This window comes from Durio zibethinus, chromosome 20 (assembly GCF_047325235.1).
Source record: "Durio zibethinus cultivar Kanyao isolate XHJ-2024 chromosome 20, ASM4732523v1, whole genome shotgun sequence".
NCBI classification, from domain to species: domain Eukaryota; kingdom Viridiplantae; phylum Streptophyta; class Magnoliopsida; order Malvales; family Malvaceae; genus Durio; species Durio zibethinus.
Window position 1 is genome coordinate 8,815,294 of NC_143181.1, and position 72,089 is coordinate 8,887,382.

A 72,089-nucleotide genomic window follows, 5' to 3' on the forward strand; every position below is an offset into this window, starting at 1 on the left:
AATATTTATATTTGTTAGATTAAATGATGAAATATTTTTTTTATAATTTTGTTAATTTTTAAAATAAACTTTAAAAATAAAAAAATAAACTTAATAATAATACCAAAATAATAAAAATGTAAGAAAAATAAAATTTTTACTCGACAATGAGATTCAAAGGTATTCCGAGTAGTAATGTCTACGAAATCTCTAGGTGAGAAGATTTTTTTTAAATACTACCAGCGTATTAGAGTATTTATATAAAATTTTTTAATACAATAAAATTTTTTTCTTATAAAATAATAATAATAAAATTAACTAATAAATTAAAAATAGGTAATAAAAAATGAGAAAAAAAAAGAAATTTTATCCAATGATGGGATTCTAAAAGTATCCGAGTAGAGATGCTTTAAGAAACCCCTAGGTGAGAATATTTTTCTTAAATATTACCAGTGTATTAGAATATTTATAGAAAATCTTCAATATAATTAAATTCTTTTTTTCTTCAAAATTTCAATTAAAAATAAATATTAATAAAATATTAATAAAATTTCTAACAAAGGAGAATAAAATGTGTGCATCAACATGGTAACATTTTGCATTGCATGCGTGACATTTTTTTTACAAAAAGTAAATTTGAGCCTTCAAGGATGAGATTCTAAGGTATTCCATGAAGTGATGCCTAAGAAATATCTAGGTGAGAAAAAGTTTTTTTAATGTTATCAACGCACTGGAACATTTTAAGAATTATTTCAATAAAAAAGTTTTAATTTATTTTTTTCGAGAATAAAAATTTTTTTCTAATAAATAAAAAATTAAGGAAATTATTTTTCGAACATCGAAAATTAGACTATTTTTATCAAAATGAAAGATAACACGTTAATTGGTACCGTTTTTAATAGGCACTGTAGGGGTGCTAATCATTCCCCACGCGTAACCAACTCCCAAACTCAGACTGTTTCGTAGATTGTAAAATTATCTTTTTAATTAATTTTAAAACTTTATTAAAATGATATGTTTTAGTAGGTGGCCAATCACACCTAGCCAAAAAAGGATTGGTGGCGACTTCGTTATTTTTTATTTCATTTCCAAATTCGTCGGACAGACACAAAACCATTATGATAGCTTGGCGACTCCACTGGGGATGCATTTTATTTTCGAGAGTCAGGCTAAAATTAATTATGTGTTATCCTCAAATTTTGATTTAAATAGTCCTAATTAATCTCTTAGATTTTTATTTTTTCTTTTTAACAATAAAAAGGTAAATAAAAAAAACCAAAAAACAAATAAAAAGCAAAAAAAATTCACACACATTTCTTTTACTATGCCTCTTATGTTTTATTTTTTTGTATATATTACTCTCAATAAATTAGGATATATTTGCATACAATGGCACGATGCATATCATGCATGAGCTCTATACTCGGGCTCCATCCTTTATAGGAGAAAGTAAAGTACCTATGCCCTCATGAGGTGATATCCTCTGTAATGACAAATGAAATACTTCCACTCGAATTGAACCCTTTCCGTTCGTAGCCTGTAATGGGTGAGGATCGGGGTGCCTTACTAGTCTAACATGGACGACAGTGAGAAACAATTTGGGAACCTTTAGACCTTGTCAATCCAAACCCAGCATATAATAAGCTTAGAAAACCAACCTTATGTAGAGTCTTATCCACCTTCTTGTAGGAAATACCTAAGAATAAAAGTTATGCGTAATACAAAACAAAACAAAACACAAAATCTCAAAACATAAAAAAAATCACTAAAAAACAAAAAATATTTTTTTCTTAAACCGTATCATCACATTAACTCAATTTTGTTTCATTTTCATTTTTTTTTGTATTAATCATATCATACAGTTCTGCATCAAGATATTTGCTCTATGATATATTTTTTCTAAAAAGTTTTCATGGATCCCATAGAACTATATATTTGCTCATCTTCAGTCAGTGTGCCATGTGAGTCGTATAATGAAGTACATGTTTAGTAAAAAAAAGCTCAACAAAACAATGAAGATTGTTTGCCTATAGGTTATGTGTCTGAATTACGCGAGAAAATGTATTTAGATCTCACACAAAATGATTTAAAAGAGTTAGCTGCTGTCTAGGGTCAGTTAAGTAAAGAAAGAAAAGAAAGCTTTTGTAAAAAGTACGGACAGATTGCATCTCTCATTTTAGTAGTGATCGATGAATAGCTGGTCAAGGTAGCTATACAGTTTTGGGATCCATCCTATAGATGTTTCACTTTTAATCAAAAAAATTTGGTGCCAACTATAGAAGAGTTTCAATTTTGCTTGGAATAAAACTACAATGTCCAGATAAAGTATTTACCCGAAAGTCAAAATTAGGTTATCGTAAAAAGTTAGCCAAGCTATGTGGATTAAAGTAGAAACCATTGATTCCTTTGTGAAGCCTAAAGGTGAACATCTCGACATTCGTTGGGATTTTCTTCGAAACTTTATTCAAGGGCATTTAAATGATGATCAAGGTATGGCTGTGTTTGCTCTAGCATTGTATGGCATGGTAATCTTTTCGAAAACTTTGGGTTACATTGAGATAACTATGGTAAATTTTTTTGAGCAAATTGAAACCCAAGCAATTAATCCCGCTCCAGTAGTCCTAGCTGAAACCATCAGGTCATTAAATTTCTATCAACGAAATGGAAAAAGACGATTCATAGGATGTGCATCTCTATTATATGTATGGGTTAGAAGTCATTTCAAGTATAGAAAGAGTGCATTTTTGAAATCGTATCTACAAAATAAAGCACCAATTGAAGAGTTTTGTAAAAGTCAATGGCCAACATTGAAGACTAAAGAAGAGTGCGGATGAAATTAAATGGATGGTGCCTTGGATGCCTCGAGTGCCTTTATTGTATCATGGAGGAAATGAGCCGTGGATACCGTTGTTAGGATTATGGGGTATTGTAAGTTACGCTCCATTGATGGTACTTAGGCAATTTGGTGTAAAGTAATTTGTTCTTGCCACTCATGGTTTGGCCCAAATAGAATTTATTTACGGGGAATCGAATCCATCAAAAACCTCAGAGCAGTTGATTCAAGCATGAAAGAGAACACGAAGAATGAGGTTAAGGCCTCTCATCGATAAAGTCACTTTTGATTACTAGATTTGGAAAGCAAGGCAGCCTGAGACATAGTACTCCTTTCTGATGACAGCTCATATCAATTGGTTAATCTTTTGGAAGAGGTGCAATTATTAGAAGTTAAGCTTGTCAAGAAAGAATTAAAAGCTGAAAAAGAAAAAATAATAAGAAAAAATTTGAGACTTGATGAGAAAGTAGGGCAATTGAAATATGAAGCAGAGATACAATGGAACAGATTAGAAAAAGTCATAAAAAAATAGGATGTGGCCAATAGTGATTTAAAAGATCTACATCAAGAAAATAAGAGGTTACAAGTTCAATTCAAAACTGGAAAAGTCACAAAGTCTTACCTTAGTCGACAACGTGAAATGGATGAGCTTTGAGAGGGAATAAACCAATGAAAGGGCAAAGCTCAAGAAAAGCAAGAGAAGACCACCAGAATTTCTCAAGAATGTCAGAATTGGAAGGGATTATACTCTACAACCTCAGCAAGATTGGTGGAATGCCAAAACGAAAAGGAAAGGTTGAAAGTTATGCTCGTAAAAGAGAGAAGAAAGCACTTCGAAGTACTGAATGAAAAAGAATCACTTCACCAGGTGATCCAAAGGTTAAAGATACAACTACAAGACCACAAGAGCCATATTTAGATGAGTGGCATAGAAGGGGAAAAGATTGGATCTTCATATGTGATTCAGAAAGGGACGCTCACATGAGATGGAAGACAGAAAGCTTAGGGAGGCAACAGTACATAGAGCACTTGACTAATCAAGTTTACAAGGTAGTGAAGAAAGCATAGGGGATGGTTGAAAAGGTAGAAGCATTAAGAAGAGAAGTCAATCCCATAGGAGAATATGGACAAAGCCTAGTGAACTTTCTAGACGAGGCAAAAGACCATTATAAACAAGTCAAACGCTTCTATGGATATAACTCTAGGATGGTAAATCCTATGTAATAAAAGTTATATAGAATCAATAAAAATTGCTAATGTTGAAATTCATCTAAGAGCAAATATCTCTCACTTGCATTCATGCATCATGTACATCATTGAAAAATAAAATTTTCAACACATAGCATTCTAATTTTTTTTCCTTTTTTTTCAAAACAAAAAAAAAAACTTTGTGATAATAAAGGTTCAAGAATATCTCACCCATCAAAAATTTTAACTTAACCTACTTGTTATTCATACAATACCAGGACTCAGACAAGAATCATAGAGCTAGAATAGGCTAGTCGATTTGAGAGAATAGAAAAAGTTCAAGAAGAACTAAGAGGGGATCTCAGTACAATAATGGATATGCTCAAGAAATTTGACAAGAGAAACAGTGGAAGAAAATCTTAGCTTTCAAAAGTAATCGTCAGATATGGTAGATCCTGTTTACCCTTCAAGGTTTGAGCCACGATTGACCCAACCTTCTCAAGGAACTAGAGTGGCAATTCTTATTCTCGATGGATATCCCAATCCTTATCCAAGAATGACATCTACACCTGTTCCAGGACAATTTCAAAATTTTGTTAATCTCGTTATGATGGAAAAATCACCTGAACCAATCTTAGTTCCTGATTTGGATGATCCCAAGGAAAGAAAAAAGCTAAGGATACAAACACTTGAGAAAGTGAAAGATACTAGTGCCCAAGAGAAGATGAAGATATTGAAAGAAAAGCTTAGGGCTGTAGAGGGAATGAATTTTTATGGCTCCACAGATACTGCTGACCTTTGTTTAGTTCTAGATGTGGTCATTCCACCAAAATTTAAGGTCTCTGAATTTGACAAATATGATGGCATAAAATGTCCAATGATTCATATCACCATATATTATCATAAGATGGTAGCATATACTCGTGACGAGAAGTTATTGATGCATATATTTCAAGATAACCTTACAAAATCTACAGTTAGATGGTATGTCCAACTAGATAGCACTCATATTCATTCCTAGTAAGAACTCACAAGGGCATTTCTTACATAATATCAACATGTTAGGGATTTAGCTCCAGATCGTCTATCTTTACAAGGTATGGAAAAAAAAGCAACTGAAAGCTTCAAAGAATATGCACAAAGATGAAGAGACATGGCTGCATAAGTTCAACCTCCTCTCACTGAGAAAGAAATAACTATTTTATTTGTGAACACCCTGAAAACACCATACTATGAGATATTGATAGGCAATGCAACCAAAAACTTTATAGCTATGGTGATATCATGTGAAATCATTAAAAATACCATAAAGAATGGTAAGCTCGATGCAGGAAAGACAAGTGGAGCAAGAAAAGGTGAAGCTCTTAAAAAGAAAGAGAATGAAGCTTAAGCAGTGAACTATATGGGGTAACAATTTAAAGGTTTCACACCTTATCTTACACCAGTCTACCAGACCCATTACCCTTCTTTAAACCATCTTACATCCATCCCTCATTCATATCAACCATACCAGTCATTACCACAACCAGCTCATCCATTCCATTTTTAGCTATCTTTTCAGACACCCATGTACAATCGTCTTGCTGCACCTATCAGAACAGAATGGAGACCTAGTTCTAATAGTGTTTGAGAGCCCCAAGAAATACCCAAGAAAAAATCACTTTCGATTCCATTCCCATGACATACACAGATTTGTATTCTCGACTTGTTAAAAAATATTTGCTTGCTTCTGTTATTGTTGTACCCTTGAAACCTTCATTTCTCAAATGGTATAACCCCAATGCATATTGTGACTATCACTATGGGAATCCAGGTCATTCCACTGAGAACTATACTACTTTGAAGCATAAAGTGCAAGGGTTAATCAATGAAGGCGTATTAAACTTTGATACCAACCAATAAGGGACTCTAAATGTTAATAGGAGCCCTCTACTAAATCATACCAGACCATCAATAAATGCCTTAATTAATGGGCAAAGAAGCCACGTGAAAGAAAAAATAAATAAAGTTAAGACTCTGATGGTTATGATGTTCAAAGTCTTGGTCAAAGCTAACATGTTGAAGCCAATAGAACCTCAAAATCGCTCTAAAGTGATTAACTCAACTCAAAGCTACAATTATCACAAAGGTGTTATAGGGTATTTTATCGAGAATTGTCACCAATTTCGTCAAGAGGTGCAAAACTTAATGAATATGGATAGAATAGAGTTTTACTAAGAGAAAAAAGAGTTGGTGAAAGTTGAAGTGTCTACCATTGATTCAAAGAATAAGTTTATGCGTAAATCGATAACTATCTATTATGATGAGAAGCCAACATCGAAGCTAGAAAAGTCGGTCTTTCGACCAGTGGTGACAATTAAAGTTCCTGACCTTTTTTCATATCAGAATGATAAAACAGTACCATAAAAATATGATTATGATATCATAGTCAATCCAGATACTGTAAACATAATAGGCATAGAAGGCATGACTCGAAGTGAGAGGTGTTATACCCCAGAGGCTCTAGAAAAAGCTAGAAAAGAAAAAGCCAAGGTAGGAGAAGAAAAGAAAAGTTAGAGTGGTCTTGACGCAACCCTAAAAAAAGAATATCAGAAGCCAATCTCTGAGAGTGAAGCATGTGAATTTCTAAAGTTAATAAAACATAGCGAGTATAGCGTGGTAGAACAACTTAACAAGATGCCAGCTAGAATTTCGTTAGTGTCATTATTACTCAATTCAGAGTCACACCGTGATGTTTTGCTGAAGGTGTTAAATCAAACATATGTGTCTCACAATACTTCTATTGAATATGTGGAATAGCTTGTGTGCAATCTGATAATTTCAAATTATATCTCTTTTAGTGATGAAGAGATTCCTCCTGAAGGTTGAAAAAGTACCAAGGCTTTTCACATTACTGTTGTCATAACGTCTAGATCCGGGGATCTATCGCTAGACATTGGCTTTAGGGAGTCGCCACCAATCTTTTTTATCTAGGTGTGATTGGCCACCTAAGGAATCTGTCCTTTCAGGGAACACCTAAGCTTAAGGGTCCCTAAAAGAATAGGTTCAGGTCTACTAACCAGAACAGGGTTCGGGAGTTCGGTTACGTGTGAGGAAGGTTATAGCACCCTCACAATGCCCATCAAAAGATGGTACCAGCTTAAATTTGTGTTATCCAAAAGCTTTAAAATTTTACCAAGTAATTAGTTATTGGAAATTATTCTCAATTGACTCTAATACTTTTAGCAGAAAACTGAGAAAATTCCCTCACCTCAAGAGTATGCAAGAAAACTACTGTTTCACTTACAGAGGCTCCGTCGTCGGATTATTTAAAGAAAAAAACAAAATCAAAATTAAGATAGAAAGGAAGGAAAGAATGATTTTTTTTTGTAGGGAAAATTGATACTTTCAACTTTTCCTCAAAAACCCTTTTTTTGAAAATTTATTTCTAAGGAAAATTGATACTTTCAACTTTTCCCCAAAAATATTTTTTTTGAAATTTTGATTTTTAAGGAAAATTGATACTTTCAACTTTTCCCCAAAAATATATTTTTTTTGGAAATTTATTTTTCTTTTAAGGAAAATTGATACTTTCAACTTTTCCCTAAAAATATTTTTTTTTCGAAATTTATTTCTGAGGAAAATTGATACTTTCAACTTTTCCCCAAAAATATTTTTTTTTTGAAATTTATTTCTGAGGAAAATTGATACTTTCAACTTTTCCCTAAAAATATATTTTTTTTTTGGAATTTTTTATTTTTATTTAAAGAAAATAAAATAATAAAAAATAAATAAAAAGAATATTACATAAACCTAATCTAATAAATAAAAATTAAAATAAACAAAGAAATAAATAAAATATAGAAAAAAAAAAAAAAAAAAACCTGGAGCGGCTCGGCTCGGCTCAAGGCAGGAAAACGGCTCGGGGGGAGCGGCTTGGCGGCTTGGCTCGGCTCGGCTCGACTCGGAGGGGGCTGGCACGCGCGGGTCAGAAAGCGGGTGGACGCCCGGGTCGGGTCGGGTTGCGGCAAAACGCGCGGATCCTCTGGTTTACTTAAGGCCAAAACGACGTCGTTTTGGAGGGTATAAAAGGCACCTTCCTCCGTTTTTCGGCAGAACGCTCCTCCCCCTCTCTCTCTCTTCTTCCTTTTTCTCTCCCTTCTCTCTAGAAACCGAAGAACACCGGTGCCGGATTCTGGAAATTTTCGCCGGAATCTGGAAATTTCACCGGAAGTTGGCCGAAAAGTCGCCGGTTTCTGGGATTCTTCGTCGGAAACTGGGCAGGTCGCCGGAAACTTCAATGTTGGCCGGAATTTTCACCGGAAAATTCAAACTTCGCCGGAATTTTCGCCGGAATCTGGAAATTTCCCAGAAATTTCCAGAAAAAATTTTCGCCAAAAATTTCTAAAAATTTTTTCTCACTCCCAGAACACTCCTAAACTTTTCCTAGCTTCCTATACGCCTCCTTTTCTCTTAAATCAGTAGCTTTGCTTACTGTTTTCTGTGTTTCTGAACTGTTCCAGGAGGTGCTTTATATAGGGATTGATCAGGAGTTTCTGATCAATCCCAATTCCTCCTTGGACGGGAATTCAATCTTTGAATCCCACTGGACTCTTCTGATTGAATTCCCACTTCCAATGGGATTCTTCAGCCTTCAATCTCAGCCCTCCAAAATCAAAATAAAAAAAAAAACTAGATAATTAGAAAAGAAAATCAAAAATTAAAAATTAAAAATAATATCAGATAATTCGGGAAAAAGAAGATAGAATTAACAGATGATTAAAAAAAAATAATAACAAATAAAATAAGATAAACCCAAAAATATATTACACAAAAAAAAATAATAATAATATATAACTGTATAAATAAAATACATATAAATCTAATCTGAATAAAAATAAATAAATAAATAAAGATATACATAATAATAATAATAATAATAATAATAGAATACATAAAATACAAAAGAAGAAAAAAAATATACAGGATTGAAATGGGCCTTACCCATTTGGGTCAGGCCCAATTGATCTGGTCCCGGACCCAATTGGGTGTCTACAGCTGCCCCTCTTTGCACATTTTCTGTGAAACAGAAATTGCGCAAAGACGTAGACACCCAATCAAGACTCAACTCAACATTTTTATTTTTGATTTTTTTTTATTTTTGTTTTTATTTTTTTGATTTTTTTGATTTTTTTGATTTTTTTGTTTTTTTGTTTTTTTTGTTTTTTGTTTTTTTTTTTTGGCCGAAGCTCCTCTAAACAGAGACTCAACGACTTTTGAAAGTAAATTGCTCCTCTAAACAGAGGCAACGGACTTTGGAAAGTAAATTGCTCCTCTCAACAGAGGCACCACGACTTTGGAAAAATAAATTGCTCCTCTCAACAGAGGCACCACGACTTTGAAAAGTAAATTGCTCCTCTAAACAGAGGCACCACGACTTTGGAAAAATAAATTGCTCCTCTCAACAGAGGCACCACGACTTTGAAAAGTAAATTGCTCCTCTAAACAGAGGCAACGAACTTTGAAAAGTAAATTGCTCTTCTAAACAGAGGTACCACGACTTTGAAAAGTAAATTGCTCCTCTAAACAGAGGCAACGAACTTTGAAAAGTAAATTGCTCCTCTAAACAGAGGCAACGAACTTGGAAAGTAAATTGCTCCTCTAAACAGAGGCAACGGAACTTTGAAAGTAAATTGCTCCTCTAAACAGAGGCAACGAACTTTGAAAAGTAAATTGCTCCTCTAAACAGAGGCAACGAACTTGGAAAAGTAAATACTCCTAGACAATCATGTCCGAAGGAGTTGAAAGTTGTGTTTGAAGGGATTTCAGGAGATTATGCCCAAAGGTCTTATAAATCAACCCTGATACCAAGAGACATCCTATTTCAAGGATTAGGAACTTACCTGACAAGTTTCTTCTCAAACTTGCAAAGTTTTTTCATATCTGTCTTTTTCATGTGGGATGTTGGAACACCCCTGCTTCTTGAATTTGTACACTATATTTTCCTGAAAGTAGTGTATGCTATGCAAATGCATATGAATTTCAATGCATGCTATGCAAATGTTGGCCAATTAATTCCTGTTCAAATGTATGGTACTCAGGTTTCTCAAGCTCTTTTCTTGGGCATCAAGCCCTTTGATTCCTCAAAGATTCAATGGCACTGTTCTCCTAAGATCGAACCAGTGTAGCTCTTAATTATTTCTTTCACTCAGATTCTTCCTTGTTCTGTTTTTCAATACTTTGGAATAAGCTTCATCAATCGATCATCACTTGACCATCATTCAATGAATTTCTCAGCACTAACAAATTTCAAAACAAGTTTCATCCATCATCACTGGGTCATTACTCATAGGTGTCTCAGCATTAACCATTCCAAAACAGACTTTGTCTACTGATTGTCTTCATCATTCAATCATATCTTGCAAGTCATATCAATCAATTCATCACTTTTCAAGATTTGCCCCATCATCACTTTTAGGTTTCTACCATTTCTTCATCATCTTAGATTTCTTTTCAAATGAATGTAAGATTCTTTTAAGCACATATTCATTCATTCATTATCATTTCAAATTTTGACAAATACAATGCAATCAAGCATTTTCTCAATTCATTATGGGGGTGCAATGATAAGAGAACACAAGGTGAATTATGGTAAAGATAATCAATGGAGATCTATTTTGGTAGAAAATAAATAGGAAAAGAAATAAATTGGATGTCATTGAGGTAAATGGTATGTCCAAATGATGAATATTCAGACAATTTTCAACATTAATCTAGGATTCTTTTTCAAAAACTCATTCATTTACTGTTGAAGTCATCTTGAGCTTGGCGAACTCTGCCCCAGTCTTTGAGGGATCTTCAGATGTCTTTGATCTTTCATTCATGTGAGCCATTTGACCTGGATCCCTTTTTTTTTTTTTTTTTTGGTACCAAAATCACCCTTTCAGGTTTTCAATTTGGATCTCTTTTTTCATTTTTTCATTTTTTCATTTTCTCATTTTTTTTTTCTTTTTTCATTTTTCATCCAGTGTTGATATCTTCCATGTAGCATGATTCCATTGCTTCATCATGAGCATATCTTTGCTCAACCTATGATCATTCAAGTTGAGTATTCACATTTGATCCAAATGGACTTTTCAAGGTTGTAATGTAGGCCAAGGTGAAGGGTCATAAAAAAAAGATATAATAGGCTCAAAACATGTATTAAAGAGGTTCAAAACCAAAGGATCATTTGATACAACTTGGCATTTTGCCCCCCACATCATTTCACTGCTTTTTCTTTCCTCACACAAAGGATCTCATTACTTTGCCCCAAATCATGTGTGGCATTTATTTTTCTTTTTGCTTTTCTTTCTCTTTTCATCTTTGAGACCTTTTGTGGTGTTTTTTTTCTTTTTTTTTTTCAAAATTTACCCTCCAGTGTAGAGGGTGATCCTTGGTTGGGGTTCTTTAAAAAAATGATAAGCTCAAAGGGGTAACAATAAATGGTTTTTCAAATGATAAAAGAAAGATGGCCATTTTTCATCTCAATTGTGAATACCTTTCTTGAACATCATCTATTGAACAGAGCTCATGAACTTGTATAAAAGATTGCACACCTTCAAGACATATCTATTTCACCTTCAGTAACAGCTTATTTTTTGCTCAAATCATCTCCTCACATTGACGTGGATGAGTTCTCAAAATTAAATCCCAGAATCATTGTTATCATTGTCTAAATATTCATCATCTGAAATTTAAGAATAGGAATGTGAAGTTATGAAAGATAACAGGGCATGGAATAATGGTCAAGTGAAAGAGAAAATGTACTGAAATGCATTAACTTGCCCTTATTAAGACGATAACAAGTGAAATCATATTGCACAAAGAAATCCAACAATCACTCGAAAAGAAATCTTAAAATGACAAAAAACCTTCAACCCGCCTTATCTCCATTAAAAATTAGCTCCCTATATGATCAGGTGAAGAAATCCCCATTGACATCTTGCCCCTCAATTCATTGTGACTCTCCAGATCCTTTCTGTTCTTGACTTTCACTCAGTACGCTAACATGAGGTGTTGTTGTTTTTCCCTGATCAAAACTTACCATTCCATCATTGATCAACCGTTGCACCTTATACTTTAAAGCAGTGCAATTTTCAGTAGAATGGCCAGTAATTCCATAATGATAATCACAACGGGCTGTAGGATCATACCACTTTGGATAGGGTGGTTTAAGTGGTTCCACATGGCTGGGGGCAATCAAGTGGCTATTATAGAGTTCTCGATATAACTCTGTATAAGTCATAGGGATTGGATCAAATACAGGTTTTTCTCGAGTAGTCCGTTGTTCTCGTGAGCCACTTGTTGGGTTAGTAGGACGAATTTGGGTTCTTGCAGGAGCTTGAATGTTGAGGCGGTAAGTGGATGAATAAGATGGTTGTGAAGCTAGCTGGTATGGGTAGGATGAGGCATTATTCACAGCAGGATAGTATGAAGAGTAACCTTGGGATGGATAGGGTTGATAACCCCTGAATTGTTGTCTATCAAAGCTCACAGCTTGAGCTTCAGCTTCTTTCTTTTCTGATGCCTTCTTGGTTTCTCCTCCTTTCAACTTACCATTTTTTATGGCACTTTCAATAATTTCTCCAGAGATTACCATGTCAGCAAAATTCTTTGTTGCATTCCCTATCATCTTTTCATAATAGGGGGGCTTTAAAGTGCTAACAAACAGCACTGTGGTCTCTTTCTCTGTCAGTGGAGGTTGTACCTGTGAAGCTATATCCCTCCATCTCTGGGCGTATTCTTTAAAAGACTCATTTGACTTTTTCTCCAGATTTTGCAAAGATAAACGATCAGGGGCCAAATCGATGATGTGTCGATATTGACTGATGAAGTCATGTGCCATATCACTCCAAGAGCGAATACGAGTCCTATCCAACTGAACATACCATCTGGCGGCAGAGCCAGTAAGACTGTCCTGAAAAACATGCATCAAGAGTTTTTCATCATGTGCATGAGCTGCCATCTTTCTGCAATACATGGTGATGTGGGTTTTGGGACACTTTATACCGTCATATTTTTCAAACTTCAGTACTTTGAACTTATAGGGGATAACCACATCAGGGACTAGGCAGAGCCCAGCAGCATCTACTGACCCATAACAGCTAAATCCTTCCACAGCCCTTAGCCTCTGCTCTAGCATGCTAATCTTGGAACTTTCTTCAGCCTCTACTCTCATCTTTTCCTTCTCCTTCTCTTTTAAATCATCTAGATCAGGAATTGGTTCTGCTGCCTTTTCAGTGAAGACAGGATTTATATAGCTGTTATACTGTCCTGGGTTGAAAGCTGATGGCATTCCAGGATAGGCGAAATGTTGTGGCGGGACCTCTTGGGCAGACTGGGCTTGAGGTGGGCCAAAACCTGGAGGGTACAATGGGTCAGCCACTTCTTGCTGGCTTGTACTTCCTTCAACTCCTTTTCCTTTATTCATATTATTGAGAGCCTCCAGAATTTTGCTAAGTTCATTTTCAATCTTCTCCTGAGCTTTTTCTATCTTTTCAAATCTCTGAGAATTTTCCTGCTCCATTTGCCTTGCTCTGGATCTTGTGTTAAATCGATGGGCAAGATTTTTGCTAGATGGAGCTATCCTGGAGCCTTGAGTACCATACTCATAATTAGAAATGTTATGCTTTATGTATGATGCTTTGATACACAAATGAAATGTACATTTTTCTGAATGAAATCTAGTATGAAATGAATGCAAATGATTGTGTTAAAACATGATCATAAAAATAATGCAGATGCATACAATCAGACAAACAACATAGTTAGTTCCGTGGATGAAACGTAAGTGATGTTGATGCATAATGTTACATATGATAAAAATAACACACAAAGTTAAACAATCAAAATGATTAGACAAACACCCTTTTTATGTCCTAATTTCAGGGTATATCTATCATTGGGTAGAAAGGGCTCTATCCTAGGTGTAGGCACTCTTAAGGTTCACTACATGTGGTTTTAGGTCAAAGTCTAAAGGTTCCCAAATTGCTCCTTACATCCTTGTCCATCACAGACTAGTAAGGCACCCTAATCCTCACCCATTACAGGCTACAAGCGGAAAAGGTTCAATTTGAGTGGGAGTATTTCGCTAGCCACTGCGGAGGTATTAGACCTCACGAAAGCAATAGTTACTTTACTCCCTCCTAGAGGGACGGAGCTCGGGTGTAGAACTCATGTTATGCACATGCACATGAATGACATAATTAACAAGATAAATAAACAGGAATGAATAATAACACATATATACAAAAATGGTTCAATTTCCTTTGGCTTTTGGACAACACAAATTATTTGCTGGCCTGACTCTCAAGGTCCCCAGTGGAGTCGCCAAGCTGTCATAACGTCTAGATCCGGGGATCTATCGCTAGACATTGGCTTTAGGGAGTCGCCACCAATCTTTTTTATCTAGGTGTGATTGGCCACCTAAGGAATCTGTCCTTTCAGGGAACACCTAAGCTTAAGGGTCCCTAAAAGAATAGGTTCAGGTCTACTAACCAGAACAGGGTTCGGGAGTTCGGTTACGTGTGAGGAAGGTTATAGCACCCTCACAACGCCCATCAAAAGATGGTACCAGCTTAAATTTGTGTTATCCAAAAGCTTTAAAATTTTACCAAGTAATTAGTTATTGGAAATTATTCTCAATTGACTCTAATACTTTTAGCAGAAAACTGAGAAAATTCCCTCACCTCAGGAGTATGCAAGAAAACTACTGTTTCACTTACAGAGGCTCCGTCGTCGGATTATTTAAAGAAAAAAACAAAATCAAAATTAAGATAGAAAGGAAGGAAAGAATGATTTTTTTTTGTAGGGAAAATTGATACTTTCAACTTTTCCCTAAAAATATTTTTTGGAAATTTCGATTTTCAAGGAAAATTGATACTTTCAACTTTTCCTCAAAAACCCTTTTTTTGAAAATTTATTTCTAAGGAAAATTGATACTTTCAACTTTTCCCCAAAAATATATTTTTTTTGGAAATTTATTTTTCTTTTAAGGAAAATTGATACTTTCAACTTTTCCCTAAAAATATTTTTTTTTCGAAATTTATTTCTGAGGAAAATTGATACTTTCAACTTTTCCCCAAAAATATTTTTTTTTTGAAATTTATTTCTGAGGAAAATTGATACTTTCAACTTTTCCCTAAAAATATATTTTTTTTTTGGAATTTTTTATTTTTATTTAAAGAAAATAAAATAATAAAAAATAAATAAAAAGAATATTACATAAACCTAATCTAATAAATAAAAATTAAAATAAACAAAGAAATAAATAAAATATAGAAAAAAAAAAAAAAAACCTGGAGCGGCTCGGATCGCGGCTCGGCTCGGCTCGGCTCAAGGCAGGAAAACGGCTCGGGGGGAGCGGCTTGGCTCGGCTCGGCTCGACTCGGAGGGGGCTGGCACGCGCGGGTCAGAAAGCGGGTGGACGCCCGGGTCGGGTCGGGTTGCGGCAAAACGCGCGGATCCTCTGGTTTACTTAAGGCCAAAACGACGTCGTTTTGGGAGGGTATAAAAGGCACCTTCCTCCGTTTTTCGGCAGAACGCTCCTCCCCCTCTCTCTCTCTTCTTCCTTTTTCTCTCCCTTCTCTCTAGAAACCGAAGAACACCGGTGCCGGATTCTGGAAATTTTCGCCGGAATCTGGAAATTTCACCGGAAGTTGGCCGAAAAGTCGTCGGTTTCTGGGATTCTTCGCCGGAAACTGGGCAGGTCATCGGAAACTTCAATGTTGGCCGGAATTTTCACCGGAAAATTCAAACTTCGCCGGAATTTTCGCCGGAATCTGGCAATTTCCCAGAAATTTCCAGAAAAAATTTTCGCCAAAAATTTCTAAAAATTTTTTCTCACTCCCAGAACACTCCTAAACTTTTCCTAGCTTCCTATACGCCTCCTTTTCTCTTAAATCAGTAGCTTTGCTTACTGTTTTCTGTGTTTCTGAACTGTTCCAGGAGGTGCTTTATATAGGGATTGATCAGGAGTTTCTGATCAATCCCAATTCCTCCTTGGACGGGAATTCAATCTTTGAATCCCACTGGACTCTTCTGATTGAATTCCCACTTCCAATGGGATTCTTCAGCCTTCAATCTCAGCCCTCCAAAATCAAAATAAAAAAAAAACTAGATAATTAGAAAAGAAAATCAAAAATTAAAAATTAAAAATAATATCAGATAATTCGGGAAAAAGAAGATAGAATTAACAGATGATTAAAAAAAAATAATAACAAATAAAATAAGATAAACCCAAAAATATATTACACAAAAAAAATAATAATAATATATAACTGTATAAATAAAATACATATAAATCTAATCTGAATAAAAATAAATAAATAAATAAAGATATACATAATAATAATAATAATAATAATAGAATACATAAAATACAAAAGAAGAAAAAAAATATACAGGATTGAAATGGGCCTTACCCATTTGGGTCAGGCCCAATTGATCTGGGCTCGGACCCAATTGGGTGTCTACAACTGTGAAATATAAAGGTCATATAATGGCTAAAGTTTTGATTAATAATGGCTCATCCATCAATGTTATACCTGTGACTACTTTGAAAAAACTTTCTATTAATGGATCTTATATGAAGCCTAGTCATATGATAGTGCGAATCTTTGATGGAACTAAAAGTGAGGTGATGGGAGATATAGAAGTGCCATTGCATATTGGCCTATACACTTTCAACGTGAAATTTTAAGTTATGAACATCTCTCCTTCACACAATTATTTATTGGGTAGGCCGTGGATCTATATGACAGGTACTGTTCCATCCTCATTACATCAAAAAGTCAAATTCATTATTGAAGGAAAGCTAACATATGTAGCAAGAGAAAAAGATTTATTAGCAACTTAACCGATAAATACTCCTTATATGGAATCAGCAGATAAAGCTCTAGAATGCTCTTATAGATCTTTTGAGATTGTCAATGCAACATATATAGCTGGAGAATCTAAATTGTATTCGCCACACTTGTCTATTACAACAAAAATGGTAGTCAAACAGCTTACCAAGATGGGATGGTGACCTGAAGTCAGACTTGGAAAGAGCCTACAAGGAATCATGAAGCTATCGATCATATATAAAAAGAGAGATAGATTTGGCTTGGGATATAAACCAACAAGAAGGGACAGAATAAGAATGGTGAATGAGAAAAGAGATAAGAGGATAGCTAATCTTAAGGGATATGAGCCGGAGTGAAAGCCTATGGTCATTTCATACCTCTATGATTCCTTTCATTCAGGAGGATATATTTATCCAGATTTTCCTGAAGCCCTAAGTGCAAGATTCGTGGAAGAATTTTCAGAGTTGGCTATTCAAATGGTGGATGATGGAAAAAAGAAAAGTTGAAATGAAAAGCTGTTCGTGTACCCTTGTCCTCTAAATTTTGAACTGGATAATTGGAAAGTTATAGAGCTGCCTGTTACCTTTAAAACTTTGGAAAAGTAATGTCTGTGAAACTTTAAATCCCTAATTGCTTTCTACAAGGAGATCTTTTATGGTGTGTTTATGTTTGTCATTTTAATAAAAGACTTAAAAGATGCATCGTATTTCTTCTATTATTTTCATTTTCATTTTGTTTTCCATTCTTCTATTTCTATCATTTTCTTGCCATTCCATTTTTGTGTGCCAATATTCTCTTCATCTTACCTTTTGCAGGGTCCTAAATAATGAACACGAAGATAATTATGGCAATAATCTCAAATTTGATTTTGAAAACTTAATTCATGTTGATGAACTTGATAATGAGGAATATTCAGATAACTACACACTTCCTTTTGATTTGTTAAAATTAATAGAACATAAAGATAAACCAATTGAACCTTACCAGAAAATTATCAAATTAGTAAATTTGAGAGATGGTGAAAATAGAAAAGAGGTTAAAGTTGGTATATCTCTTTTACCAGCTAAAAGACAAAAGCTAAAAGAGCTACTCCAAAAATATGTAGATGTATTTGCGTGGACTTATCAGGATATGTCAGGACTCATCATTGATATTGTAAAGCACAAGTTGCTTTTAAAACCAGGATGTAAGCCGATGCAGCAAAAGCTAAGGCACATGAAATCAAAGATGCTGCTAAAAATTAAAAAGGAAATGAAGAAACAATTTGATGCTGAATTTTTGAAGGTGGTAAAATATCCTGAATGGGTAGCCAACATAGTGCCAGTTCCTAAGAATGATGAAATAGTAAGAATGTGTGTTGATTATCGAGATCTAAATAGGACAAGCCCTAAAGATAACTTTTTTCTACCTCACATCAATACTCTAGTGGATAATATTACGAGGCATTCCACATTTTCCTTTATGGATGGCTTCTCAGGCTATAATCAGATCAAGATGGCTCGAGATGATATAGAGAAAACTATATTTATGATCATGTGGGAGACATTCTGTTACAAAGTCATGCCTTTTGGGTTAAAAAATATTGGTACCACTTATCAAAGAGCAATGGTGACTCTCTTTCATGATATATGCATAACAAAATAGAGGTATATATGGATGATATGATTATGAAATCTCATGAAAGAGAAGATCATGTAGTCAATCTCAAAAACCTATTTGACAGGTTAAGAAGATTTCAGCTGAAGTTGAATCCTGTTAAATGTACATTTGGTGTCAAATTAGAAAAACTATTAGGCTTTGTGATCAGTGAAAGAGGAATGGAAGTGGACCCGGATAAGGTACAAGCCATTCAAAACTTATCTCCTCCTCGTACCTCAAAGAAAGTGTGAGGTTTCCTAGAGAGAGTAAACTATATTGCTCATTTCATCTCTCAACTCACTTATAAGTGCGATCCTATTTTCAAGCTTTTTGAAAAACATGATCCAAGAGAATGGAATGATGAATGCCAAAATTTTTTTAATAAAATCAAAGAATACTTATCAAATCCACCCATATTGGTACCACTTGTTCCAAGAAAGCCTTTGATTTTATACTTAAAGGTACATAAAAATTCCATGAGATGTGTGCTGGGGCAAAGAGATGAAACTGACAAGAAAGAATGAGTAATATACTACTTGAGCAAAATATTCACTAATTATGAGTCTAAGTATTCATCATTAGAGAAGATATATTATGCATTAGCCTGGACAACTTGAAGGCTTAGACAATACATGATTTATCATACTACTTGGCTCATAACAAAGCTTTATCTTATTAAGTATATCTTCGAAAAGTCCTCATTGACAGGAAGAATAGTATGCTGGCAAGTTACGCTTTCAGAATATGATATCATTTATGTGACTAAAAAAGCTATAAAAAAAAGTGTCGTAGCTGAGTTTCTTGCTGATCGTGCTGTAAAAAATTATGAACCAATGAACCTGGAGTTCCCTGATGAAGATGTGATGGCCATTGAAAAGAATGAACCTATTGAAGAGTCTTTGAGGATGTATTTTGATGGAGCTACTAATGCTTTGGGTCATGGTATTGGGGTAATTTTAATATCTTCTGATAGGCACTATTATCCCATTACAGTCAGGTTAAATTTTAATTGCACAAATAATGTGGCTGAGTATGAGACCTGTGTTATAGGTCTGCAAGCAACAATTGAAAAAAAATTAAAGTATTAGATGTGTTTAGAGATTTAGCTCTAGTCATCTATCAGTTGCGAGACGAATGTGAAACCAGAGATTTCAAGTTGATACAGTACTATAAGTACATCTCTCAGTTGGTCAAACAATTCAAAGAAGTTCAATTTGAGCATTTGCCTAGAAAGGAAAACCAAATTGTTGATGCACTGGCTACTCTAGCTGCAATGATTAAAATAGATGCAAATACTAAAATCCAACCCATCAAGCTAGATGTGAAGGATGAACCAGCACATTGTTTAGGTGTTGAAGAAGAAGTTGATGGGAAACCATGGTATCATGACATCATGTAATACATTAAAAGCCAGTAATGCCCAAAACATGTAACAAAAAATGATAAGAGAACTATTAGAAGGTTGGCTATGAGTTTCTTTCTTGATGGAGATGTTCTTTATAAAAAGTGTTGAGATCAAGTACTCTTAAGGTGTGTGAATGCAGCTGAAGCGAAAAAAATTATTGAAGAAGTGCATGATGAAGTTTGTGGGGCACATACAAATAGTCATATGATGGCTAGACAAATTATGAGGGCTGGATACTATTGATTGACAATGGAGAGTGACTGTATTGATTATGCTAGAAAATGCCATAAGTGTCAGATCTATGCTGACAAGATCTACACTCATCCAATAGTATTGCATGTTTTGACTCCTTCATGACCATTCTCTATGTGAGGTATGGATGTCATCGGTCCCATCACTCCAAAAGCTTTAAATGGATATAGATTCATTTTTGTGATGATTGATTACTTCTCAAAATGGGTAGAAGTTACATCATACGTTAGTGTGACCTAATCTGTGGTATGTAAATTCATAAAAAAAAAGATAATATATATATGAGCTTTTAGAGATAATTATTTCTAATAATGCCAAAAATTTAAATAGCAAAATGATGATTGAAGTTTGCACTCAGTTCAAGATTCATCACCGTAATTCGATACCATATCATCCAAAGATGAATGAGGCAGTAAAGGTTACAAACAAGAATATTAAAAGAATCCTAAAGAAAATAACTGATACTTATAAAGATTGACATGAAAAATTACCTTTTGCTTTGCATGCTTATAGAATATCAGTTTGAACATCTATTGGGGCCACTCCATTCTCTTTGACATATGGAATGGAAGCTATGCTACCGGTCGAAGTAAAAATTTCCTTGCTAAGAGTCTTGATGGAGGTAGAATTAGAGGAAGCAAAATGGGATCGAAATCGCTACGAGCAATTGAACCTTATTGAAGAGAAAAGACTTACAGTACTTTATCATGGTCAATTATATCAAAAAAAGATGATGAGAGCACGTGATAAGAAAATCCGTCCCCATTGCTTTAGAGAAGGAAATTTGGTGTTGAAAAAGATCCTTCCAAATCAACATGATAATCAAAGAAAATGGACACTAAATTGAGAAGGCCTGCATGTGGTGAAAAAGGCCTTTTTCGATGGGGCATTGATTTTGGCAGAGATGGATGGAAGTGGTTTATCTATTCCGATAAACTCAGATGCTGTGAAAAAATATTTTGCTTCAAAGAAAAAAAAAGTAGAAAATGAAAAAGGTGACTTGGATGTGAAGAAGAAGCATCATTCCACAATACAGGGGCAATTGTAGTTTGATGAACTCTGAAAGATTAAGGAAGTCATCTAATTTAGTTTTAAGAAAAGAATTTGGGAATATTTTATTCATGATTATCTTATGATCATTATTTGGGCACCTTTGTTTCAACTCAAATACTTTGCCATGCACTTGTTACCAATCTAATAAAATATGCTATCTTTCTTTTGGAAATAACACCTATCAATTCCTTTATTCTCATTTTTTATCCGCCATACGAATAGAAGAAATGTGTGATTGCATTTTATTGGTCTTGGACTTAAAATGATGAAAAGAAAAATAAACATGAAAGATCTTAGCATTACTTTTTAAAAGTTGATAAAGGCAAATGAAAAAGGATGAGAAAAGCATGACAAGATATTAATGTTGCAGACTTTTGAAGAAGAAAAATATTATGGTAAGATGTTAAGAACAGATTGGTCATATAAGAATTCTAATAAAAGAAGCCAAAAACGAGAGATTTCGAGAACCTTTTTACTACAATGAAAAATTTTGATTGCATTACATGCATTACATTTAAAGCACTCAGTGTATGCATCCATGAGCAGTTTTAATAAGGACAGAGCTTTCCATTTCCTAATCAAACAAAAGATTTCAAAAGAGAGAAATTTACTTATTCAAAAATGAGAACTTAATTTGAAGAACATATGAGAGATTTTAAAGTTGTTGAGCCTCTATTGAGAGGAGCTCTTTTCAAAATGAGATTTTAAAGTTGTTGAGCCTCTACTAAGAGGAACCCTTTTCAAGATGAAATTTTAAAGTTGTTGAGCCTCTACTGAGAGGAGCTTTTCCAAGATAAGATTTTAAAGTTGTTGAGCCTCTGTTGAGAGGAGCTTTTTCAAGAGAATTTTTAAAGTTGTTGAGCCTCTGTTGAGAGGAGCTTATTGTTGAACCTCTGTTGAGAGGAGCTTATTGTTGAACCTCTGTTGAGAGGAGCTTTTTCAAGAAAATTTTTAAAGTAGTTGAGCCTCTATTAAGAAGAGTTTTTTCAAGATGAATTTTAAAGTTATTGAGCCTCTGCTGAGAGAAGCTTTTTCAGATAAAATTTTAAAATCGTTGAGCCTTTGCTGAGAGGAGCCCTTTTCAAGATGAAATTTTTAAAGTTATTGAGCTTTTGCTGAGAGGAGTCTTTTTTAGATTTTAAAATTTTAAAGTTGTTGAGCCTCTGTTGAGAGGAGCTTTGTCAGATGAAATTTTTAAAGTCGTTGAGCTTCTGCTAAGAGGAGCCCTTTTCAAGATGAGATTTTTAAAGTTGTTGAGCCTCTGCTGAGAAGAGTCTTTTTCAGATTTTAAATTTTCAAAAGTTGTTAAGCCTCTGCTGAGAGGAGCCCTTTTTCAGATTTTAAAATTTTAAAGTTGTTGAGCCTATGTTGAGAGGAGCTTTTTCAGATGAAATTTTTAAAGTCGTTGAGCTTCTGCTAAAAGGAGCCTTTTTCAAGATTAGATTTTTAAAGTTGTTGAGCCTCTGCTGAGAAGAGTCTTTTTCAGATTTTAAATTTTTAAAAGTTGTTAAGCCTTTGCTGAGAGGAGCCCTTTTTAAGATGAAATTTTTAAAGTTGTTGAGCCTCTGATGAGAGGAGTCCTTTTCAGATTTTAAATTTTCAAAAGTTGTCAAGCTTCAAGTGAGAGGAGCATTTTCGATTTGAAAAAAAAAAAACTTTTTGAGTAGTCTATGTTCAAAAAAAAAAAAAGAAAAAAGGAAAGAAAAATCCATTTGGATTTTGGATAAAATTGTTGTCTTTATCTTTGTCCTATTATTGATTATCAGCAATGTGCAAAGAGGGGTAGCTGTGGACATCAAATTTGTCAAGCAAAAAAAAAATATTATTAAATATAAAATACAAGAAAAATACAAAATACAAAATACCAAAAAAAAAGAAAAAAAACAAACAAACAGAACAGAAAAAAGGGGGATGGTAGTGGTGCCTTCCTCGGCACCACTACCACCATGTCCTACCCCTCCTTCTTATCACCATACCTTACCCTCCACCCCTTTGATCACCCATCTCACTGATAGCTACTACCCTTACTGTTAAATAAGACAAAAATAAATAAAGGTAGCATGGGGCTCGTGCTTGCACCCCATACCGAGCCTTATGCCATTCACTACTGGAGCTTTATAAATAAAGCTCTTAGCCGAACAAGAAAGAGGGGAAAAGAACGAAGAATGAAGAAAACCCTACAAAAAAAAGACTTTTCTACCAGAAAAAAATACCAAAAAAATACAAAAAAAAAATTCAATCCCCTGGAACGGGAAACCCAACGTCGAGAGTTCCTGCACAAAGAAAATAAAAAGAGTCAGTTTCAAAAAAAAAAAGAGAGAAAATAAAAAATGAAGGTTTGACCGAAACTTCATTAGTAGATCTGAGGAATTTTAGACATTTTTTGGTGAAAAGAAGGCTGGATCTGTATTTAGGTTGTTGAGGGAAACATTTTAGGAAACTTTAGAATTTTTCAACACCGACTATAGGGATCGGAGCTCACCGTCAGCGAGGACTGTGGCGGCCATCGTGATGGACGGCCATCGGACCCAGGTCAACCTGAAAAAAAAAAAGAAAAAAAAGTGTTTTTTTTTTAAGGAAATGGTGAAAATGACCAAACAAAAAATTTAGCACCTTTTATATAAACTGGCAAAACCAAAACGACGTCGTTTTAAGCACCCAGGATCCGCACATCTACTTGTGCCCGACTCGGAGTTCGCGCACCCTACTCGCGACCCGTTTCCTTCATCAGCCTCTGATCGATCCGACTGAACCGAAATCGAACCATTGCACTTGACTCACATTGAAACTGAACTGCTGAACATGATCAAACCGCTGACGCCAGACCGAATCGTCGAACTGAACAGCGCGTTGATCGAACCGTTGACCGGTCTCGTTCAGGTAAAAAAAATTTTTTTTTGAATTTTTTTATATTATTTTATTAATATTTATGTATATTAAAATATTTATATTTGTTAGATTAAATGATGAAATATTATTTTTTATAATTTTGTTAACTTTTAAAATGAACTTGAAAAATAAAAAAAATAAACTTAATAATAATACCAAAATAATAAAAATGCAAGAAAAAAGAAATTTTTATCCGACGATGAAATTCAAAGGTATTTCAAGTAGTGATGCCTACGAAATCTCTAGGTGAGAAGATTTTTTTAAAATATTACTAGCGTATTGGAGTATTTATATAAAAATTTTCAATGCAAGAAAAAGTTTTTTTTCTTATAAAATAATAACAATAAAATTAACTAATAAATTAAAAATAGGTAATAAAAAAATGAGAAAAAAGGAAATTTTGTTCAATGATGGGATTCTAAAAGTATTCCAAGTAGAAATGCTTTAAGAAATCCTTAGGTGAGAAGATTTTTTGTAAAATATTACTAGTGTATTGGAATATTTATAGAAAATCTTCAATATAATTAAACTCCTTTTTTCTTCAAAATTTCAATTAAAAATAAATATTAATAAAATAATTAATAAAATTTCTAACAAAGGAGAATAAAATGTGTGCATCAATATGGTAACATTTTGCATTGCATGCATGATATTTTTTTTTACGAAAAGTAAATTTGAGCCTTCGAGGATGAGATTATATATATATTTTTATTACAATTTTTTAGATTATTATTATTTTTATTACTATTTTTTAGATTATTGTTATTTTTTAAGCATTTTTAATATATATATTTTAATTATTATCTTACTTGTTTTCATTTTTGTTATTATTAAAACAACTAAATATTTATTCTAAAAAATTTTAAAATTTATCATGCATAAATATATATAAAAAAACTCAAAATAACAAAAATAATAATATATAAAAAAATTAGAAAATTCAAAAAAAAAAAAACCTTAATCGGACCGATCAATGGTTCGGTCAATGACGGTTCGAGTGGGCCAAAAACAAGGGCGATTCAGTAAGCGGTTTGGTTGAACCAATTGAGTGACGGTTCAGCGCATGATTTAGTTGAGCCAATTCAAGGCTGGTTGAGCGGGTTGGCGGGTCTCCCATGCCTAAAAATCCTAAGTCTCTCAGATGCCCAAGAAACCCCAAGTCTCCCATGCCTAGAAACCTCTAGCTCCCATGCCACAACAACCCAGCTCTTCGCATACCCTAACCCTCAAAATTTCAGCCTCCACATACCCTATAACAACCCTCACTAGGCACCCTTGACCTTAGTCGAGCATCAGTTAACTCAGACCCCATTCCCACAGACTCTAGCACCTATAAAAAAGCAAACAAATAAAAAAAAAACAACATAGTCTTCCCTGTAAAGAGGAACCATCAATGTCGAGCTACCTACAAAAAGAAAGAAAATCAATTTTGGTTTAATAAAATGAACACCAAAACTTCAAACCCTGATCTACGCCAATTGGGGTTATTTCCCTTAAAAAAAAAAAGGCAAATTCAGGCTTAGAGGATTGAAAGAAGTTTTTGGGAAAAGTTTAGCATTTTTCGGTCACTGACGACCACTAACGGCGAATGGCAATGGCAGCGCACAATCATTTTTTAGGTTTTTGGCTGGTGAAAGTTGAGAGAAAAAAAAGAAGAAAGTTGACTTTTATATAAAAAAATAAAACCTAAAATGATGTCATTTTAGGCAAAGGAAGAATCCGCGCATGCTCGTGACCCAACCCAGCATCCGTTCCACTCAACCCGTAGACTTGCCTCCATTAGTAGCCCTGAACCGGTTCAACTAGACTGGACCAAACCACCGAACCGATCGAACTGAAGTTGATTGAACCATTGATCGGTTTGGTTCAAGTAAAAAAAATTTTTTTATTTTTTTTATATATATTATTTATATAAATTTTAGCTTTATTATTGTTATTTATGCATGTTTAAAAATTTTTAGAATTTATTAGAATAAATATTTGTTGTTTTGTAATAATAATTAATAATAATAATGATAATAACAACAATAATAAAATAATGATTTCAAAACTTTTAATTTTTTTAAATATTTTTTTAAAAGAATAATAACCCAAGTATTAAATAATAATAATATAAAATATATAAAATGATTATCGAATAAAATAGTAACAAGAAAAATTTTCCTGCCTAGATATTGGAGGAAATATAATCGTGTTTTAAATAATGATAATTCTGAGATGTTAGGAAATTATTAAAAAAACCAATAAATAAATTAATAATATTATTAATACTAATTTGTTATAAAAAAAATATATAAGATTTTTTTAAAATTAAGTTTTGAAAATCATAAAAATCGAACTTGCTTTGAAAGTCCACATAGATGTTGGAAATGTTTAGATATGTTTGTGATTTTAAAATTCAAAACCCTCCAAACACTAAAACTAAAACCTTAAACCCTTTAAACCCTAAAATCAAAATCTTAAACATTTTAAACCTTAAAATCAAAACCTTAAATCCCAAACTCTAAAATCAAAACCCTAAACCCTAAAAGTAAAACCTTAAACCTCCAAATCAAAATACTAAAACCCTAAACCTTTTAAACAATAAAATCAAAATCCTAAAATAAAAACCCTAAAAACTGAAAACCCTAAAACCTTAAACCCTCAAATTAAAACCCTAAAACCTTAAACCCTCAAATTAAAAGCCTAAAAGCCTAAACCTCAAAAAATTTAAAACTTTTAAACCCTCTAAGACCCTAAATCTATGCTCAAGATCATTCTAAAACTCTAAGGATACGTGCAAAAATCTCAAGTGGAGTAATTTATTTTCGAATGCTGCCTAGATGATAGGGTATTTAGGAAACTTTATTCCATTAAGTTTTTCATGGGAGTCCTTAATTCGCTTCAACAATAAAATCATAAGCTTTACTAAAAAAATAATAATAAAATGAGATTTTAAATAGAAATAATCGTATCTAAGCTCTATTTAGATATTGGAGAGTCAATGTGGTCTTATTATATTTAAGAGTCCATTTTTAAATTTCATTTCATCACATTGCATAACATTTAGCGACATACATATGTCATCATATTATTGTTGGCACTTATTTTGCATTTCTTTATCTTTAATTTTTACTTGCTACCTGATAATACCATCATTTACTTTCTCATATAAAGTGTTTTACAAAAAAAAAAAGAAAAAGAAAACACGTATTTTAAAATTATGATATTATAAAATAAAACAAAAATAACATTTCGAAGGAAATAATTCTTGATACTCTGCCTATATGTTAGAAAGTCACCAACAATCATATTTTACAAAGAGTGTTATTTTCATTTTAAAGGAATATTGTGTTAAATCTTAAGTGAAAAGAATTTTTTTAAATTCTGCCTAGATGTTGGAGAATTTTAAGATAATTATTTAACTTAAAGATTTCCTTAATATTTCTAAATAAAGAATTTTAGCAAAAAAATTTTTTAAATGAAGGGAATTAGTATTAAATTTCAAATCAAAACCATTTCATCCAACATCGAAAGTAATGCATGATTAAGTGGTATCAATGTATGGGCGTTGTGGGGTTGCTAATCTTTTTCCATCTTTTTGATAATCTTTAAACTCTCTTTTATAGTTTTATTAAAAAGGTAAACTTTTGAGTGACCAATCATACCCTAAAAAAGATTGGTAGTAACTCCCTTATTTTTTCTCAATTTTAAAATTTTTTATGCCTGATAGTTCCAAAACTATTATGACAATGATTCATTGACTAAATCTGAGTTAGATCATTATTTGAAAGATAAAGTTTTGCCAAGAACTCTAGATTTTAATATATTAGCTTGGTGGAAAAGTGATGGACTCTATAACCCAACTTTACAAAGAATTGTTAGGGATATCTTGGCTATTCCAGTTTTCAATGTACCTTCAGAATCTACCTTCAGTAATAGCGGTAAATTGGTGAGTTCTCATCACAATAGGCTTCATGTAAATACTTTAGAAGTACTAATGTGTGTTCAAAAGTGGTTGTTGAAAGATCTATAAGGTAATGGATTTAATAAAAAAAATTAGTGATTTTATTACATTATAATTTAATGTATAACTTTAAATGATATTTTTTTTAGTCAGATCTTTAAAAGAAAATAATGCATATTATGGCTTTGTTCATGATGATGTTGAAAGTGAAGAAGAGATACAATAGGTATATATTATAGACACATTGATAAAAAAATTTTATGTATTTAGTTTATGTTAACTGTTTAACACTATTTATAAGTGTTATTTTACTAATGATAAGTGTTTCTTTTATTTAATTTTGAATGGGCTTATTTTATGATGAATTTATGTGTCCATCAAGTGAAATTCTCAAAATTTTTAAGATATATCATTTAAAATATTATTTTTGCTAAAGTTTTTTTATGATTTTTATTTTGTGAATATTTGTGATTTAGATTTGTATTTGCATTAGTGTTTATAAATATTTGTTTTTGTTTTCACATGTGAATGGTTAAGTTTTTACTTAGTTTAAAAAATATTAAAATGTTTATTTTTAATGTTTTTAAAAAATTATGGTATAGGGATTACTCACACCCATTAGTTCTTGAGGGGATAGGGCTGAGTCAAGTTACAAATTCGAGAATGGGGACAAGGATATGGACAAATTTAAATTTCAAGGATGGGAGTAGGGAATGCTTTACCCCAAAACCTATTTTGTTGACATCTATAAAAGGAACCTAGAAATAAGAACAAGTGAACAATCCACAACTAGTGAGATAGCTATAACCTAGAAACAATAAACTGAGTACACAATCAAACATAGGCAATCACTACAATACACAAAGATAAACGTAGTAAGCTAAAATATCATTAGAAACCAATACACATAACCAACAAAACACAATTTTCAACAATTCGAACACAATTCCTTAAAAAAAAAACCACAAAAGAAAAAAAATAAAAAAAAAACAAAAAAAAGTTTTGGTATTTTTTATTTAAGTGTTTTAGGCAATTTCAAATTTGTGAAGGAAAGAAAGGAAAGAAAAGCATGTGATGGTCAGACAGTGAATAATACTAGGATCAGTGGTAACAAAAATGGTTAAAGGCTTTAAAGTTTTTCTTGTAAGATTTTTGGCCAGTAAAAAATAGAAAGAAAAAAAAAAAAGAAGGCTAGATTGAAGTCGAATAGTGGCTAATGAAGGAAGAATAGGTAGTGATTTTCAGTGGTTTAGACAACTTGGGTTTCTAGTTAGTTTCCTTGAAGTAAGAGAGTGAGAGGTAGCCCCAAGAAAGCAAGTATGCTTCTTTATAGCAATTTCTCATCATTTCATAGCTTTGATAATGGCACAAGTATGCTTATTTTGTCGACAAATTGAGTAAGTATGCTACTTTGTCACAATTTCTCATACTCTCATAGCTTTGATAATGGCACAAGTATTTATGGATCTAATATTCAAGCTACATTGAATGCCTAACTCTATTGTTTGTTAAATTGATAAGATTTTTATGGATGGGTTTTGGCATGAGCTTTTCAAAAAGTATGGAATTTTTCTAAACATCCCTATTACCCACCATCCTTAATTGAATAGGCAAATAAAAATGGTTAATTGATGTTCAGAAACCTATTTGAGATACAAAGTGAGTGAAACACCAAGGGAATGGTGCAAATGGTTACCATTAACAGAATGATGGTACGACACTAATTATCATTTTGCTATCAACTTTAGCCCATATAAGGTGGTGTATGGACAACCACCTCTCTTGCATTTGCCTTGCTTGGCACTAGTAAGAGACTTTTTGGTAGGAATGATAGACATGAGCCTACAAGTTAGAGAAGGTGCTATACAAAAGCTGAAGTTTTATTTACATAAGCCTTAAAAGAGGATGAAAACATGGATAACAAGATAAGAAGTGATAAGGAGTTTCGAGTGGGAGATTTGGCTTATGTCAAACTCCAACCATATTGATAGCAATAAGTTATGAGCAAGAATCGTGTCAAACTAGCTTTTAAATTTTTTAGATCTTTTAAAATATTAAAACAAGAGGGAAAAATGGCCTACAAGTTACAATTACCCATTAGATCTATCGTATATCTACAACTCATATGTCTCGATTAAAAAAGAATGTTGGAAATTTAGCTATATATCTTATGAGAAATTAGACTTTTAGTGGTTTTTTTTTATTGTCAAGCGACATTTTTGGGAAAACACTGTTAAAATTAAGATTTTTTTTAATATCTAGTGATGTTTCTTAAATGCTTTGATATGAAATTCAGGAATGAAATTTTTATAAATTTAATGGTGTTTTCTAGGATAAACATCACTAAATGGGAACATTTATCGGTGCTTTTTAGAATCAATTGTCTAAGGTTTCGTTTGGATGAACTAGACTCTTGGTAAGGGATGATTATCATCCTTTTCCGCGCCCACCTTTCATAAGACACCCAAATAGGTGGCCAACACATGCTATGAGGGCAAATAATTGATTAGCTATTTTTGATCAAATAGGTGCGACGTGGGTTTTGGTTTTTTGTTTTTGTTTTTTTTTATTTTTATTTTGCTCTTTAAACCATATTTTAATACCAATTGAACCAATGTTATTTTTGTTTTCATTTTGATCTTTAATTTAAAAATTATAAAATATTTTTATTAACTTAATATAACTAATAATTTAAATAAAATTTGTAAATATTAAATAATTTAAAAATTTATTATTAGATACAAATTTTAATCTATTAATTTTAATGATCATTTATATTCTCATTATAATTAATCTCATTGTCGTCATTACGTTTACATTTAAACATGTATTCGCACTACTTATTTAATTTTATTATTATAGTAATTATTCTTATTTTTACTACTATTTTTTTATATCCCTAAAATCAATTTCACTATTCTATCCAAATGAATCTAAAATAAACGTTAGCGGCTGTTGTGCGAGAGGATGGAACAATTGTTAAAGAACCATAAAACCTTATTGACAGGAGGATGGTTAACGAGGATGACAAAGCAGTCTTTGAGGTTTTAGAACAATGAACAAACTCCTCCTCTGAGGATGCAACAATGGAGGTTTTATATGAATTTATAAAGAAGTATACTACCTTTAATCTTCCAGGACAAGAATCTTTTTGTTGGGGAGTATCGATGCAGGCTGAACAATAATGGCATTTAAAATATTGTAAAGCCAATGTTCTCGGACTTAGGCCAATTTAAGTGGACAGATGATAAATTTATTTAGCCTAACTTTCGGTGTGCGTCTGAAGTGTAAGGAATAGTCTGAGATTCTCGGTACTGCTAGTAGAGACATTATAAAATTGTAAAAATAAGAGTGCCGTTCATCCTCTTATGCAATTGGTTGTTTGAAAAGCATATTTTATTCTCTCTCTTTACTCTTTTCTTTCTCACTATTATTCTCTCTTTATCTTCTAATTTCATAAGAGAAGCATCACCAAAGCACTGCCACCACACTAAAAGATGGCTGATATTCCAATCAGATTTGGCATCATCGGCTGCGCTGAGATAGCCCGCAGAGTCTCACGAGCTATCCTACTAGCTCCTAACGCTACTCTCTCCGCCATCGCCAGCCGCTCCCTCGACAAAGCGGCCAATTTCGCCAAGGCCAATGGGTTCCCACCTGAAGCCAAGGTCTACGGCTCCTACGAATCCCTTTTAGACGACCCCGACGTCGACGCGGTTTATTTGCCCCTACCCACTAGTCTCCACCTGAAATGGGCCGTATTGACTGCTCAGAAAAAGAAGCATCTGCTATTGGAGAAGCCCGTGGCATTGAACGTGGCTGAGTTTGATCAGATTCTAAAGGCATGTGATGAAAATGGGGTTCAGATTATGGATGGGACCATGTGGGTGCATCATCCCAGGACGCAGAAAATGAAGGAGTTTTTAGACGATAAGGAGCGGTTTGGTCAGCTTAAAACGGTAAATATTTTACCGGGTTTCGGTTCAATTTTTTTTTCTTTTATTATGGAATTTTTATAATATTTTGTTGCTTAATACAAAGAAATTAAATATAAAAAATATTTCACAATATAATATAATTTTTAAATTACATAAATATTTTTTATAATTGATTTATAATGAAAATTTATCTCAATAATCTCATTAGTTGTGCTAGTTTTTTATTTTTCTCTAATGCCAATCATAATCTTTAAAAAAATTCAAATAAATAGATGATACAATAAAATTTTCTTTTACAATGAAATTACATTTGTGTTGTCATATAACTAATTACATATGATATTAATTAAAATAAATCAATCAATTACAAATTAGATTAAACTCATATATAATATGTATTATTGAGATAATTAAAGAATAAATATAATTGCAAAGTGTGATGACAATAAAATGAAAGGAAAAAAAAAAGAGAATTTCAACAAAAAACAGTAACAAACTAAAATTAATATAAAGATAAAATGAGATTAATTAAAAAAAAATAGAAATGTATGTCGAATAATTTTTTTAACTCACAAATTAAACTTAGACTTGTAGTGAAAGAAAATTAGTATTAGAATTCCCAAATTAAATAAATGTAAAAATGAAAATGAAAATTTATTTTTTTATGATTTCATAACAAATTTAAATAAATTTTAATGATGTCAAAAATAGGAAAAACATTATTTTTATACTAAATAGAATGTGTCTCGAGTTTCGTTTAGATATATATTTTTTATTTATGAATATTTATTTTAATTTTAATAAATATAAATTGAGTAATTAAAATATTATTTATATATATGCAATAACTTATTTTATATTAATACAATAACACTTTTTAATGATTAAAACTCGTTTTTATTTAATTAATAATTAAAATTAAATATTCCACAATCACAAACTTAATTTAATATATCACTTTTTAAAACTAAAATAATGCATATATTCAATACAAATTATAATAAATACATAAGATCATAAGATCAAAATTTTAAATGGAAAAAGACAATTCCTATACATAATAAGTTTAAAGCTTGTTTTTAAAGATTGTTATCGCAAATCTATAAAACATTTGATACAAATAAAAAATTTATTTGCATAATTCTTTTAATTTTTATTTCTTCTCTTTTCTTTATCTCCATATTTTTATTTTTATAAAAAATATAAAACTCTTTTCAAAAATAGATATTAATTGAATTTTATATAATTAAAATTTTTTTTTCAATTAATTAAAATTTTAATTTTTAAATTTCATAATTTTAATAAATATTATGTTTTTAAGATAAAAATGAAATTTATGTTGAAAGTACAAAATTTTAATTTTTTTTCAACATTCTATAATTTCAACAAAAACAATAATTTTATAATTTTATAATTTCAATAAAGATAATATTTTACATATTAAAAACGTGAATTTTGTTGAAACTACATTACGAGTATTCTATAGTTTCAACAAAAATAATGTTTTTAAGATTAAAAATGTGACTTTTATTGAAATATATTATAAAAAAATATTTTTTGGAGTATGATTTTTGTTGAAAATATATATGAAAAAAAATTTATTTTTTAGAATTTTATTGTTTACAATGTTTTTATGATTAAGAACATGGTTTTTGTTAAAATTATATTATAAAAGAAATTTATTTTTTAGAATTCTATAATTTTAACAAAAACAAGTTTTTTATTAAAAATGTAGTTTTTTATTGAAAATATATTATAAAAAATTATTTTTGAGAATTTTTCAGTTTCAACAAAAGATTATTTTTTATGATTAAAAACGTAATCATTGTTAAAATATATTATGAAAAAAAATATTTTTCAAAAAGCTTCTTAAATAATTTTAGGATCACAAACATGGACTACGTTTTAAAACAACAAATGTTGCCTATTATAAAAATATATTATGAAAATAATTATAATATATTTTCATAATTTACATGTTAAATAAATAAATTATATATTAAATAAATAATTTACATTTTAAATATAGTATATGTACAATACAATTTAAAATATACTATACATAAAATTTATTTTGGGAGCTTTGTCTTCGGAAACCCTCAGAGGAGGTTTACCATATTCCTTCCAACTTCCACATCGATCTTATCACGAAGATAGAATCGTATGTTGGCTTTGCATTGAGGCATGTAATGTTATGATAGTAATTAGATTCCATGCAATTGAATAGAATATAGATTCAAATATTTATTTACAAAAGGATTCTTTTATATATAGATAATTTTAGTGTTTTTAAATTTTTAATAATTTAAAAAAATATAAATTATCATGTTAAATAAATTATTTACATGTTAAATAAATAAATAATTTAAATATAATTATATATCATGTGTTATTCACATGACATTGAAGATAATATATTAAAAAACTTTATTAAATAATATTACATTTTTCTAACTAAACATAAAATTTTTATATTTCCGTAAGAGTTACCAAATGCAGGAATCATTCATTTTCAGAATCTATCTAATAAAGTAATTTCCTCTTAAATCATATTCTCAAAGGGGATCTAAGATTCCAAGAACTAGATGTCATCTTAAAAATTTTACAAATTTCTTCCTTATCCGTTTGGACAACTGTCAGTCTCTAATACCTTTGAAATTCTTTTAATAAAGAGTTATAGACTATATTATATATATTATTCAATTTCAAAAGTTAAGTGGGTCAATTCAATAAGGTAGAAAACATTATTTTATTTAAAAAGATTAGGAGAGGTTTTGTGTCAGATCAAACGCTTCAAAAGAAGAGGATACGGTGTTTTAATCTCACTTCGAATAAGAAAGGAGAAGTTTTTGAACATATAAATGTGTACATTCCAATAAGCCAAATTTACAAGAATAGGATAATGATCATGTGGCAAGTGGCCACATCAAGTGCCCTAGTAGGGTATGCGGGCACCAAGCATTTCAGCGAGGGTAGGTAGGGTGGGTTAGACCACACCAAGTGTTTTAGGGAAGTAGGTAGAGTATGTTTGCTGTGACAAAGACGTCATAAAGAAAATTGACTGGGGAGAATCTCATGCCAAATATCAAGGAGACTAAACAGAGTGCTTTGGTCTCGCCTTAGATAAGAATTTGAAAGTCTTTGTAATTTTGCTTCTTAGTTGGATGAAAAAAAAAAAAAAGATAATTAGCTAGGACATGAATATTTGTTTAGAATGGAAAATCTTAAATCTTGTGGGTTGCAGCTGAAGGGAAAGAAAACAAATACAACTAATGGTCTATAAATATGAATGTTCATATTGGATGTTGACTTGATGAAGGAATTAGCTGAGAATCTTTTTGACGGGTGCTTAGTTGGATTCTTTTGTATTTACGGCTTTCTAAATCTATTTTTTTACTGTTGACCTATCTGTGACTGTTGGAATTGTTGATAATTACACTACTCTTGGATTTCTCATATGGTGTTAATATATTTTCTTTGGGGCCTCTATTCTATCTGTGCTTTATTGTATTCGGATATTTGTAGTCATTTTGTAACTTTTAATAAAATTTTATTTTGGCTTAGTAAAAAAAAAAAGTTCATTATCAACAATGATACGAACACAGATCAAGTTTTTATGGCCACCGGACATAAGCTTATTTGGGATTCGAAGAAAGGGTTTTATAAAGGATAAAGCAAATGAGTGGCATTGATATTTTGATATGAAACGGAGCTTAAAATAATGGCCCAAAGACACAACACCTAAAATATAGTTGCTGAGGATTTTTTTAAGTTTTTATTTGTTAGCTCAAATATAGATAAATAGTTCAAGAAGGATAAATTGGATTGATTACAAATTTTTCTCAAATTAAATTTTAATAAGTACTTGTTTTAAAATAACAATACAAGTATTTTTCTTAAGCTGTGTAATTTTAACTGAGAATGACAATATTGATTAAAAACCTTTGGCTTCCTCAGGTACATGGCTGCTTCACATATTTTGCCCCTCCGGAGTTTTTCAAGAATAACATTCGTGTGAAGCCAGATCTTGACACTCTTGGTGCTCTTGGTGATGCTGGATGGTATGGCATCAGGTCAATCCTGTGGGCAGCTGACTATGAGCTGCCCAAGACCGTTACAGCCTTGCGAGGTCCTGTTGTCAATGAAGAAGGGTTAATACTTGATTGTGGGGCTTCAATACACTGGGAAGATGGCAAAACTGCAACCTTCAATTGCTCTTTCTTATCAAATCTGACAATGAATATCACTGCTATAGGAACATTTGGAACTTTGCATCTCACAGATTTTATCATTCCTTACCAAGAGCGTGAGGCCTCTTATACTACATCCTCAAAAGTTCGATATAATGAGCTTGGAACAGGATGGGTGCCGATTCCAAGTGAACACACTGTCATCGTAGACCTACCTCAGGAAGCCTGCATGGTGAGAGAGTTTGCTGGCTTGGTTAAAAATATTAAAAAAAATGGTGCTCAGCCAGATAATAAGTGGCCGACAATCAGTAGGAAGACACAATTGGTTGTGGATGCTGTCAACGCATCCATTGAGAAAGGTTTTGAGCCTGTTGAAATTGTGAGCTGAGCTTTTAATTATTTATGAATGTTAGAATTACTAGTGTTTCTGTGGCCTGTCACACCTACTTGGACATGAATTGTGAGACTGTGCCTGTTGTGCTGTGCTTTCTAGTATGAAATGTGAACTTCTCTAGACTGCTTGTTTTAGTTGAATAAGAAGCCAGACGACCTGCAATGTTGGTATTGCGGATGTTAGCAGTTTCCTCTCTTTCCCTGTCGGCCTGTCCCCCCGTTGAACAATGTGTTCTTTAAGGATTATTACTGTTTTAGTAATGATTGTGGAATATTGCTATAGACCTGCTTAATTTAGGTGGTACCGGATGGGGATTTTAGATACATAGCTATTTTGCAGCAGTTGTTGGCGAAACAGAAAAAGTTGCCACCTTTTTTTTTTTCTTTAGTAGTAAAACGCCCTTTCTGCCTCACCAGTAGCAGTATTAATTCTACGAATGTTGACAGTACCCTCATCTATGGAGGTCGGATTCACAGTTGGCCGCCACCATTCTGAGCATCAGTAGTTGAAAAACTCGAAGCAACCGAATCTTAAAGAGATATGAACCCATAGTTTTCCCCAACCTGCAATAATACCGAACTCATCAACATATCCTATTAGAAACCCTTAAAAAGAAGACCTAATTGTAATTAACCGGAGATTGATCAAACCCAAAATAGACTCAATCTGAAATGATTGAAACTCCATACGGTTCAAACTTAAAATTGTATGAACATGAAACAAACCAACCTAAATTCAAAATGATTTGAAACTAAATTATTTAAACTTGAAATGCTTTAAACCAAAAGTGAATACGAAATGATTAAAGCTCAAGATGGCCCAATCCTTAAATTGCCGGAACATCAAACGATTTAAACTCAACATTGCGGGCTTAAAAGATTGGACTACAGTTGGTTTTATTTACTATTGTTGTTGGACCTATTTTATTGGACTTCTTTTAGTTTCTGTAATGTCTATGTTTAATAGAACTCAATTTCCTTATGAGTGTTTATATTAATGTTATGAAGGGAGAGGGAGAATGTAGCATTGGCATCCGAGATTCTCGGATTCAATTGAAGGTTGTTAGCTTACAGCACTAAAAAGAGGAGGGATGTATAGTATGAATCATTGGAATAGAATTATCTTTTTCTTTCTCCTAAACATTTTGTGTTCTTCTTCCTTCTTTAAATTTTCTTTTTCTAAGATAACTATCTAGCTCTACATTTAAGGTCAGTTTGCATCATTTGGTATTAGAACCATGACTTGTCACCAATGGCTGATGGAATTTCTATTCTACTTCAAAAGCAGATTCAACAAACTTATCAAGATGTAGCAACAGATTCCAAGATTGATCAGTTTGATTTCAAGATGGATATATAGTTTACAGAAATGAGGTTTAAGCTTAAATAGTTTTTAGAGATGATGACTACTAGGGAAAAGAACTCAATATCAAGTGCATTTGAGGGTGACCAAGCTTCGGTGAGCACACTATAGAAAAGGCTAGGAAAAGAAACAACCTCAATCATGAAGTGGACAAGTCCCTTGTGGTTGAGGTGTTTTTTAACAATCTCCTAACAACAACCCAGAATAGGTACATCATTTTTTATTCATCTAGAATCTTTAAAGGGATTATCCTAAGTTTAATGATGAGGACTTTAAGGGTTGGTTTATGAAGTTAGAACAGTATTTTAAAGTTGAAAAAGTACCTATAAATAGTAAGGTTAGGCAAGTAATGTTGAACCTGGAGGGAAAAACTCTATGGTGACCCTAATACTATACTAGGTCTCAAAAGGAGTTTGAAAATTTGAACTGGCTAGGGTATATCAAAGATATGAAAGATGAATTTGTATATGAAAAGTATTAGGATCCTATGGCCGAATTCATAGAACTTAAATAAACGATTTATGTTAAATAATTTTATGAAGATTTTATTGGCATTCTTAGATGCAGCTATCTGATTCCTATGTCTTAAGTGTTTTTCATTAGTAACTATGTCTTGAGTATTGTTCATTAGTAATTTAAAACCAGATATATCCTAATCTATTAGGTTGTTTAGATCCACAACTTTAAACCAAGTTTCACATTTAGCCAAACATATTAAGACTATCATCCAACCCAACTTGAAATGAACCACTTCATTCTTTAAATCATCTTTTTCATCCTCTTACCATTCTACTAGTATTGTTTCCACTAAAAATAGTACCATACCTCTCTTATTGCCAACACCAAAGGTTTCACCTAACTCCAACTTATTGAACTTCAACAATACTAAAAATTCCAGCTAGCAAACCAATCAACCCAAGTTCCTTAATAGTAGCACTAATAGCTTTAAGACCATTACTAAAAGGCTTACTTTAGCTAAAATGGAGGAAATGAGAAAAAAGAGGCTTTGCTATTAGAGTAGAGCCAAGTATTCAATTGGTCATAAATGTATGAAGTCATAGTTGTATCAACTTTTTATTGAAGGGTGTGAAGAGGACTGTGAGGTTGTCGTAAAGGTTTTGGGACCGTCAAACGTAAAGTGTTTTAAAATCGAGAAAAATAAAAGGAAGTTGCCACCAATCTTTGTTAGGGTGTGATTGGCCACCCAAAATTTTATCTTTTTAATAAAACTATAAAAACGGGTTTAAAGTTTATCAAAAAGATAAATTTTGGTCTACGAAAAATCAGGTTGGGTCCGAGAGTTGGTTGCGTGTGGAGAAGGATTAGCACTCCCACAATGCCCATAAATTGGTACCATTTAATTATGCGCTATTTTCGGTGTTGGATAAAAGTAGTTTTGACTTGAAATTTAATACTAATTCCCTTCATTTTAAAAAATATTTTTGCTAAAATTTTTATTTAGAAATATTGAGAAAACCTTTAAGTTAAAGAATTATCTTAAAATTCTCCAACATCTAGGCATAATTTAAAATAACTCTTTTGGCTTAAAATTTAACACAACAATCCTTAAAATGAAATAACAATCTTTATAGAAAATTGTTGGTGACTCTTCAACATCTAAGCAAAGTACCAGGAATTATTTCTTTCGGAATGTTACTTTTATTTTTTTTTGTAATATCATAATTTTTTTTAAAAAGGTATTATTCTTTTTTATTATAAAATATTTTATCACCAAGTAGTAAATAAAAATTAAAGATAGAATAGTGCAAATAATTACTGATAATAACATGCTAATGTATGTATGCTAATGAATGTCATATAAAATGAAATGCAATTTAAAATTTAGATTCTTAAGTATAATGGGACGACCACAACTCTCCAACATCTAGGCAGAGCTTAGGTGCGATTGTTTATATTTAAGATCTCAATTTACTGTTATACCTTTTATTTATTAATCTTATTATTAATGCGATTAAGAAATCGTGTAAAAAGACTTAACGAAGTAAAATTTCCTAAATATCCTATCATCTAGGTGGCATTCGAGAACAAATTGCTTCAAATGGAATTTTCACACGTGTCCTTAGAATTTTTAGGAGGTTTTGAGTAAGGGCTTGAGTAGAGGTTTTGAAGGTTTGGTTTTAAGGTTTAGAGGGTTTTAAGGCTTGAATTTTAGGATATAGAAGTTTAGGGTTTTGATTTTAGAGTTTGGAGATTTTAGGGTTTGGGGTTTTTATTTAAGGGTTTGGATTTTAGGGATTTTGAATTTTGGGGTTTGGATTTTAGGGGTTTTGGATTTTAGTCGTTTGGATTTAGGGGATTTTAGATTTTTAGGGTTTCAGATTTTAAGATTTTGGATTTTAGGAGTTTTAGAAACCTATGGTTTTGGTTTTAAAAATTGAGGTTTCGTTTTTAAGAAAATATGAACATCTCTAAAAATCTCTAACATTTAGGCGGATTTTCGGACCAAGTTCGATTTTAGTGATTTTTAAAATTTAATCAATAATTTCTCATATATCTTTTTTTATGAAAATTTATTAATAATAATTCTCTAACATCTAGGCAGAATTATTTTTAGAAAAATGTTTTTATTCCCACCAACATCTAGGCAGGAAAAATAATAAAAAATAATTATTTTTTAAAGTATTTTTAATATATATTTTTAATTATTACTTGTTTTCAATTTTATTATTATTAAAATAATTAAACATTTATCATAACAAATTTAAGAACTTATCATGCATAAATATAAAAAATATACTTAAAATAACAAAAATAATAATATATAAAAAATTTAAAAAATAAAATTTAAAAAAGAAAAAAATTTTATTTTACCTGAACCAGACTGTCCTGTCTAAATCTGTTTGACGGTTTAGTCTGCGGTTCGGGTGGAAGTCTATGGTTCGATCCGGTTCAAACTGGTTCAATTGGATCGGTTAGCAACTATTGAAAGAGCGGGTCAATGGGTCGGGTTGCATGGATCTCGGGTCAGATCCAGATCAATGCGCGGATCTTCCTTGGCCGAAATGACGTCGTTTTAGACGGTAGCCTTCTATATAAAACCAAAAAAAAATTTTTTGGTCATTCTTCTCCTTTTTCAAAAAAAAAAAAAAAAAAAGAGAGCTCTGGGGCTTTTACCGTTTGGTCACCGGACCACCGTGCCGACAGCCACATGAGTCACCGCTTGTGGTCGCTGCCAACGGTTTCGATCGTCAAAAAATGTAAAAATTATTTTGGCAGCTCTTTTCAACTCCCTTTTTTCAGATCTGGCTTTCTTTTCTCCAAAAACAGCCTTGATCGTCGTAAATCAGGGCTTGAAGTTTTCTGCCTTTCTTTTTTTTTAGACTAAAACTGATCTATTTTCTTTGTTTTTGTAGGGAGCTCGACGCTGAGGTTCCTCCCTACGGGGAAGACTGTTTGTCTTTTTTTTGTTTCTTTTTTTGTGTTTCTATTTTCATTGTTGGTGTGGGTTGAAGGGTTTTTTTTTTTGTGTGTCTGGGTGTTCGAAAGGGTGTTGTGGGCAGTATGTTTAGAGGTTTCAAAGATCTGTTTGAAGGTTTTCGAGAGGGGTTGTCCGAGAAAGAGGTTGAAGGGAAAGAGGCCGTGGGTTTTAAAGAGCTTCAAATAAGGGGATAGATGGTGGTCGTAGCGTAGTAGGGTGGCTGTTTGGTCTGGTGGCTGGACAGTAGGCTAGTTAGTGGGTTGGTCGGGGGTGACAGCAACACCGTACACCAGCCACCCTACTTTCTATTTTTTTTTCTATTTTCTATTTTCTCTTTCTATTTTTTTATTTTAATAATTAATAATTATTTTCTTTAAAAAATTATTTATTATTATTATTATTATTAATTTTAATAGTAGATCCGGATAAAATCGATGTCTACAACTGTCCTTCTTTGTACATTGCTGAGAATCAGGATAGGACAAAGACAAAGACAATGATTTGTCCAGAAGCAAATCGTGATTTTTTAAAAAAAAACACAAAATAATTGGGATGACATCGCAAGTCGAAAACTAATGAATCGATCGAAATAACACCACGGATCGAATTTATGCCCAGAGGTCTTACAAAATTGATTGGGACAACACCATAAGTTAAAAAATCAAGAATCAATCGGGACAACACCCTTTTTCTAGATCTGGCTTTCTTTTCGCCAGAAACGATCCCGATCGTCGTAGATCGGGGCTTGAAGTTTTCTGCCTTCTTCTTTTTTCTTGTTTTCTTTTTTTTTTTAGACTAAAGCTTATTTGTTTTCTTTGTTTTTGCATGGAGCTCAACGCTGAGATTCCTCCCTATGGGGAGGACTGTTTGTCTTTTTTTTTGTTTTTATTTTTATGTTTCTGTTTCATGGTTGGTATGGGTTGAATGGTTTTTTTTTTTGTGTGTCTGGGTGTCCGAAAAGGTGTTATGGACAGTATGTCTGGAGGTTTCGAAGTTCTATTCGAAGGTTTTCGAGAGGGGATGTCTGAGAGAGAAGTTGAAGGGAAAGAGGTTGTGGGTTTTAAAGAGCTTCAAATAGGGGGATAGATGGTGGTCGTAGGCATGGTAGAGTGGCTATTTGGTCTAGTGGCTGGACAGGGGGCTGTAGGGTGGCTGGTCGCGGGGGCTGCAGTAGCGTCGTACACCAACCACCCTACTTTCTATTTTTTTCCCTATTTTCTCTTTTTTTTAATAATTAATAATTATTTTTAAAAATATATATTATTATTATTATTATTATTACTATTATTATTAATTTTAATAGTAGACCCGGATAAAACTGGTGTCTACAGAGGTTAAAGAATTCTCTGATTGCATAAAGGATACAACTTGGTATGCTATATTTGGCCAAAGAAAAACAAACTATGAAGCTTTTGTAGGCATTGATTGTCAATCAGAAAGCTCATTCTAGTTCTTTATTATTCAATATCAATAGTCAAATCTAGGTAAATGTTATCACTAAGGTAACAGGTAACCAATCCCTTGATAATGTTGCCTTTGAGCAAATGTTAGAAGAGAACGTTGATCTGTTTGAGACTCCATAAGGACTACTTTTCTTACAGACCTCTTATGAATAATAGTCAACCAATTAAGATTAAACCCTACATATACCCTGCCATATAAAAACATGAGATTAACAAAATGATTAAATAAATGCTGGATTCTGGTATTATTAGGCATAATTATAGCCTTTCTACTCCTCCAATTATTATGGTGAAAAAGAAAGATAGATCGTGGAGACTCTATGTTCATTACAAGCAACTGAATCATCTCACTATTAAAGCTAAGTTTCATGTTCCCCTGGTAGAGGAATTACTAGATGAGTTATATGGGGCAAAAAATTTTCTAAACTAGATTTAAGGTTTGGTTATCATCAAATTAAGATGTAGAAGGCAGATGTTTACAAAACTGCCTTTAGAACTAATAAATGCTACTATGAATTTCTAGTCATGCCTTTGGCCTTACCAATGCACCTTCAACCTTTCAAAGCCTTATGAACTATCTTTTTAAAACTCACTTGAGGAATTTTGTATTAGTATTCTTTGGTGATATTCTCATATTTTCTACTGGTATGTGTAGTCACTTAAAACATATGAGAATGGTTTTTAAGATTCTAAAAACTAACCAATTGTTCCTTAAAAGGAGTAAATATGTCTTTGGTGCTATAAAAGTTGAATATTTGGGGCATGTTATTTCTCATAAAAGAGTTGAAATGGATAAATAAAAAGTTTGGGTATTTTGAATTGGCTTCAACATCAAAGCATCAAAAAACTGAGCAGGTTTTTTGGACTCATAAGGTATTACAAGAGGTTTATTAAAGGGTATGGATTATCGGCTAAGCTGTTGACAGAGTTACTTAAGAAAGATGCTTTTAAGTGAAACGAATCAGCATAAGAGTCTTTCAATAAGCTACAGATCGTTATGACCATAGTTCTAGTTTTAGCCCTCCCTAATTTAACAAAGTGTTCATGGTTAAGAGTAATGCTTCTAGCTTGGCGGTAAGACTTGTATTAACTTAGGAAGGAAGGTTTATTGCATACTTTAGCAAAGCATTATCAACTAAGCACCAGATTCTTTCTGTGTATGAGAAAGAAATGACGGTTGTGATTATGGAAGTTAAGAAATGGAATGTATACTTATCTGGTAGGCATTTTATTATCAAGACTGATCACCAAAATTTAAAATTTCTACTCACTAAACAAGCAATAACTCTTGCATAATAGCTCTAGATAGCAAAAATGATGATTATGAAGTTGTGTATAGAAAAGAAGCATTTAATATAGTGGCTGATACTTTATCAAAAAGACCAGAGTTTAAGTCAACTCGATTAATGGTAGTTTCGATTATGAACATTGACTTATTGAGTAAAATTTAGGATTCTTGGAAGCAGGACTAAAGATTGCAAAAGGTAGAGTGAAACCAAAATCTCATCCAAATAATTGAACTTTAATTTGTCCCATTATGGTCATTAAAGTTTATTAAGTGCATCAAATTTGGTCACTTAATATATTTTATCCATATTATTTGACAGAAAAATAAGGTGATTACCATGTCATGCCACATCATCCGTCACATCAACTAACTAAACTCTTATAAATTAAAATATACAATCGGATAATTAATTTTACTAATTAAAATATAATTTTTGAACAAACAAATCACGCCATATACGTCTGGTGCATTAAAGAAGCTGGGCAAAGCCTTGAAACGTAGTTCCACCTAAAGCATTTTCGGGTTCCCTTCGTTTGCTTCCCATAAGTTTTCCATTATCTCTTTTGCCTCGCCAAGACTCCAATCTTTCATTGCCTTTGCTGCTAAAGGCTATAAAGTGAAAACTGACAAGGTACTTCTTAACATCTTCTCTTTGGTTCCTTAGACTGCAAAAGAAAGATTCAAATTTTGAAGCATTAGTTTTTTGTTGTTATTTCAAACAATATGGGAATTTGGTTGCTGTAGACATCAATTATTGTCCCAGAATAGAATAACATAAAAACAATATTATTACAAAATACGAAATACAAAAAAAAATACCAAAAATAATACAAAATACAAAACAAAAAAAATGAAAAATACCAAAAAAAAAAAGAACAGAAGACAAAAAAAATTAAAGATGGCAGTGGTGCCGTCCCCGGCACCACTACCACCAGACCCTACCTTCCACCCTTCTAATTACTCCTTCCGTTGACAAACGCTAGATAAGACAGAAATTAATAAAAGAGGCACAGGGCTCGAGTTTACATCCCGTGACCGAGCCCCATGCCTTTCCCTCCAAACGCGTATGGCTGGAGCTCTATAAATAGAGCTCTTAGCGAAGCCAAAAGAGGAGAAAAAAAGAAGGAGGGGGAGATTCTGTCAAAAAAAAAAAAGAGGAAAAAAAATCACAAAAAAAATCAAACAGTCATCCCCGCAGGGAGGAACCCAGCGCCGAGAGCCCCTACACAAAGAAAAATCAAAGTCAGTTCAAAAAAATAAAGCCAGAATACAAAAGAAAAAGAGATCTGACCGAAACTTCACTAGTAGATCTAGGGAAGTGAGGACACTTTTTGGTGAAAGGGATCTCAAATCTGAACTCAGGAGGTCAAGGGGAACGTTTTGGTATTTTTTGGGAATTTTTTGACCACCGTCAACAGTCGATCGATGACCGACGAACGACGGCGGTAGCGACGGAGGAACGCCCGACCGGCCATCTACGTTTGGCCGGAGAAAAAAAAAACGAGAGAGAAAAGAAGGTTTTTTTTTCTGAAGAGTGAAAGGAATGAAGGAAAGAAAATTTTTTAACTTTTATATAAATTGTCAGTAGCCAAAACGACATCGTTTCAATAAACGCCTCAAAACGACGTCGTTTAAAGCAAGTATGATCCGCGCGTTGGCCCGAACCCGACCCGGGGTCCGTACAACCGACCCGCTAACCCGAATTCTCAACGACTCTGAACCGGTTTGACCAGACCAAATCAAACCGCTCTCTGGATCGGTCTGAACCGCTGAACCAACCAGAACGCCCTCAGATCGAACCGAACCGTCGAACCGTCGTTGATCGGACCGTTGACCTGTCCAGTTCAGGTAAAAAAAATTTTTTTTTTGAATTTTTTTATTTTTTTATATAATATTATTTTTGTTATTTTAAGTATTTTTTTATGCATAAATGTTTAAATTTATTAGGATAAATATTTAATTGTTATTAATAATAATAAAATGAAAACAATATAAAAAAATAATATATTTTTAAAATGTTTAAATAGTAATAATAATGAAATAAGCCTTTTATTTTCCTTGCCTAGATGTTGGAGGGAATAAAAAAAAATACATCTTCAAACAAATAATTCCGCCTAGATATTGGGGAATTATTATTTAAATTTTCATAAAAAAAATATATATAAGAAAATTTTAACTAGTTTTCCAAAGTTATAAAAAATTTTGAGCTTGCTCTAAAAGTCTGCCTAGATGATGGAGATTTTTAGAGATGTTCGCGTTTTAATTAAACCCCAAACCCTAAACTTAAACCCTAAAATTTTACCGTTAATTTATTTCAAAACTTTAAGAACACTTGTGGAAGTCTCACATGAGATGGTTTGTTCCCGAATGCTGCCTAGATGATGGGGTATTTAGGAAACTCCATTTCATTAAGTTTTTCACACTGTGTTCTAAATTTATTAATAATAAAATTAATAAATAAAAAGTATAATAAAATTTAAATCTTAAATATAAATAGTCGCACCTAAACTCTGCCTAGATGTTAGAGAGTCGGAGTGGTCTCATTATACTTAAGAATCCAACTCTTAAATTGAATTTCATTGTAAATGACATTTATTAGCATACATACGTTAGCATGTTACATCGATAATTGATTGCATTATTCTCTCTTTAATATGCTGTTCAATGATAAAATATTTTATAATAAAAAAGAATAATACTTTTTTTAAAAAAAAAATTGTGATATTATAAAATAAAATAAATATAACATTCCGAAAGAAATAATTCTTGGTGCTCTGCCTAGATGTTGGAGAGTCACTAACAATTATTTTCTATAAAGATTGTTATTTTATTTTAAGAATTATTGTATTAAATCTTAAGCGAAAAGAGTTATTTTAAATTCTGCCTAGATGATGGAGAATTTTAAGATAATTCTTTAACTTAAAGATTTTCTCAATAGTTCTAAATAAATATTTTAGCAAAATTTTATTTTATTTTTTTAAATGAAGGGAATTAGTGTTAAATTTCAAATTAAAATCGTTTTTATCCAACACCAAAAATAGCGCGTAACTAAATGGTACCAATTTATGGGCGTTGTGGGGGTGCTAATCCTTCCCCACGCGTAACCGACTCCTGAACCCAACCTGATTTTTTGTAGACCAAAATTTATCTTCTTGATGAACTTTAAACCCATTTTTATAGTTTTATTAAAAGGATAAGCTTTTGGGTGGCCAATCACACCCTAACAAAGATTGTTGGCGACGTCATTCTATTTACTTCGATTTTAAAATGTACTTTACGTCTGGCGGTCTCAAAACCGTTACGACAGCTTGGTGACTCTGCTGGGGATATTATTCGAGAGTCAAGCCAAAACTTTTAATTATGTGTTATTAAGAATTGTTGGATTTAATTGGTTTTATTTGACATTTCCTTTAATTTCCTTCACCTTGATTTTGCAAAAAAAATAAATAAATATATATTTGTTAATGAATAAAACAAATTGTATGTTAGTTATTAATTTATTTTGATTTTGTAGTTATGATTTATTCATGTTATTTTAATTAAATTATTGTGCACACACTTTGCATATTCATGCATGAGCTCTAAACTCGGGCTCCATCCTTTTAAGAGGAAGTGAAGTAGCTACGCTCTCGTGAGGTGATAACCTCCGCATTTGCTAGCGAAACACTTCCACTCAGATTGAACCCTTTTCGTTCGTAGCCTGTAATGGGTGAGGATCGGGATACCTTACTAGTCCAACATGGATGACAGTGAGGAACAATTTGGGAACCTTTAGACCTTGTCAATCCAAACCCAACATATCGTGAGCCATAGGAAGCCTGCCTAGGATAAAGCATGCTGTCTTTTAGAAAATTACCAAAAATTAGGACATTATACGTTATATTATTTTGTCGGATGGTTATTTCTCTTGTTTGTTTTGAATTCTTGAGTCATTTCATTTTTTTAATTTTTTCTTTCTTTCTTTGTGTGTATTATATTTGAATATGTGGTATTTATTTTAGGTCAATCATTAAAAAAAAAAAAAAGGCAAAAGAACATTTCTAAAGATTAAAAATTTTTCTTAAATTCTTTGTTTATTGGCCCAATCAAAAAATCAATTTTCATGTCCTAGTTATTTTGTTTTAAAAAAAAATTTTTTATTTTGTTTCATCTTTTGCATTTCATACATCATAAAAAATAATACATGTATCACATCCCATATACATAATAAAAGTTAGTATCAGTTTCACTAGGTTGGCATAATACAAGCATTACATCTCATGTAAAAATATAACATGCACTTGGTAAGTTCATGCATTCCATATAAGCATGTTGTATTAGTCATAGGAATACATCTCATCATTCATGTAAATATGTCATTGCATTTCATGCTTATAGATTCATAAGGTCATATGGAACGTACATTGCATTTCATATCCCACCATTTTTGTAACATATCATTGCATTTTTTACGTATTCATGGTTGACGAAAATTTTTATTTAGGTTTTTGTACATATAAAAATCCATTGTCATAAGTATATATATGCATTCTGTGACATTCTCATATTCATGTGTTCATAAACATACTTTGTGTGTCTTTGTTTTTGTGATAGTCATTCGATAAGGGTAATAGTCTAGAATTTTTTGTTTAAGTTCTGGAATAAAATGTCTGTCTTGGTGGGGTTCAGAGTGACGAAAATGGGAGATCAATTGGAAGCAAGGATTAGTGCTTTGAAGTTGAATCAAGAGGAATTATGGCTTGAGCTTCGAGAAATGAAACAACATATGGTTCAAATGATAAAAATGGTTAGAAGTAGTGATGGAGTTGAGTTTGTTCCTCCTTAAAGACCATTGTCACTTTCGCCAAGTCAAGGTCAATTGGTTCCCGTTAGTTCCAACACTCTGCCAGAGTATGCTAAAGCATTGGGTGATTTGAACAGTGATCGAAGTTTGGGTGAACTTAAGAAAGGAATGGGTGAACTAGCCACGTAAATGACTGAGCTCAAGAGTTTGATTTCCAATAAGAAGTCACCTGGCTTCAAACAACCATCACCAACTATCTCAAGTCCTAACCCATACCTAAAACCTTCTTATGACCATTTTCAACCTCCTTTCCAAGTACCTAGGATTAAACCCTCAATTTTCATGCAACCACCAAGAATTTCACACCTGAACCCATATCCACCATCTCATATTTCATAATCATTTGTTCAGCATGCTATCCCGTCACTACCTTTTGAACCCGATCTTCGACCCAGAGTTTCTCAATTCACCTCGAGACCAACTATACTAGCACATTTTCAGCAAAGTAAACCAATCATAGGACAGAAAAACTCTGGTAACACCAAAGGAAAAGCCCCTATTGATCTAATACCCATGTCCTACACAGAGTTATACTCACTGCTCCTAGAAAACTACCTCATTGCCCCTATCCCTGCTGAACCTCGTAAACCACCTTTCCCTAAATGGTATAACCCTAATGCCCAATATGAATACCATTTTGTTGTTGTGGGCCATTCTCTGAAAGATTGCATAGCTTTGAAACATAAGGTGGAAGGATTGATGAAAGCCAGATATCTGAGTTTTGATGCCAAAATGAAGCCAGTTATTCACGAGAACCCTTTTTTGATCCATGTCGAAATGGTTCAAGGATAGTTATTCTACGAAACGAGATCAGTTGAGTTTGCACACTTATAGCACTCGAGCTAGTACCATAATCATAAAAAATGAAGGTGCCAGTTGAATGGACAAAGTAGAAAAGGCCTAAGGAGAGATCGGTAAAATAGTTACGGGAATGCAACAAAATATGAATAGATAACTGGCAAAATTAAAATAGATGATAATGGAATTGATAAAAGAAAAAAGAATTGTTGAGACGTACATGACAAGGGAGGAAATAGCTATCGAGACACCATTTTATCCATCTGGGTTTACATATGTTCAAGATCTTTATGTGTCACAAGCACCTCCAATAACTTATCAACTTTATGTTGGCCATTTTGCTAAGTTACCATCAGTTCAGACAAATATCAATCCTGGGCATACTCCTCACAACTTCACTACTGTGCCCAATGTGGATGATCATAAAGAATTGAAGAAACTGAAAAAGGTGTCAGATCCATCAGAAGATATAGTGATGAAAGATAAGTATGATCTATTGGAAGAGAGATTGAAAGCAATTGAAAGTCATGATGTGTACGAGAATGTTGGCACCAGTGAATTTAGTCTAGTACCTGATCTTGTTATTCCATCAAAATTCAAAGTCCTAAGTTTTGAGAAGTACGATGGAACAAAATACCCTATAATACACATTACCATGTATTATCGAAAGATGACAGGTTACACTCATAATGATAAATTGTTGATCCATTACTTTCAAGATAGTCTCACTGGACTTACAGCAAGATGGTATGCTCAGTTAGATCGAAGTAAGATTCACTCTTGGAATGAATTAGCTAGGGCCTTCCTAGCACAATACAAGCATGTTGAAGATATGATGCCAGATAGGTTGTCTATGCAGAACATGAAGAAAAGATCAACTGAAACATTCAAAGAATATGCACATAGATGGAGAGACATAGCAGCTAAAGTATAACCACCATTGTCAAAGAAAGAAATTACTATTTTATTTGTCAATTCTTTGGACACTCCTTATTATGAAAGAATGATTGGGAATATCTCTAAAAACTTTTCGAACATGATAATTTTTGGTAAAATTATAAAAAATACAATTAAGAGTGGCAGGATTAAGTTAAAAGATGCGACAGATATTGAAGAAGAAAGTACATCAGAACAGAATAAAAAAAGGTGCAAGCAGTCACATTGGAGGGGCATCTACCTAATAGCTTTATCTCGTACAATCCTTGTCTTGCTTATCAACCCCATCACCTTGCCATAAGCCATATCTCTCAAAACCCATATCTTTACCAACCAAGCCAGTATTTGAGCTTTCCAGCAAACTCTCATCTTCAAGTGGTCATTCACGATTTTGTTCCCACATTTGAATCCACCACCCGACCAAAAAAAAATTGAAAGAGACCAAAGAATGATCGAGAGAAATTGTCCATCCCTATTTCTCACCTTTTGCCTTTGCTAATAGAAGGTAGATATCTCACTCTTGTACCTCTGAAAACAATACCAAATCCATCAACAAGGAGTTACAATCCCAATGATAAGTGTGATTACCATATGAGGGCAATTGGCCACTAAAAAATGCAGGCAGTTGAAAGAAAAGGTTGAAGATCTTATTAAGAATGGTATTCTGACTCTGGAGGTAATAGAATAATGAAAGTTGTTAACTCCATTCAATTGTAAAATGTGAGAAGTTGAGATGAAGAGAAAGGTGTCAAGTTTTAAAAATCAGGATAGGATGATTTTTTTTATGTATGTAGGACATGTGCATTGTGCTCTAAGAGTTATTTAACTTATTTTGGAAGAATTGAATACTTTGGATTTTTTTCATGAAATTTTCTCTTTATGCATTTGTTTGGATAAAAGTCCCACATAAATAACTTTAAAAAAAAAAGAAAAAAAAAGAAAAAAAAATTTAATTCTGTAATAAAAATGGAAGAATTCTTAAAGAAAATAGTGATTACTGTTAGGAAAAAGCTCATCAAATACCTCCACACCTTTTCAAATACTTTCATGTCCTTAATCACTTAAATGATTGGATTCATCAACCATAACCTTTCAGGGAATGTGAGTTTGAGTTCAGACCTTAAAGGGCCGATAGTTTTTTTCGGGGTAAGGAACAAAAGAGATTAATTTAGAAAGTTTGTTTTGAATTTCAAAAATCATATATTCTTTCAAATTTTCCAATCGATAGTCCAATGTGTGTCAAAATTTTGCTATGACCATAGATACAAAAACACTTGAGCCTTTTCCTTAAATAACCTTGGTTCCATGTCTTAAGGCACATTGAAAAAGAAAATCCCTTTTTGCCTAAGACAATTTATTTCATACCTTTATACCTTTTCTCTTCCTTTCACCAAGAAAATGCTAAAAAATTTTGAGCTATGCGATCAATCCTATATGACTTAATCGTCGTTAGAACCTTGAGTAAAAAAGGATGGGGCATAAAAAAATGAAAACAAAAAAAAAAAAACAAAATGGACATATTCAATGGTTTGCTCTTCTACCCAAGTGATCATGTTTGAAATGATGAATGGCCATCTTTCTCTATCCTTCTCGTACATAAAAATTATCTATTTGTTACCCATTTGAGCCTATTAAATTTTTTGTTCCAAAATAAACCTTAGCTAAGGATCATTTTCTACATTAGGGGGAAAAATTAGGATACATTCAAGATTAACTTCAAGAAAAGTATCCGATATTGGAAGCATCTAACATGCCCTTCGAAGGTGAAAGTCTGGGGTAAAAAGTGAACAAGGCTTCGATTGAAATTTCAAGATTCAAGAAAGTAAACAGCCAAAGATAAAGTTAAGTATTTCTAAGGCAAAACAAAAAAACCTTAGAGATAAGAATCTGAAGCTTCATTTAGAATTTGAAAAAAAAAATAAAAAAAAGAAAAATATATATACCTTGAAAATGAGAATTCAAGGTAAAAAAAAAAAAAAGGGTGAGTAAAGTTGCTAAAGCCAAATGTTTCAAAAAAAAAAGGGCAAAAGAAGAAAATTAGAGAGTGCTCATCAGGATCCTTGGCCTAATCACCCTGAATAACATATTTTGAGCCTATGTATCCTTTCTTTTAGAACCTTTAACCTCAGCCTACATTACAACCCTGAAAAGCCCATTTTGATCAAATGTGGATACTTGGATTGAAGAGCAATATCCTTGAATTTGTATATACTTGTCGAATTTTTCATTGATATAAAAAAATATAGCTCTAAGGTGAAAACTCCAAAATGGCAGTTTAGAGCTAAGGTCATTTTTGAGGCCTCATAATGAATTTCAGAGTTCCAAGGTTCTATCCAAAATAAAAGGTTTCGATACAAAGCCTTTTAAAGGACTAGTACCCATTAAAGACCTTTTTTTTTTAAAAAAAAAAAGCCAACCTTAACTTCTTCTCAAATCTTGTTTGAAAAGAAATGACTAATTTTGACTCACATTGGAGTATCACATTTTCAATAAAAAAAAAAAGTGTTTTTAAAAAACTTATCTCTTTTGAGAACCCAAGAGAAATCCTTGCAACCCTCGTCGAGCTTTCCATGAGATATGTCCACCAGTAAAAGGAGTTGAATTGTCAATTTACCCTCCCATCCTTAAGCTTTTCAAATAGTAATTATCAATTTTCAAGAGATTCAAAAGTCTTGAGTTTTTAATTTTTTCATTCAATTGCAAAGATACTTTATGTGGGATAGTTTTTGATCACTTTTGAAAATTTTCAAGATTATTGAAGCATTTTGTACATAATACTGAGATCATTTTTTGGGTGAAAGTAAAACAATGAAAATTTAAACAAAATTTTTTCAAAAAAAAAAAAAATTTTTCATAAAAAAAAGTGGGGCAAGAAGAGTTTTTGCATTTGCATCATGGTATCTGCATCACAAGAAAGACATTTGTATTTGCATCACTTGCATTGGCATTTGTATAAGACATTTGCATTCACACCATAAGAAGAATTTGCATTTGCATCATGGCATCTGCATCCTAAGAAAAAGTATTTGTAGGGGCATCTACAAGAAAATGACATTGTCATTTGTATTGTGAAAAAGTCAAATGTATCAAGCATTTGCATTCTTACGTTGGCATTGACATTTGCATTTCCATTAGCATCATTTGATGAGAATAGATATTTGTATCATGTTTACATTTATCAACTTCGAAAAAAGAGAGGCATGTTTTTAAAGTTTTAAAGTCTCTGTTTAAGAGAAACCGTTCTTAATCAAATTTTTAAAGCCTCTGTTTAAGAAGAACCAATTTCAATCAAGATTTTAAAGCCTCAATTTAGAGGGAACCTTCCTCAGAAAAGACCTTTAGAGTCTCAAAAATATCTGATTAGGTGAAAGCCAAGTTTTAAAAGATTTTTAAATTTTTAAAGTTTCATTGCCTCTGGTTCTGGGGAGCATTCAAAAATTTTGAGATTTATAAGACCTCCGAGCATAATCTCTAAAAGCCTTTGTGCACGACTTTCAAGTTTTAAATTTTTAAAGTTTCATTGCCTCTGATTATAAGGAGCATTCAAAGATTTTGAAATTCTGTAAGACCTTCAGGCATGATTTCTAAGACCTCTAGGCATAAATTTGATTCGCGGTGTTATCCCGATCAATTCTATAATTTTGACTTGCGGTGTTATCCCAGTCAATTCTGTAAGACCTTCGGGCACAATTCTGTAAGACCTCTGGGCATAAATTTGACTCGCGGTTTAATCCCGATCATTTCATTAATTCTCTGACATGCGGTTCAGTCCCAGTCATTTTTAATCCTTGACTCGCGGTTTAATCCCTATCATTTCATTCTCTAACTTACGGTTCAGTCCCAGTCATCTCTAATCTTTGACTCATGGTTTAATCCTGATCATTTTATTCTCTGACTTGCGGTTTAGTCCCAGTCATCTTTAATCTTTGACTCACGGTTTAATCCCGGTCATTTCATTAATTTTTTGACTTGCGGTTCAATCTCAATCATATTTAATCTTTGACTCGCGGTTTAATCCCGATCATTTCATTCTCTGACTTACGGTTCAGTCCTAGTCATCTTTATCTTTTGACTCGTGGTTTAATCTCGATCATTAATTACCTGACTTACAGTTCAATCGCAGTCATCTCTAATCTTTGACTCACGGTTTAATCTCGATCATTTCATTCTCTGACTTACGGTTCAGTCCCAGTCATCTCTAATCTTTGACTCATGGTTTAATCCTGGTTATTTTATTCTTTGACTTGTGGTTTAGTCCTAGTCATCTTTAATCTTTGACTCGTGGTTTAATCCCTATCATTTCATTAATTTCCTGACTTGCGGTTCAGTCCCAGTCATATTTAATCTTTGACTCACGGTTTAATCCTGATCATTTCATCAATTCTTCGACTTGCGGTTCAGTCCCAGTCATATTTAATCTTTGACTCGCGGTTTAATCCCGGTCATTTCATTCTCTGACTTGTGATTCAGTCTTAGTCATCTTTATCCTTTGACTCGTGGTTTAATTTCGATTATTAATTACCCGACTTGTGGTTCATCGCAGTCATTTCTAATCTTTGACTCGTGGTTTAATCCCGATCACTAATTACCCGACTTACGGTTCAATCGCAGTCATCTTTAATCTTTGACTCGCAGTTTAATCCCGATCATTTCATTAATTCTCTGAATTGTGGTTCAGTCCCAGTCATCTTTAATCTTTGACTCGCGGTTTAAGCCCGGTCATTCATTCTGACTTATGGTTCAGTCCCAGTCATCTTTAGTCATTGACTCGTGGTTTAATCCTGGTCATTTCATTCTCTGACTTGTGGTTCAATCCCAGTCATCTTTAATCATTGACTCGTGGTTTAATCTCGATCATTTCATTCTCTGACTTGTGGTTCAATCCCAGTCATCTTTAATCTTTGACTCGTGGTTTAATCCCGGTCATTTCATTAATTTTCTGACTTGTGGTTTAGTCCCAGTCATCTTTAATCGTTGACTCGTGGTTTAATCCCGATCATTTTATTCTCTGACTTGTGGTTCAATCCCAGTCATCTTTAATCTTTGACTCGTGATTTAATCCCGATTATTTCATTAATTTCTTGACTTACGATTTAGTTCCAGTCGTCTTTAATCTTTGGCTCGTGGTTTAATCCCGATCATTTCATTAATTCTCTCGACTTGCGGTTCAGTCCCAGTCATCGTTAATATTTGATTCGTGGTTTAATCCCGATCTTCTTATTCTCTGATTCGTGGTTTAATCCCAATCTTCTTATTCTTTGATTCGTGATTTAATCTCGATCTCTTTAATTTAAATTCGTAATTTAATCTCGATTGTTGTTGTTATCTTCTGACTCGTGGTTAATCCCAGTCTCCTCATTTTTGACTTGTGATTCAATCCAAGTTCAATCCTGATCTTGTTATTCCTTGACTCGTAGTGTCGTCCCGATCATTTTCTTTATTATTCGACTTTTGGTGTTGCCTTAATCGATTCTTTGTTTGTCAACACACAATGTCATTTTCTTTATCACTTGACCTGAGCTAAAAAAAATCTGTTTGGATTTTGGACAAAATTGTTGTCTTTGTCTTTGCTCTATTACTGATTATCAGTAATGTGCAAAAAGGGACAGCTGTAGACATCAATTTTTGTCCCATAATAGAATAAAATAAAAACAATAATATTACAAAATACGAAATACAAAAAAAATACCAAAAATAATACAAAATACAAAACAAAAAAATGAAAAATACCAAAAAAAAAGAACAGAAGACAAAAAAAATTAAAGATGGCAGTGGTGCCGTCCCCGGCACCACTGCCACCAGACCCTACCCTCCACCCCTCTAATTACTCCCTCCGTTGACAAACGCCAGATAAGACAAAAATGAATAAAAGAAGCACAGGACTCGTGTTTACATCCCGTGATCGAGCCCTATGCTTTTCCCTCCAAACGCGTATGACTGGAGCACTATAAATAGAGCTCCTAGCAAAGCCAAAAGAGGAGAAAAAAAGAAGGAGGGGGAGATTCTGTCAAAAAAAAAAAGGGAAAGAAAATCACAAAAAAAAAATCAAACAATCCTCCCCACAGGGAGGAACCCAGTGCCGAGAGCTCCTGCACAAAGAAAAATCAACGTCAGTTCAAAAAAATAAAGCCAGAATACAAAAGAAAAAGAGATATGATCGAAACTTCACTAGTAGATCTAGGGAAGTGGGGACGTTTTTTGGTGAAAGGGACCTCAAATCTAAACTCAGGAGGTCGAGGGGAACGTTTTGGTATTTTTTGGGAAAATTTCGACCACCGTCAACGATCGATCGGTGACCGGCGAATGGCGGCGGTAGTGACGGAGGAACGATCGACCGACCATCTGCGTTTGGCCGGAGAAAAAAAAATGAGAGAGAAAAAAAAGGTTTTTTTTCTGAAGAGTGAAAGGAATGAAGGAAAGAAAATTTTTTAACTTTTATATAAATTGTCAATAACCAAAACGACGTCGTTTCAATAAACACCCCAAAACGACGTCGTTTAAAGCAAGGAGGATCCACGCGTTGGCCCGAACCCGACCCGGGTTCCGCGCAACCGACCCGCTAACCCGAATTCTCAACGGCTCTGAACCAATTTGACCAGACCGAACCGAACCGCTCTCTGGACCGGTCTGAACCACTGAACCAACTAGATCGCCCTCAGACCGAACCGAACCGTCGAACCGTCGTTGACCGGTCCGATTCAGGTAAAAAAAATTTTTTTGTTTAAATTTTTTATTTTTTTATATAATATTATTTTTGTTATTTTAAGTGCTTTTTATGCATAAATGTTTAAATTTATTAGGATAAATATTTAATTGTTATTAATAATAATAAAATGAAAACAATATAAAAAAATAATATATTTTAAAAATATTTAAATAGTAATAATAATGAAATAAGCCTTTTATTTTTCCTGCCTAGATGTTGGAGGGAATAAAAAAAAATACATCTTCAAACAAATAATTCCGCCTAGATGTTGGAGAATTATTTTTTAAATTTTCATAAAAAATATATATATAAGAAAATTTTAACTAGTTTTCCAAAGTTATAAAAAATTTTGAACTTGCTCTGCCTAGATGATGGGGATTTTTAGAGATGTTCGCGTTTTAATTAAACCCCAAACCCTAAACTTAAATCCTAAAATTTTACCGTTAATTTATTTCAAAACTTAAAGAACACTTGTGGAAGTCTAACATGAGATGATTTGTTCCCGAATGCTACCTAGATGATGGGGTATTTAGGAAACTCCATTTCATTAAGTTTTTCACACTGTGTTCTAAATTTATTAATAATAAAATTAATAAATAAAAAGTATAATAAAATTGAAATCTTAAATATAAATAGATGCACCTAAGCTCTGCCTAGATGTTGGAGAGTCGGGGTGGTCTCATTATACTTAAGAATCCAACTCTTAAATTGCATTCATTGTAAATGACATTTATTAGCATATATACGTTAGCATGTTATCATCGATAATTGATTGCATTATTCTCTCTTTAATATGCTGTTCAATGATAAAATATTTTATAATAAAAAAGAATAATACTTTTTTTTTTAAAAAAATTGTGATATTATAAAATAAAATAAATATAACATTTCGAAAGAAATAATTCTTGGTGCTCTACCTAGATGTTGGAGAGTCACTAACAATTATTTTCTATAAAGATTGTTATTTTATTTTAAGAATTATTGTATTAAATCTTAGGCGAAAAGAGTTATTTTAAATTCTACCTAGATGATAGAGAATTTTAAGATAATTCTTTAACTTAAAGATTTTCTCAATAGTTCTAAATAAATATTTTAGCAAAATTTTATTTATTTTTTTAAATGAAGGGAATTAGTGTTAAATTTTAAATTAAAATCGTTTTTATCCAACACCAAAAATAGCACGTAACTAAATGGTACCAATTTATGGGCGTTGTGGGGATGCTAATCCTTCTCCACATGTAACCGACTCCCGGACCCAACCTGATTTTTCGTACACTAAAATTTATCTTCTTGATGAATTTTAAACCCGTTTTTATAGTTTTATTAAAAGGATAAGCTTTTGGGTGGCTAATCACACCTTACCAAATATTGGTGACGACTCCATTCTATTTACTTCGATTTTAAAATACACTTTACGTCTGACGATCTCAAAACCGTTACGACAGTTGTTATATTAAGTTAAACTTCATCCAAAAGATTCCATTCTTTTAGTAGTAATTTTAGAATTCAAAAAAGTTGGAAATTTTATAAGCAAATTCGGTTAATGGCATCAATCAGTGAAGGTTACGAAGTTTTAAAACGGAAGCAAGCAAAATCTTCAGTGAGTATCAAACTCCCATAGTTCATGGTAAATTCAGTTAAGTCAAAATATGGAGGTTAGGTTTCACGTAGGCCCCAAAATAATTTAAAACCTTAAAATTCAAAGCTTTGTTTTCTCACTTTTGTCTAGTAATTAAATAAAGGTCTTATTCTTATATTTTTAATTACTTCCATGCAACTTTTTTTTTTTGAATTTTCAAGTAATTTGTTTTTTTTTATTTTTATTAACTTTTTCCCTTGTCGTGCTTTGAGTAGGTGGACACATCAGCCCAGTTGTGACATTTGGTCTCTTTTTGCAAAAATGTTCTTTCCGATTAGAGCCACTTTCTAAATTGTAATGCAATGCGTTGGTGCAATATTTTGTGCAAGGATTGTGGATATAGGACGATGGTCGGAGTGGTGTAAGAGAGTGGTGATGATTGTTTGGTGACAATCATTTTTTTTTTTTTGGGAAAGGTAGTGAGAGAAAAAAAAAAGATAAACTTTTTGCTATTTATTGAGGTTTAATTAATTGAAGTGGTGACGATGTGGCATTGAAATGGTGCCCACGTTATTTTTATGTCAAATAATTTGGATGGTATTTGTCAAATGACCAATTTTGATACACTAAATAAATTTTAGTGATTTTAATGAGACAAATTAAATTTTAGTGATTTGGATGGGATTTTGGTCAAATTTCAGTAACCATAAGTAAAATTCACTCCAAAAACTTATTGGAGAAGTGCAATATAATGTGTCTATTGGCTCTAAATACACTTGGCATGGAGGCTAATTGAAGAGAAAAGGAAAATTGGTTGTAAGATTAGTACCAGCTTCGAGATAGGAACTTTTGCAATATTATCGTAGCAGTCCAATTTAGTGGACATTTTAGGGTTCATGTTACAATGAATAGAATTGGCAATGTTGTGTTCCTAAATGGATTAAAAAAATTATGTAAGGAGGTTGGTTCAAGAATGTACTGTATGTAACAGTGCAAATATCACAATTCAGCAACACCAGGTCTTCTCCAACCACTTCCTATACCTGACAGAATTTGGTATGACATTTCTATGGATTTTATTGAAGGTCTACCTATATCATAGAGCAAGGATACTATATTGATGGTTGCAGAAAGGTTGACCAAATGTGCTCATTTTGTGGCCATTTCTCATCCTTTCACTACTTTGTCAGTAGCTCAAGCGTTTATGGATAATATATTCAAGTTACATGGGATGTCTAATTCCATTGTCTCAGATAAGGATAAAATTTGCATGAGTAGATTCTGCCAGGAGTTATTCAAAATGCATGCAACTTCTTTCAACATGTCTATAACTTATCATCCTCAATCTGATGGATAGACAGATATAGTTAATAAATGTTTAAATAAATACTTACGATGCATGGTAATTGAGACACCAAAAGAATGGAATAAATGGCTGCCATTAGTAGAATGGTGGTATAAATACCAACCATCACTCTACTCTAAAAACCTCTCCTTATGAGGTAGTATATGGACAACTTCCTGTACTACATCTACCTTACTTGGTAGGAGATTTTTTGGTAGAAGTTAAGGATAAAAGCTTACAAGCCAGGGAAGTTGCCATTCTAATGATGAAGTTTTATTTATCCAGAGCACACACAATGATGAAAAACATGGCTGACAAAAAAAAAAGTGATAAAGAGTTTATGGTAGGAGATGTGGTATATGTTAAGTTATAGCCTTATAGACAACAACCAGTGAAGAACAGAAGTTATAACAAGTTTATTGCCAAATTTTTTGGACCTTACAGGGTTTTAAAAAGGATAGGTCAAGTGGCTTAGAGGCTGTAATTAACTATTGGTTCTGAAATCCATCCTATATTTCATGGTTTACAGCCAAAGAAACATGTAGACAGTTCCATGGTCCAATCTAATTTGCCTATTATTGGTGAAGATGAAACAATGGTGAAAGAACCTATTAAGATTCTAGACAGGAGAATGGTTAAAAGGGATAACAAAGCTGTCACTGAAGTACTGGTGGAGTAGACTAATTCTTTTCTAGAAGATGCTATTTGGGAAAGCTTGTATGAGTTACAACAACAGTATCCTGCCTTAGAACATTTGAGGACAATGATCTTCTTCATACAGGAAATATTGTTGTGGGCTTAAAAGATTGAACCACAATTGGTTTTATTTACTATTGTTGTTGGACCTATTTTACTGGTCTTTTTTTAGTTTTTGTAAGGCCTATGTTTAATAGAGCCCGTTTTCCTTATTAATGTTTTTATTACCATTATGAGAAAAGAGAGAGAATGTAGAACTAGTATTTGAGATTTTCAGATTCAGTTGAAGCTTGTTAGCTTACAACATTAAAAGGAGAAGGGATGTACGGTACAAATTAATGGAATAGAATTATCTTTTTCTCTCTTCTAAGCATTCTGTGTTCTTCATTTTTTAAATTTTCTTTTTCTTCTGAGAGAGCTATCTTGCTCTATATTTAAAGCCTTCAAACTGAACAATCCACATGAATCCAGATCTATAATAATCTGACTTCAAAAACCAAACAATCCTCAAAATTATTTGAAATTTTCAATCACCACCTTACATTCATGCATGATTCTTGAAATTTTGAAAATCAAGGTTATTCCTACTATGATATTGTTTCCATTTTCCTATAACTACTATTATAATTTAAAAACTTATTTCCAAAATTATTGTACTTTTAAACTTATTTTTCAATGTCTTGTACTTTTTGCCAAGTCGTTGTCATGTCATACTTAAACTATATAATCACTCCATAAGCCCTTCTTGTATCCTGATTTTATCCTTCCCTTCTTTATATTGCTTATTTCCTAAAACTCCACTCGTGTATCTTGATTTCATCCCTTCCCTATATGTTACTTCTTTCTCATTTTATGGTACTGCATTTTTTTTCTCAAACTTCTTAAAAAACCATCTCATATCATTCAAAAACTATCATATATCAATGTGTGTGAAAGAAATGAATATAGTATATTAATTATTTTTGTACAAATATAGAATATTAAATTTAATTTGAGAAATAACCAAAAGATTTTACTTTAAGAAACAATTAATAGATGTTTTGTAACAATGAAGCAAAGATTAAGGTTTCAAACTATATTAGAAAGTGTAATCAACTAGCTAGCCTTATGTTGGCAATGTAAGAGAAACCAAAGTTTTTTTGTACCAAACCATTGTAGTTTAAAAAGTTATTTCCCAAATTATTGTACTTTTAAATTTATTTCTCAATCTCTTGTACTTGTTGTGAGGTCGTTGCCATGTCATACTTAAACTCTATAGTCATTCCCAAAGCCCTACTCCTGTATCCCGATTTCATCATTCTTTTCTATATATTGCTTCTTTCCTAAAACCCCACTCTTTTATCTTGATTGCATCATTCCCCTCTATATGTTGCTTCTTTCTTATTTTATGGTATTTCATTTTTTTCTCAAACCTATTCAAAAACCATCATATATCATTCAAAAACGATCATATATCAATGTGTGTGAAAGATATATTAATTATTTTTGTTACAATATAGAATATTAAATTTACTTTGAGAAATGACAAAAATTTTACTTTGACATGGATGTTTTGTAACTATGGAGCAAAGATTAGGGTTTTAAGAAATCTTGTTAGATTAGACAAAAATACAATAATTTTTTATTTTCTATTATTATGTTAAGATGAAATTAGCAATAATAATTTTCGATTTTACTATTATTGGTGAAATTTACAAACTCTCCGTCTTCTACAAACTTAACTTCCAAAACCATTCCTCAAGTTTTTTTCCTTTTTCAATGAGAGATTAATTAACAATTCTTCAGCTCTTGTTTATAGCAATTGAGCAAAATCCTTTATGAATTCACTATTAGAATGATTTTCCAAATAAAGAAAGATAAATTAATCAATTTATTAATCAAATTAAATTAATTCAATCAATTAATTTAATTAAAACACAAATGTAAACACTCCTATAATTAACATCAATCATAATAAATTTTTTATAATAAAATATTTTATTTTTTGTCTTTTTTTTTTTAATTTTTCACTTGCTAGAAATCGTTATAGTTAGATTAAGAATTGTCATAGAGCATTTAATTTACTTCATCCTTTAATTTGTTTAATATTTTTGCCCTTTTAAGTAAAGAAGATAGTGTTTATTTATTTATTTATTTATTTATTTATTATTATTATTATTATTATTATTATTATTATTATTATTATTATTATTATTATTAAGACTATTATTTTTTTTTTTTGCGCCGTGAAGACAACAAAATGGTTTACTCCATTGTTGGAATATATAATTTCTTCCTCATTCCAATAAATAATACTGCATAAATGTACGTGCATGCACAATAACCTAAAAATACAACCTTTTTCTCATTGATTGAAGAAAATGGGTCACGTGAAAAGGTAATTTTTGGCCTTGTTTGCATAGTCCATGGGAAGAGATTTTCTTGAAGTTGTAAAAAAGTTAAATGTGAACTGGACTTTCTTATCATCAAAGTAACAACACCATCTTATTTTTAACACACGGTGATTGACTTAGTAAGATTGTATCGTCAACAAATGTGATTTGGATTAAATTTTATTAATAATTTGTATTTTGATGTTATGGTGAGAAGGATCAATCTTATATAATAAGATTAAAATAATTTATTTATCGAAATCTAAAATTTAATTAAGTTAATTTATATAATTATTTTAAAAATATTATTTAATAAATTTAAAATTTAAAATTAATATTTTGCATTTTTTTTATGTTTAGACTATGAATTTCTTTTTGTAAAAAAAAAAAAAAAACTCTCATAAGTTTATTTTATCCGCATAAAAAAATTAACAACGCCACCTTTATTATTAATTACCAAGGAAAAACTAATTAATCAAGAGAGCCTAATTAGAAAACTTAGGGTTGTGGAATTCATGGGGAAGAGAAGAAAATGGCCGTAGCTAAGCTGACATTCTTCTAGTACGAAGACATTGTTTTAGTGATGAAGCTGGACACGCTTCAGTCAAGGCCATTGATATCGAAAGCCTAGATATAAATTTCCATGAAATAATGACTTAATTTGCAAGAAAATTAAATCTTAGATTTTCTATTCCTAGGTTTTACAAAGATTTTGGCTACATGCATCCCTTCCAAATCAAACTCATCTTAAGCTAAATTTCAATATCTGTAATAGTATTTTCTTTTTCCCTGATATGAATAATTTATATTATCGCTGTTAGAGTGGGTAATTAGAAGGTAATTCAATTGGCAAAGAGTGGGTAATTAAAATCAAAACCTATCTAGGTGGGCTAACATAATTTTGCCAACACTGTCAATAATGATAAAATGATTTGTGTTAAATATAAGAAAAATACACTTACAAATAAATTACTTATTAATAATTTGTAATCCACATGTGACCACATGCATTTGAAAGGTTGCCAGGTTGAGGTGTAGTGCCCTTCTCTGCAAGTAAGTCAGATAAGTAGCATAGAATAGATGGATTAGGAGGACTTCAAGAGTAATTAAAAATTAAAAACATAAATAAAATTAAAAGCAAAATGATAAAATTCAATCGAAATTGAAATATTTTACACAAAATTCTATATTGACTTTGAATATCTAATAAATTTGACCTTAATTTAATATTGTTAACTATCTCATTGATATATAACTAGTTTTAAACTTGTGCGACGCATGAAAATATATTTATATATCAATAAATCTAGATAAATATAAATTTTCTTAAATGATAATATAAGTTATGAAATTTATGAATAACTCATAACTTATATAATCATTTTTATTTAAATTTATATATTTTAATGTAATAAATAAATAAATTATATATTGAATATACTTATGCAACTATCATCAGTTCTAAAAGAACTCAAACTATAATTTATTAAATCCAAATAATCTTTAAATAAAAGACAATAATGTTTTTGATTTCAAGAAATTAAAAATTTCATCTTTAAAATCAATCTTACATACAAATTTTTTTCATGGAAGACTCCTCCATAAGTTGTTGTTGAAGTAAAGATGCAGCAATTGATTCTTCAATATTTCTTGTTATGTTTGAAGTATATGTCATTTTATTGGATAAGTCAATAGATTTCACGTATGGAAGTGAAAAGATAGATAAAATAATAATATGTAATTTGACAACAATTGAATTATAATTTAGACTATATAACTTTATAACAAACATAATCATTATAATAAGTTTATACATACATTTTCTAATAATTTTTTATATTCAAGCTAAGGATCAAAATATTATACCTTTCTCACATGACATATAGTATCAACCAAAAGTGGTATCAACTTTCATGATAGTGACTCTATTGGTAAAAGATTTTCCCTATATATACCCAATCATCTTTAAATCAATCGTCAATAAAAAAATTAAAATAAAAAAGCTAATATCATAGTTAAAGAAATATAAAATATAAGTATAAAAAGAAAATAACATTTGAGCAGTGCAGATCAAGAAATGATACTAAGTGAAAATTAGAGGGAAAATTGAAGTAGAGTTGAGTAGTGATCAAAAAATATAAAGTTAATGAAAAGTGGTTAAAGATACATTATACTTAACCTAGAGCTACTAATACAAAAGGTGTGTTACAAGTTAATTGATAAGATAATTTTAAATTTATGATAGTTAGTATTGAAATAATAAAAATTGTGAGTGAATAATGGTCTAAAAATGATAAGTTCATTGATATTGAAATATTTTATTCTACCATTAACATTTAGAGATATCTTAATTTAGAATAATAAAACAAATTAAATTTATTGTATTTAATAATGGAAATAAAACAAATTAAATTTTAATTAAATTAACGTACATTAATATCTAGATTTTAAAATTATAAAACGTTACAAATGAAATCAAATGAAATCCAAATGCATTAATATTTTACCAAATGAAATTAAATGAAATCATCTTTAATGAAATATAAATCTATCAATCAAATATAAATTAATAAAATATTTTATTCCATTAATTTAATTGTGGAGAATTAATTTGATACATTTGCTTTCTATAGTTACATATAAAATATATTAATTATTCAAATGGATACTATATTTAATCAAATATAAATGTATTAAATAATTAATTAGTGAATCGATTATTTTATAATTATAATTGTAGCATTTATTAAATTATTAATTATATATTGATTGATTTAATTTGTCAAATTAAGAAAATTTTAAAATTTTAATATTTTTAATATGAATTGAATTGAGTATGATTTAAAGTTAATAATAAAAGCATAAATATAGTCAATTGATAAGATAATTTTAAATTATGAAAGTTAATATTGAAATAATAAAAATTATGAGTGAATAATGGGTCTAACAATGGCAAGTTGATTGATATTAAAATATTTTATTCTACCATTAACTTTTAGAGATCACTTAATTTAGAACAATAAAACAAATTAAATTTATTATATTTAATAATGACAATAAAACATATTAAATTTTAATTAAATCAACGTGCATTAATATCAAATAATAAAATTTTAAAACGTTACAAATGAAAACAAATGAAATCAACATGCATTAATATTTTATCAAATGAAATTAAATGAAATCATATTTAATAAAATATAAATGTATCAATCAAATATAAATTAATAAAATATTTGATTCCATTAATTTAATTATGGAGAATTAATTTGATATATTTGCTTTATATATGTACACATGAAATACACCAATTACACAAATGGATACTATAATTAATCAAATATAAATGTATCAAATAATTACTTAGAGAATCAACTATTTTATAATTGTAATTGTTGTATTTATTAATTTATTAATTATATATTGATTGATTTAATTTATCAAATTAAATTTTTTTAAAAATTTTAATACTTTTAATATGAATTGAATTGAGAGTGATTTAAAATCGACAATAAAAACATAAATATAGTCAATTTAGTTTTTTGAATTATATTTGCTTTATATATTTACGTATGTAAGACATCAATTACTAGATATTGTATTTAATTAAATATAAATGTATCAAATAATTAATTAAAAAAACAACTATTTTATAATTGTAATTGTAGTATTTATTAATTTATTAGTTATATATTGATTGATTTAATTTGTTAAATTAAGAAATTTTTAAAATTTTAATGCTTTTAATATGAATTGAATTGAGAGTGATTTAAAGTTAATAATAAAAACATAAATATAAATCAATTTAGTTTTTTGAATTATTTTTAAATTAAAAATGTATTAAATAAAATAAAATTCATTTATTAGAAGTCAAGTGACGATTTTTAAGACCGTCCACATATCAACATTTTAAGCCTTCCATATAGAATTTTTTCCATTTTTGCCAAAAGCTTTGGCTTTTATATATTATATAAGATTCCTAAAACCATACAAATTTCCCAAAACCTAAAATTCAGGCTATTTTTATTATTAATTAGGGTTCGATAAAAAATAACCATCTCATACACTATAATGCTACGCAAAGGGAAGATAACTCTATCTAAACATAAACTCATCCTACATTTCTTATGATTTGAAATGAATGACTCGACATTATAATTTCAAGTTATTAACTATGGATATAATGCAGAAGTGTCCTTTGAATAACTTCATCATATATGTTGGCCTATTAGGAGATAGCTTATCTTAGATTAATCTTGCTATTTTCAATCTTACACTATGTTTGGATTAAGGGAAGGGAAAGAAAGGAAAGGAAAATAAAGGAAAGTAAAAGAAACAGAAAAACCTTTCATTTGTTTGGAAAAACTTATAATTTAAAGGAAAGGAAAGAGATGAAAACTCAATAACATTTTATTTTCTTTCTAATTTTCACTTTATTAATATCCCAATTTCAGGGAAAAACTAAAGAAAGGAAAGTTGAAAAAATTTTATTTTTATAAAAAGACTATTATATCCATCCTTTTATTAATATTAAAAACCAAGTCAAAATTTTATATAAATACATTGCCAAAGTGATTGTGTGTTGAAATTTTGGCAATGGTCAAAAAATTATTAATGTATGTTTGTAAAAACATCTTTATGTTTCACTTGATTAAAAACTACTAATATAGTAGCAATTGCGAGGCCATACAAGATAACAAACATATCATGATCTATGAGTGCTCTAAAATCACAAACAATGAAATATTATAATTGAATACAATTATTATAATGAATCATTTATTTTCCTTTTCACTCTTTATCCAAGCAATGGGTATTAGAATTCTTTTTCTTTCCTTTTCTTTATTAATTTTAATTATCCAAACAAAGGGTACATATATCATTTCCTTTCCTTTAAAAAACTTTATTTTTCTTTCCTTTCCTTTCCTTTCTGTTCCTTTATAAATATTTATCCAAACGTTACCTTAGATTATATAGGAGAAAAATTTTCATGAAACAATTGCTCATATATTATCAGCACCATTTTTACAAAGTAACATAGCAATACACAATGGCGAATCTAGGATTTCAAATTAGAGGGGGCAAAATTAAATAACAACTGTAAATTAAAAATTTTTACTTAACATATAATATGTTGTTATTTTGTCAAAAATTATAAAAATTTTAAGTAAAATATGACATTCTATAATGTAACCATAAACAAGGTATATAAAAAATTTAAGTATTGAAATAAAAAATGTATAACTATTTAAAATAGAAGAAACTCAAATAATTTTGTTTAAACTTGTGCCCGTCGATCTTTCATAAAAATAAAAATTATTAAACTAAAAAGTTTTAGCAAATTTTCTCTCAATATAAATAGCAAGATTAAGATTTTTCCTAATAAATATTAATAATTTTCTCAAATTTAAAATTAAAATAATTTGTAATTTATTATTAATGGCTACAAAATCAAAAGACAAAGATGTAGTAGTTTTATCATGAAAAAAGTTATAATTGCCCTTTGTACCGTCTTTATAATTAGCCCTCTAAAAAGACAAGAATGCACCTTCATTTGTAATAACTATATCAACTTGGTGCTAGATTTAAAATTTTAAGGAATAAGATTTATGTCTCTGACTATTCTATTAATCTTATCTCTTTTTAAAAATTTCTTTGAATAGTTTTGACTTTTAACATGAGGCATATTTAATAAATACATTTATTTTTTAAATTTTTAATGAGAACTAAACTATAAATATTAATACATTTTACAAATTAGTTAGAATTTGAGAATTAATTTTTTTTCTTAAAAGTTTTTTATTTTTGAAATTACAAGTACAAATTATAATTATAATTAAGTATTAAATAACTGAATAATTAAACAAATAAACCAATTAACAAATTAGAATATAACTAGACAAATCCAACATAATATGGAAATAAATCCACATACAATAAAATTTGAAATTAAAATCTTAAAGTTTTAAACATTTATAATCACAAAGAATAATTTTTCTTTTTTGGGGAATTATTTTTAAATTTTAAAAGAAACCATTATAAATTATATACATCATTATGTAGTACAGGGCTCTAAAAATGTTAAGGGGGGCATGGCCTCTTCTGGTTTCAATGTGGCTCCGCCACTGGTAGTATAAGTGAACCACTTATGATCTGGATATTAGAATTTTTCAATAAGTGGGTTACTATTAATTTTTAATTTTATAATTTAATAAAATAGATTGATAAATTTAGTCATGATACAAGACAAACATGAGGGCCCAAATAGTTAATTATGATGACTTATGTATCGACTTACACATCTTATGAGGTTAGTATGGTCTAACGGTTGTGGAAGCCTTTAGCCAGGTAATGTTTTTATGATGAGGTTTTTAGGGTTTTAATATAAATTGGCTAAGGTCCTCTCTTTCACTTCTAAATAATGGTATCTATCCATTGAGAATTATTAGTAAGAGAAGTGCGAAGAGAAAAATTTAGTCTCTTCATAAAATTATAGTTGCTTTCGCTTGATGATTATGTCTGCCAAACAGGTACGTAAATCAATTATTGGTGTTCCAATACTCATATTTGGTTCTTGGAATTTAGAATTTATGTATACGTGTGGTATCAAAGCTTAATTATATGACAGTAAGACCCAAAATTATGTTTTTTAAAATTTAATTTTACATGAAATTAAGTTTTGGGTGAAATCTTATGATTTCTACAATCCAATTTTCTGATCTTGTTCCTTCTTTGAACAAGAATCAAAACCATACCAACAATGTTGGTAATTCATTTTATAGAGAGAGAAATTAAGGTTTAAGGATTTTGGTTTAAGATTTAATTAAAATCTTGATATTATATGGGTTTTAATTCAAATTGGTTCTTGAATATTGTTACCTATGTGCTATAAAGATGAAACAAAATGTTTAATTTCATAAAATTTTAGATTATATGCCCAAACTTAAAGAAAACTAAATTGGACTATGTATAAGTTTTTTAATATGAAAATTTTGCTTAAATTTATGTTGATTCATATTGTTTTTATGTGAATTGAAGTATAGACTTAGTAAATCTATGTGTTAATTAAAGTTTAGAAGTTTTATTGCATAAAAAAACGTGAAATTTGAAGAAAACTTGAATCGGGTATGAATGTGGGTTTAATAACCCGATTTCTTTTGGTCGACTAGTTTATTTTTGTCCTTTTTTTTTTACGATTTTCAAATTGGTTCTTGAATAATGTTACCCACTTGCTATAAAGATGGAACAATATGTTTAATTTCATAAAATTTTAGATTATATGCCTAAACTTAAAGAAAACCAAATTAGATTACGTATAAGTTTTTTAATATAAATTTTTTGCTTAAATTTATGTTGATTCATATTGTTTTTATGCGAATTGAAGCATAGGCTTAGTAAATCTATTGTTAATTAAAGTTTAGAATTTTAATTGCATAAAAAAACCATGAAATTTGAAGAAAGCTTGAATCAGGTATGAATATGAGTTTAATAATATGATTTCTTTTGGTTGATTGGTCTATTTTTTGTCTTTTTTTTTTTTTTTTGCAGTTTTTCACATGGGTTTGTTGAAACAATAGCTCAATTGGGTTTTAAAAACTTTAAGTTCATGAGAAACACAAATAAAGGCATCAAAATTAGGCTTAAATTGCAAGCAAACCCAAATGAGCAAGTCCAATAGGGTCAGGTTGACTCGGCTTAAGGTTAAAGAAGAAGATCACATGCCAAGTGAAGCCCATGCATAGGGAGTGGTGTTTGCGACACGTGTGGGCTCTTATGGTTTCCATTTTTGCTCTGTTTCTTCTAGCATGCTTGGAATGTTATTGTCGTAACGGTTTTGAGACCGTCAGATATAAAGGATTTTAAAATCAAGAAAAAAAAGAGTCACCACTAATCTTTTTTAGAGTGTGATTGACCACTCAAAAGTTTATCTTTTTAATAAAACTATAAAAATAAGTTTGAAGTTTATCAAAAAGATAAATTTCGATCTGCGAAAATCAGATTAGGTCCGGGACTTGGTTACGTGTGGGGAAGTATTAGCACCCCCACAACGCCCATAAATTGGTACCATTTAATTACACATTATTTTCGGTGTTAGATAAAAATGGTTTCAATTTGAAATTTAACACGAATTCGCTTCATTTTTAAAAAAATAAATTTTGGTTAAATTTTTTTTTTAGGAATATTGAAGAAATCTTTAAGTTAAAGAATTATTTTAAAATTCTCCAACATCTAGGCAGAATTTAAAATAACTCTTCTCGCTTAAGATTAAACAAAATACTCTTTAAAATAAAAATAACACTCTTTAAAATAAAAATAACACTCTTTGTGAAAGATAATTATTAGTGACTCTCCAACATCTAGGCAGAGTACTAAGAATTATTTCCTTTAGAATGTTATTTTTGTTTGATTTTATAATATCATATGTGGACATCAAATTTGTCTGGCAAAAAAAAAAGAATAATAATAATATTATTAAATAAAAAATACAAAAAAAATACAAAATCTAAAATACAAAAAAAAAGAAAAAAAACAAACAGAACAAAAAAAATTGGAGATGGCAGTGGTGCCTTCCCCGGCACCACTGCCGCCATGCCCTACCCCCCACCTCTCTAATCACCATACCTACCCTCCACCCTTCTAATTACCCATCCGACTGACAGCCACTATCCTCACTGTCAAATAAGACAAAAA

General features: G+C 31.4%; 1 protein-coding gene across 1 annotated transcript; it reads left to right on the plus strand.

Moving 5' to 3' along the window:
* The first annotated feature begins 31,337 nt into the window (after positions 1-31,337).
* LOC111315027 (putative oxidoreductase At4g09670) lies at positions 31,338-36,831 on the plus strand. The gene is made up of 2 exons (XM_022916650.2): positions 31,338-32,008; positions 35,945-36,831. The coding sequence occupies exons 1-2, from the start codon at positions 31,547-31,549 to the stop codon at positions 36,563-36,565; spliced, it is 1,083 nt and encodes a 360-aa protein (XP_022772385.2). The 5' UTR covers positions 31,338-31,546; the 3' UTR covers positions 36,566-36,831.
* The last annotated feature ends 35,258 nt before the right edge of the window (positions 36,832-72,089 follow it).

Bases quoted from the DNA above. Each gene is read 5' to 3' on its own strand.
- LOC111315027 (XM_022916650.2), top strand. From the start codon at position 31,547: ATGGCTGATATTCCAATCAGATTTGGCATCATCGGCTGCGCTGAGATA. The intron at 32,009-35,944 runs GTAAATATTTTA...TGGCTTCCTCAG, and splicing joins GGTTTGGTCAGCTTAAAACG to GTACATGGCTGCTTCACATA.